Genomic DNA, 64,567 nt, shown 5'->3' on the forward strand with positions numbered 1-64,567 from the left:
GTAGCGATCCTGAACCTTTGTACAGTTCTTTATTTCAGCCTAGCAATTGTATATATATGTTGCAGGACAGTTTTGCACAGTGTTTAAACACAGCAAAGGAGGTCAGTAGCTTCCTGATCTTCTCAAAGATTAACAAAACCACATCAGATTGCAAGATCTCAGTTTTTCTCACCGGCAAGCACAAGCAGCAAAGCTCACTGATGTCTATTTTGCTTAAATGGCTGCATTAGTTATTTCACTTCACCTAACAGCAAAGTAAGTGTTGGTTAGGGTAGGTAGGTAGGTAGGATCAATAAGGCAGTCAGCCAAGGGAATTTTGCAGAGCACAGCAACAATTGAATACAAGGCAGTCTGACCTGTTGTTCTTGGCTTGTCACAAAGAAAAGCCATCCCCAAGTGGAGCCACTGTTAGCCTCCTACTGCAGCAGGTTAATCATCTTTCATGATCGACATTTTTACATGCCAAATATGTCGTACTATGCATGCTGCAATGCTCCATATTTGCTACAGATGACCAAAGAACTGTCCTTGAAAGTGTGCTAATCTAAGTGCCACTGCTGTGTTCCAATTTTGATAAGCAATTCATTTTTGGTTTGAGGCATTTTTCAGTTGGAGGATTTCAAGCGAGGCATGTCTAACTCCCCTTCTTCCTCTTTCCCCAAATTACTCACTAACTTCCCCCAAAGAGGTCAAGATCTGCTTGATACCTCTTAGTTTCATCATTCTCCATATCATTTGCCTTGGTGAAGATCTGCTTCACTCAAGGAAGGTCCATACTGCTTCTATGAGTCATTTTCCCTCTTAATAGCCTAAGATTCACATACTTAGTGCTTTCTTATCACTTTTCATGTTAACTACTAACTTTACTATGTAGCTCCCTATCTATTTCCCTTTCCCCTACTAAACTATGTATATAACTCCCCTATATACTTATCCCCTCCCTCTGGTTGAAAGATAACCATATACATCCTCGGGAATTGCCAAGTTTATCAGAAACTTAGTAAGAACCCACACTGCCCTCCTCTAACCATCTTCCAGATGCATTTCAGACTCCTTCCGATGCATAAAGCCCTTCATCACTCTATAAAACCCCTCTAGTGCTTTTTGATTCCTTCACAAAGCATAAATTCCCTTCATATGTATAAAAAACCATCTTTTGGCCTTGTTTCTACCTTTTCCAAGGCACAAACCCTTTTAAAGGCCCAAAATCCTTCTCAAATCCATTTGAAATCCTCCCAAGTGCCTTTGGAATCCTTCCAAGGCATGAATTCCTCCTTTTTGGGCCATCGGACCCCTTCCGATGCCTTATAAGCCATTTAACATGCCAAAGGAGACCCCTCCGAATTCATTTGCCTTGCCTTTTTTATATAATAAATTGCTCCAATGTAAAAAAGAGTCTTTTGGACCCCCTCCGATGCAATATCGCAGTCGGGAGGGAGGTCTTGTGTTGAAACAACAACAATTTTTGCATGTCCGATCAAAAATGGCCGATGCGATATCGCTTATCGGCATATCGCAAATATTCGGGGTTAAGGCATGGGTTATAATGGGCCTCCGATCGCTGATATGCCGACTGGATCACAGCCGTCCATCGCCCCCACTCATCCATGGTCTGCATCATTTCGGCGATCGCCCATTTCGGCGATCGCGCATATGTAAATCTCATGTCCCCACCGATGTCGAAGCGCCGACTTAATCTCTGCCGTCCATTTGGGCCCTCAGATCAACGGCCCGTTTTTTATCGCATCGCCCCATATATTGCTCCAACTGGCCGGAGCCGAAATAATAATAAGGCACGACATATAAAAGTTTGGGGTCCGAAAGGAGCCCTTTGTACAGCGAAATGGGAGTGCTCCGATATTCCGAAGCCGAAATACAATAAAGCAGAGCTTAATGAATATCGGGTCCGAAAGGGGTCGCTACTGTAGGTTCCATATACCAGGCCCGAAAAGCAATAAAATGCAGTTTTGAAGGATTTCGGGTCCGCTTATCATTTTTATTAAAATTCGTCGATTTGGGTTCGCCGATGGGCCGGACTTGAAATAAAATAAAGAGGGCCTGTAAAAGCATTTCGGGTCCGATGGTTTCGGGGGTCTTATGTTTGTCCCGCCGATAAGAGTTTCGCCGATGGGCCGGACCCGATATCAATAAAAAGTGGGCTTATAGAGGATTTCGGGTCCGCGCATTTCGGCGATTGTTTATGTGCCACCCCCCGGTCCGCCCGACGCCAATATTGCGATAAGATCTGGGTCGTTGGATCGGCCCACGCCGGATCCAACGCCCGTGATTTAATTCAATGAACAGTGTCGCTATTTGGCCGTTTTTTATGAAAATTCATGTTTTTATGGCATTCCGCCTGTTTATAATAAAAGGGCCATTTAAATGTTTTCTGTGCGGCGCCCGTGCCCGCCCAGGTATAAAGGAAATGATGGTTTCCTTAACTATTTTGAGATCGCTCCAAGCCCTGTTTTTGCTCCATGGGGCCAGTATCGGCCTCGGCACAGTCGGCAACACTTTTTCCTCCTGTTTGCACCATTTTTCAAAGTTTAAAGCTAGTTTTGATCGGCTAGAGCGCCGATAGCATTCCAAAGGCCACGGAAAGCACTTGCAGCAGTTATTTTGCATTCAAAGAGCAGAATGGGGCGATTTGACAATTAAAGTGTATCAGAGGAAGCGGCAAAGACTATCAATTCAAAACATCAGCAGCCTAAAAGCAGCAAAACATTAAAGAGGCCCCCATCAAAGTCAATAAAGCAGCTCAAAGCCATCAAAGCCCACCAGATCACAGTTATGAGCATTAAAGCCAGCATTAAAGCCACTTTGCAGTAGCAGAACCGCCTAAAGAGGCAATTCAAGTGTTTAAAACCCAGTTATTGCCAGAAAAGTGTATAAAGACACCTGAGAGCAGCGCTGTAAGTTCCCAAGGCGCAGTTATGGCAAATTGCCAGCGCAGAGCTCCAAAGGACCATATTAATTCATTCTTGACGCTATTGTCCCTGTGCAGCTGGTAGATAGGCATTCTTTCATTTATTTGCAATAAATGTTAGGTTAGAAGCATTCATTTCTCCAGATCTACTATCAGATCTGCTGTTGTAGATATTTTGTAGATATTTTCTCTATTTATACCACCCTCTGGATAGTGTAAAGGGTTGGTTGGTCGATAACTTCCTCTAGACTTGCATTGTATTTTCTGAGAGTCTCTATAATCAAAGATCGCTGGAATGTTTGGGAGATGAACTGGCTATTGTGTTTTAATGACTGAAGAGTGACTATGGAATCCTAACGCTTCTACATAGCCCAATAAGTGTTTCTTATCTCTGTTTACAGTTTATATGTGTTTATGCCATCATTGTTTCACTATCTAAATAGCAGAAAGAAAGAATAGTTCAGAGCTCACTTAGTTGTATTCTGTTCTCAATTTCTGTGATTTATCTATGTTTTCCTCTGAATTAGTCCTAAATATGAATACTGATTTGCTCATATTTACACTAGTTCCTTCGTATATGAATGTTGTTTAGGAATCCTTTATTGCTCCTATATAAATGTTCATTCACCTTCCCTCTGTTAGCATAATGAGAGCTACTTAGTTTCCTTTCATTCTCTGACCTTCGTTCCATCTCTATTCCAGCTCGATATTGTTTTATGTGTAGCTATCCTGCTCTGTATTCCTCTTGTGACCAAGAAAACGCAACAGCAAGCCTAATCCATAACTCCATGCCCAATGGTTTGAACTTCTCACACTATGCATCCCAACTCTATTTGAAAGAATCCTCCATCCCACCAAAATCAAAACAAAACCCCTGAACTCAATAACTAGCCTAAAATCAACCTAAAACAAAGCTAAATTATAAAGAGAGAACCCTCTCTGATTGCAGGTAGGCTAGGACTTGTAGTCCAAAGATTGGTTTGTGGTTACCTCAGCCGTATCCTTTAAGGAGCTTTAAGGACAACCTGAGTGATAACAGAGGGAGAGAAACCAAATTAGTCACAAAATTCAATCCTATTATCGCTAGGCTCTAAGGATGTGATTCATGACTTACAAAATATGTTTCCTAGCCTAATCGCTAATCGTATCTCCTAACCCTAGTGACTCAAAATCTCAATTTGCGATAGGTGGAAAAGGGTTTTTCTATTAACAAATTGCAAGGAAAGTGTAGGGGTTGGAGAGGCATGAACTTACAATGATTCAGACAACAAATCTGATTCCCCTTAATAAATTCATACAGTTTCGAGCCACAAATCATATGATTCCAGTCGTTAATGAATGTATACAATTGAATTAAGGAATTTCAGTCAATGTATACAATTTGGGTTGTTCAATATAGCAATTGCAAGTAATCTAAAAGAAATTCAGAGTAAAACACAAGGTATGAACCCTTGGTAGTGGAATGGTGGGTGAGGGTTCAAGGACACAAACATGGAATTTTAAATTAAGAAGGAAGTCAATGTCTCTTTGAGATCATAGTTCAACTAGTCAATGGAGAGTTTTAAGGCAAAAGTTTGATGGCTAAACTAGAGATAATAAGGAGGAAGGCCCATTAGAAGTATAAGAATGCATGGCTATGGGAAATGAATCAATCTAAGACTTGACACGTAAAAGAAAAGCAATGATGACAAAGGAGATGAGTTACTTACCCTATAGTTGCAATCACAAACATTATCCTCAGGAGAGGTACGCTCGTCCAACATTGAAGGAAGAATGAAATAAAATGAGGAGACAACTTTAATATATAAGTGATGGCATGTGTGGAAAGTCACAACTTAAAAACGTGACTTGTCTTTGTCGCATGTGATAGAGGCAGTCTTAGTCGCATGTCGCACTTCGAGAATGCTGTCATAAGTCACTATGAACTAGAAATGCAATTTGTGACTTAAGAGGATGTGTTGCTTAGGGTAAGTTGCAAATCACACTTCCATAACCTAGGGACACTAGCATTGCAAGTTGCAATTGCGACTATGGCAAAAAATACAAGTTTTAAAGCTTCAAGGCTAGGCTCGCTAGAATGAAATGTAACCATAGTTAGGTCAAATGAGAAGTCAAAGCTTAAGAAAACTCTAGGAAAAGTGTGAAAAGGAGTTGAGTAAATGGGGTCTCTAAATTTTGAAATGATAAAAGAATTGGGGTTATTGTAGCAGCTACATAGGCACATACATAAGAAGACCTCTAAGTATTATTATCCCAAAAAAAGGATATATTCTAGTTGCTCAACCTCGTATTTAATCTAATAAAGACTATTTACAATAATCAATACTCAAGGGCCTTGATAACTCAAAGGAGTTCTTGAACTATCCATAGATGTATTAACACTTAAATTCAATTTAGAGGCTATACAAGCCTTTCAACTGAATCCACCACCAGTTCACAAGTTCATTAGTGAGCTCTTAAAAAATTTACGTCATATGTTATGTGAATACTCCTCTCTCTATGTCTTCACTTTAAAAACAAGGAATTTATTGCTACCCTTAGGTCCTCATCATCAATGTGACACCTTGCTCATAAGTAGAAAATTCAAGTCTCATCTTTCCATTTGGAGTAGACCTAGCTCCCATGCTTGAGGCTCACTAAAAGTTTTCCACAACCAATCAATCAGCATGGTTTTTCTAAGAGGATAAGGGGTTAACATTCTCTATCTTTCTAGCCATAACATTATTCTCATCAAAAGGCTTGTTACAACCACACGTAAGAGCTAGAGAAGCCACTGACATTTATATGAACAATGATCAATGATTCATTACATTAGGATACCATCCATCAAATATATTTTACATGATCATATACAATTCAAAAAGTAAGGACACAAATATACACAACCATCAACATCATTCTATTTCATTTAATGTTGAGAATGCAACAAGATGATGGAGCTTAGTGGAATGAGTCGCCTTCACTAAGTGGGCTCGCAGGCAAATTATGGTGCAAAGTCTATTTTTAGACTATGTCTATTTTTAGACATATGGATCATGGTCTATGAGTTGCAGGATGTTGTTTATGGATGATTGGTCATGTTGGGAAAAATAGATGGACTTCTATTTCTAGTTCACAGCAGGAGTGATCAAAGTCTATTTTTAGACTGCCAGGTTAAAAATAGAAAATTCAAATACTATTGTCTCATAATAATATTTAGACTATAAACTTTATCTTATCCTCTTAGAGCACTTCAGTTTGAGCTACAGATGTGGCACATGTAGCTGTCAGAAGGAAATATGCTTTTCTTGTGAGTCAGTTGAGCTATTGCATGCATGACATCAGTTAGAACTCATGCATGTGAGTTCTGTGGAGTTGGATGTGGAGTTGATGGAGTTGTGTTCAGTTTGACTTTGTTAAACTAGTTGTAATTAGTCTAACTGCAAATAGACTAGTGATGAGTGACGTGAATTAATTGATTAAATTAATTCACTAATTATTAACTCATAATGTAACTGAAGAATACATCAGTTAACTCAGTGCATGTACAGTTCAGTGGAGACAGGTGTTAGAGGTTGAGATTGCTATCAGTTGTGACTATAGTTGTGCATGAGGTCTTGCACAATCAATGTATTGAGTATGCCCATGAGGATTGCCCAGTATATGCCCAGTGAAATAGCCTGTGCTCACGTGATTTCCAGTGTGAGTGATTTTCACATGGTATTGTGTGCAATAGAGGCAGGCAAAGCAGTGGAGAAGATTTGAACCTGTGACTTGTTCGGATCTGAGCTAGTTTTGTGTGTAACGGGTGGGGATAGTGCTGGATACTTGTGAGGAGTATTGTACTATGTAATGTTACATGTTCTCAATCATTAATATACAGATAGTGTGGGGTTTCAGCTGTAAGCTTTCCCCGGGATACATACTGTGCTAATGTGTGCATGCGATTGATGTTTCATTGTTTTTTATGCTGCTAAATTGTTGATCAACGTAGAGGAGGTTATGTATTATGCATGTATTCCACAATAGTGTATAATCGGGATAATCTCTGTGAATAAGTGTCATATTATTCAAAATTTCTACATGGTATCGGAGCCGTTGATCATCAGATCTATTATTCAGGAAGTGTTTACATTCTATTTCTTCAGGCAGAGTCTGTAGTCGGGCCAGGTAGCCTCTGGATTCATCCTTCCTTTGGAAGGTGAGATATCCGGTAAAAGCCCATACAGTCAATCTCTGTATGAGAAATACTTTGTTCTCATGAATTCTAGATCAGAGGAAGTTAAGTTTGGAGCTGGTGGAATTCGAATTTGCAGCAGTGTTTTCTTGGTATCAACGTGGCAATGTCTTTCAACGGATTGCGATTGGAATATGCTCTTGAGGGCAGCTCGAACTATATTGCATGGAAGGATAGGATGGAGGCAGTGTTGGATGATAATGGACTGAAGGATTTCATAGAGGCTGAGGTCCCAAAGCCTACTGATGATGCGCAGGTTGGTGCTTGGCAAAATAAGACAACAAAGTGTCGAAGGATTTTGTTGGAGGGCGTGAAGGATCACATTGTGTCCAGCCTGCATGGAAAGGCTTCTCCATACTTGATGTGGAAAGCGTTAACAGATCTATTCCAAAGCAAGAGCGATCAGAGGAAGCTGGCGCTCAAAGATAAACTCGGAAACATCAAATGTGAGAAGGGAGACAATATGCCCAAGTATCTCACGAAGTTCACTCAGTGCAGAGATGAGCTGGGAAGTGTGGGGGTGACTATCGATGATGAGGACTTGGTGAGCTTGGCTCTCCTTGGTCTTCCAAAGAGTTGGCATTCTTGTCAGGACTCTGTCAATGGTCGGGAGAAATTTCCAAGATGGGAGAGACTTTGGTCAGATCTTGTGCAAGAGGAGATCAGGCGGAATACCAGGGACGAATCTTCATCAAAGGGACCTGATGAAGAAAATTGTGCTTTGGCTGCCAAAGCAAAGAAGGGGAAGAGCAAGAAAGCTTCTCAGTCTAGTGCAAAAGGCAAGAAGCAGGACATGTCCTAGGTGAAGTGCTTTCACTGTCACCAACACGGACACTATGCCACTAATTGTCCGCAGAAGAAGAAGAACAAGCAAGCTGCTGGATCTGCAGCAGGAGAGGCTCTAGCCTCGCAGTTTGAGCTTGTTTTTTCATTGATCGCATGCTTGGTTTCAAGTGTGATGGGATCGGTCTGGTTCTTGGACAGTGGTGCGTCTTTTCACATGACAGGAGATCGAGATTTGTTTTCTGATCTAGAGGACAAATATCTTGGAGTGCACATTGAGATGGGCGATGATGGTAGATACAATTCAACCGGTATCGGTACCATTTCCTTTGAGAGGGAGTCTGGTAAACCCTTCGTATTGAAGGAAGTGATGCATGTTCCAGGATTGAAGAATAATCTTATCTCTGTGGCGATGTTAGAAGACAAGAGATATGATGTTCTTTTCAGCGAGGGAAAGGCTTTCCTGCGCAGCAAGACAACTGGAGAAACCTGGAAGATAGGGGTTCGAGTGAGGAACCTTTATCAGTTACATGTAGATGGATGCGTAGCAATGGCATGCAAGGCAGAAGGATTGGTGAGCCGAGATGATGGCGAGCTGTGTCATAGGAGATTGGGTCACCTTCACCATGCAGCCTTGAAGATACTGCAGCAGATCACTACAGGGCTTCCTAAAGGCACTCTTGCGCAGTCAGATCAGTGCAAGGGGTGTACTTTGGGAAAGTTTGTGAAAGCCACCTTTCATGAGAAGGATAGTCGCGCCACGACGATCCTTGAGAGAATTCACACAGACGTGTGTGGACCTTTCTCAGTAGCTTTGACAGCAAAACACAGGTATTATGTGATCTTTGTTGATGATTTCTCTCGTAAGTGCTGGATCTTTTTCATGCAGAAGAAGAACGAGACATACTCAAAGTTCTGTGAATTCAAAGCACTGGTCGAGAAGGAGTCGGGGAAGAAGGTGAAGGCTCTTAGGAGCGATAATGGTGGTGAATACATCTCTGGCGAGTTCAAGGATTTTTGTAGTGCAGAAGGGATTCAAAGAGAGCTCATAGCTCCCCACAACCCACAGTAGAACGGGGTTGCTGAGCGGAAGAACAGAACGATCGTGGGTGTTGCACAGGCAATGTTGCATGATCAGGGCCTACCCCTTCACTTGTGGGCGGAAGCATGCAATACTGCAGTTTATGTGCAGAACCATTGTCCTCACAGGATACTTGGCATGAGTACACCCGAGGAGGCTTATTCTGGTAAGAAGCCTGATCTTTCTCATTTGAGGATTTTTGGTGCTAACGTTTACATGCAGGTGACGAAGGATGCTAGGAAGAAGTTGGAGCCAACCGCAGAGGTTGGGATATTTGTGGGGTACACTGATACGCCCCACAACTATCGTGTGTATTTGTTAGACAATGGTAAGACTGTTGTGCGACGGGATATAAAATTTCAGGAGGAGAAATCCATGAAGTTTTCGCTTGAGAGGGAGCTACACTTGCATGCAGATGAGGAGTTATTAGTTCCTAAAGATGAGCTTCAGGACGTGGATCAGCCACAGGATGAGGTTCATGGAGTGGAAGAGACCACTCATGCAGCGCCAACCATCAGAGGCGAAAGCGCTTGACAGAAGTTGAGCGACTGGCTCAAGATGCAGAGAAAGTTGTAGGACCACCTACAGCCCAACGCAGGCAGAGATAGTCACCTGATCGGTACACTGGATACATGGCTCTTGTGAGCAAATGTGTTGTGACTGAGCCATCCTCTTTCGAGGAAGCTGTGGAGGATCCCGCATGGGTAGACGCCATGGTGGAAGAGTATGATTCGATTGTTAGAAACAGTGCATGAGAGATTGTTCCTAGACCGGAAGGGAAATCAGTGGTGGGTTCGAGATGGATCTACAAAGTTAAGCAGGCAGTTGACGAGAGTGTGGAGAAGTACAAGGCAAGATTTGTTGCCCGAGGCTTTTCACAGATAGAGGGGATCGATTATGAGGAGACCTTTGCACCTGTCGCAAGGTATTCTTCCATATGGATGATTCTTGCTCTCTCAGTGCAGATGGGATGGCACATTCATCAGATGGATGTGAAGACTGTGTTCCTCAATGGAGTCATTGAGGAGGAGGTGTACATTGAGTAACCCGAAGGTTTTGAGATCTTCAGCAACGAGTCGCATGTGTGCAGGCTCAAGAGAGCACTGTATGGTTTGAAACAAGCACCACGTGCTTGGTACACATGGATAGACAGTTATTTCACCGGACTTGGATTCTCCAAGAGTGAGGCGGATCCTAACCTATACCAGATTGTGGTGGAGGGTAAGTTGCTTATCATTGTACTTTATGTAGATGATTTGATTCTAACAGGTGATGAGCTGTTGATACTTTCATGCAAGGATGATCTTGCTAAGGAGTTTGAGATGAAGGACTTGGGCCTCCTTCATTATTTCCTAGGATTTGAAATTTGGCAGCGCAGTGATGGACTATTTGTTTCTCAGGGTAAGTATGCTCGGGAGATACTGGAGAAGTTCAACATGCATGGCTACAAGCCTGTTGATACTCCTCTTCCTGGAGGTTGGAGGAAGGAGGATGCCACTTCGGCATAAGAAGTGGATGCCACTGTTTATCGACAGTTGGTGGGTTCGCTTATGTATCTAGTCAATACACGACCTAATATATACTATGCTGTTAACCAACTTTCACAAGCTATGGTTAAGCCAACCAAGCTCTTCTAGAAGGCAGGCAAGCATGTATTGCGTTATTTGAGAGGCACATCGAGATATGGATTGTGGTACAGACAGGAGGATGAGGTGAAGCTATGTGGCTTCACGGATGCAGATTGGGCAGGGAGCCCAACGGACAGAAAGAGCACATCAGGAGGGGTCTTCAGTATCGGGTCGACAACAGTTTCTTGGTACAGCAGGAAGCAGAGATCCATGGCACTCAGTTCAGTAGAGGCCGAGTATATGGTAGCAAGTTTGGCTGCATGCGAGGCTATATGGATGAGGAAGATTTTGGTCGGTTTGTTCGGTTCTCACTTGGATCCTACTATGATTTACTGTGATAACCAAAGTTGCATTAAACTCTCGGCTAATCCTGTATTTCATGATAGATCTAAGCATATTGACATCAGGTACCATCATATCAGAGATTGTGTGCAGCGGAGAATCATGTTACTTTCATACATTCCAACGAAGGATCAAGATGCTGATTACTTGACGAAGGCGCTCACCAGGAGCAAATTCGAATACCACCGAGGCAGGATAGGGGTTGTTGATAATCCATATCTTGTTGAGAGGGAGTGTTGAGAATGCAACAAGATGATGGAGCTTAGTGGAAAGGAGTCGCCTTCACTAAGTGGGCCCGCAGGCAAATTATGGCGCAAAGTCTATTTTTAGACTATGTCTATTTTTAGACATATGGATCATGATCAATGAGTTGCAGGATGTTGTTTATGGATGATTGGTCATGTTGGGAAAAATAGATGGACTTCTATTTCTGGTTCACAGCAGGAGTGATCAAAGTCTATTTTTAGATTGCCAGGTTAAAAATAGAAAAGTCAAATATTATTGTCTCATAATAATATTTAGACTATAAACTTTATCTTATCCTCTTGGAGCACTTCAATTTGAGCTACAGATGTGGCACATGCAGCTGTCAGAAGGAAATACGCTTTTCTTGTGAGTCAGTTGAGCTATTGCATGCATGACATCAGTTAGAACTCATGCATGTGAGTTCTGTGGAGTTGGATGTGGAGTTGATGGAGTTGTGTTCAGTTTGACTTTGTTAAACTAGTTGTAATTAGTCTAACTGCAAATAGACTAGTGATGAGTGATGTGAATTAATTGATTAAATTAATTCACTAATTATTAACTCATAATGCAACTGAAGAATACATCAGTTAACTCAGTGCATGTACAGTTCAGTGGAGACAGGTGTTAGAGGTTGAGATTGCTATCAATTGTGACTATAGTTATGCATGAGGTCTTGCACAATCAATGTATTGAGTATGCCCATGAGGATTGCCCAGTATATGCCTAGTGAAATAGCCTGTGCTCACGTGATTTCCAGTGTGAGTGATTTTCACATGGTATTGTGTGCAATAGAGGCAGGCAAAGCAGTGGAGAAGATTTGAACCTGTGACTTGTTCGGATCTAAGCTAGTTTTGTGTGTAACAGGTGGAGATAGTGCTAGATACTTGTGAGGAGTATTGTACTATGTAATGTTACATGTTCTCAATCATTAATATACAGATAGTGTGGGGTTTTCAGCTGTAAGCTTTCCCCGGGATACATATTGTGTTAATGTGTGCATGCGATTGATGTTTCATTGTTTTTGATGCTGCTAAATTGTTGATCAACGTAGAGGAGGTTATGTATTATGCATGTATTCCGCAATAGTGTATAATCGGGATAATCTCTGTGAATAAGTGTCATATTATTCAAAATTTCTACATTTAACATATTTTACATTACAAATTTGAAGTCCACAAGGGCACTTATCTGATCATGATGCATAGTTTCCTACTATAGATGAAGGGTGAGCGACTTTCCACCTAACCATTGGCCCAATTATCTATTATATCCTTGGCAGTTGGCTACTCTTGACTTATACCGTGAAGCCATGAGGGAAGTCTCTCTCTATTGGTCACTAAAGGTGGGGTCATGAAGTCCACTCTCCTTCATCAATATAATTTGGTAAGCTATATTAAAATCTCACTAAGCTAAGAGCTTGTACTTATCTTCTAGGTGGTTTCTCAATTGTCTTGCAAAATAAAAAGGAAGTCCCTTCACTACTTAATAATCCCCTAACAACTTCCCCTTTCTCAGTGCTTAGTGCCCTATCCAGCAAGCCACCAGGAAGTTGTTGGAAATATCAACAATACTGGGGGGGGGAATCAATATTGAGCACCTTTAGAACTTTTTACTTCATTATCAATGAAAAAACTAGTATGCAAGAGATCATCAACAAGAGTACATCAAATATAAATGGAAACTCAATAATGAGAATATATTGGTAAAACCATAATTAATTACATATACATGAGGACATAACAATCTCCAAATTTTATGAGCACTAACTCAAAGGAGTTTACAACCCCCACAGATTTTGTCAGCTACAACTAACAGGGAGCACCAACTCCCTTAGGTTTTCTCGCACCAATAGGAAGGAGGCTAGACCCACTAAGGCTTCAACTTGTGTATGGTATGCTTCAAATGTTCAACAAGCCATCTTTAGATCTGCCTTCAAACCTGCTCCAAAATCGAACCTCAAATCCTTAATCAAATCTATTTGACCAAATTTATTTTAAAGTAGGCTTCAATGGTCTTCCTTAGCTTGGTCCTTTTTCAACCTCAGATCAAATTCTTCATATTGGTCCCTGTATTTTGCACCATTGGTGACTTCAACCTACAACCTGAAGCAAGAGTGAATTTAGGGCTGATTAGGTCTACTTCATGATAGAACTTGGCCTCCTTCAAAAAATTAGACAATAGAGAGTTCGGTTTGCTACTAATGTCCATAAACAAACTCCACTTCTTTAACCTTGGTCTCTACCCTTCATAGCACTGGATTTCACTTTCTTTTAGCTTTGGTTTGATCCAATGCATTCAGAGTGCTTTCTTCCTTTAACAAATGCATGGAATTGGGTTACTTTAAACTCCCATGGCTATGTTATTTATATGTTTTGGAGGGAGGCCTATTTTAGGGCCGACCTAAACCTAAAAACATGAATTTGTCCCTTAAAACAAACGTTTAATACCAGAGTTGACTTGAATATGATTAAATATAATTAATTATTTTGACCTTAAACATGAGGGTTGTCTTGCCATTAATGGAAACTGACTTCTTAATTATTTAATAGGCCAGCTTAATAATGGTTTGGAATTGAACCTATTTCTATTATGCATTTTACATGGGGTCAAACCCATTCAATTTGGGGTAGATTTTGAAGAAATTTCAAACTTGAATATTTCTTCAACCAAAAGGACCCACGATGCATGCAACCTATCAAATGAAATGACATGACGAGGTCAACCAAGTGGCAATGGTCATGCATCCAAAATCATAACCTTTTGCACATATATTGACAAAAAAAAAATGCAAAGAAATCTTAGGGCTATTTCCAAATCATCAAGGGCCCATTCACCCTTTGACATCAATGATAGCTTTCATCTAATAGAAGCAACTCTCTATCAAGCTACAAGTGGTGAAAGGGTGAATGCCACTCTCCTTCATAAACATAAAACTAGCAAGTTTCCCTCAAGTCCTAATAAGCTATAAGCACACACTTAACTATGGGTGTTTTATCAATTTTCTTACACAACACAAAGAAGCCCCTTCACTACTTCATTAATTCATTGGTGACCTCCTCTATCAATACTTCGATGACTTGTTCGACAAGCACCTATAACACAACTTTACATAGTAGCTTGGGTTTTGGGACACTTGCATTCAATTTTCCCAGCCAGTTTAGGATATATTGATCTCTTCCCTTACACTTGATTTCATGGGTGATTGTTTCTTTATTTCCTTCCACATGAGAACTTCCTTTGCTTTCCACTTGTGGATGATCCAAAGATCAAGGTTGCTTGTCTCCCAGTTCCTCATGGATTTTTTTTTTCTCCCCTTCAATTTTATGTAAAATCTAGTAATTTGTGGTTAGATAAAAAACTTTTGGTTTGACCCCTAAAATTCTCTGGATGTACTCTACTTATCCCTTATATGAGATAGTTGGTGCATTACCCCATTAAAAATATTAATTATTTTAATAAAATCACTTTTGGGTGGAATTTCCCAAAACGATTTTTGGGTTCTTTGGAATACCTGTGCCCAAGCCTCCCTACAAAATTTCAGGTTTAGAGCACATCCTATGCTACCCCAAATCAATAGACCGGGGTTACGATCAGGAATGTGAATGTTTTGCAGGTCTTCAAGCAATTCTTCCTCTTCAAAGCCCAAGGATTTCTAAATTTGTTGTCCTTGTTCAGGAAGCTTAGCAATCTCCTTTAGAGGGACAAATATGATCATCATTCCAACAACAACACCCATGTCAATGCTAAGCCAAACGTGTTTCCATTTTTCTTTCCTTCTGGTGCTTTCTCCCTTTTGAGGGCCCTTTTTCTGTTCAACTTTATTTTGGGAATCCTTTTTTGGAAGATTCCTTGAAAGGGCTTTCTCTTTGGGAGACTCTTTAGAGGGGACATTTTTGGGAGGATTCCGCTTGGGAGAAGTGTCCTCTTTGTTAGGCTCTTTGGAGTTTGCAGCGTCTTTATTATGGTCTCTTCCCAAATTCCTTAATAATTATGGGAGTTGTAGCTCAACTACCAACTCCTCCCCCATTGATTGTTTTCTTGGGGAAAATGAGAATCTTGGATAGGGATTATCTCCATGGTTAGCTTTGCAATCATGTCCCCCTTGTTGGCTTTTGCCTCTCTTGGCTTCTCATGGTTTGTATTAGGCTCCACCTCTTCATCAATTTCTTGGCATTTTAATTCAAAATACAATGACAATTTTTCTAGGTCCTTTAACCCTTTCACATTTACATTCTCCCACATGCCACTAACATAATTAATTACAATGTTAGTGGCGGATTAAAGGTTGGGGTATTACAAAGAAGGCACTTGTCCCCGTTGAATCTATCACAATCTCTCATTTAAACCAAGACCCATTAGTGAATTATAATTTCCCAGAGCATCTCTTCTTAATTTCATAAAAAAACCCATGGTGCAATGCATTTTACTTACCTTTGCACTTAGAAATTTGGTTGACACCGCTCCCATGATGTTCAGTGACACATCCACCATCAAACTCCTTAAGACTCCTCATATGAGGCTTCTAGTATAGGTGAGGGGTGGATATTGTATTGTGTTAATGCCTTATCCTTGAAGAGGTTGAGAAAGCCTTAAATGACTATCATACCAATAAATATGGCAGGGATTTATTAGGGATGTCCATTACCTAAAAATTCATACACGTCAGTTATTTATGGACCAACCTTTTCCCTGATTGCATTCACGCAATCAAGAGATGTGCGAAGTGCTAAATTTTCACTCACAAACCTGTAGCTCCAACAACTTTGCTACTTGATGTGATCTGCTTCTCCACTAGTCTTTCTTTTTGTTTGCCATGCGAGGTCACTTGTGTAGCCAAGGGTGGTAGTTTCTAGCTAGACTCAATTAGTTGAGACCAAACTTTTTTGTACATTAACCTCATGCATGACATCGATGGAAAAATAATAGAGTAGATTGTTTTGATACTATTGATCCAAACTATGTCAAGAATGAAATGAATGAAAACGATATCACATGAAATAAACACATATATACACTGAAACCCAATTCGTTTACTCAAAGAATGATGAAAGGGTTGTAAAAATACAATAGTTAGAATGACGGTAACGACTTCTTAGAAGGATGTGCCTAATATACTCATCTACAAAATACCCATAACAAGACATTGAAATTAAGACCCAAAACCCTAAGAGGCACAAACCTTGAAGATTCAATAATCCTAACCTTAGAAAAAGAGGTTAGGAAGATTTAAATTATATTATATTAATGTTACTTAAATATTAAAAATAAGACCCAATTAATGAAAATTCCAAATAAAAAATTTGTAAGCACTTTTTTTAACAAAACATCAACCAGTTTCTCCTTGTTAACTCAATTGATCAATTTCCCATTACTAAATACCTTGCTAATTAGAAAATCGTAGATCAATTTTTCTTAACACTTGATAAACAAAATATAAACCATTTAATTAATCTACTCAAATTAAAAAATACAATCAGTGTTTTAAAAATATTATATAATCCTAATAATTTAAATACAAAATCAACTCATTCTTTTAAAACAATATCCAACCAACGTAATACCTAAAACACAAAATCAACCCATCCTCATCAACCGTCAAATAAGAAATAGTTAACGTTGACAATAATATCCAACCGACACTATCCGACCAAAACACAAAATCAGCCCATCCTCATCAACCCTCAAATGAGAAATAGTTATTAAAATAATATCCAACCAACAAGATATTTTGTTTGTGGGTTAGTGAATCAACCTTCTTACAATAAGGGCCATAAAAATATTGTTGGAAATTTGAATTGTCAAATCATTAACTTAAAATTTAGCTGGAAATTGAAGAAGAAACCTAGCCACAAATATAAAAATTTGGTTGGAGATTCATTTTAAAAAACCGAAGTCCTTCAAGTTTCTCCGACTCAAATGTTTTATAACCATTTAATATCAGGACATTCATTTCAACCGTCATTACATTGTATTAAAAGCACAATTGTTTTTTAGTCTAATGTTTTAGGAATCTTTTTAATTTTGTATTAAAAGCACCACTGTTTTTTAGTCTAATGTTTTAGGAATCTTTTTAATTTATTTTTCGATTTAATGGGTTAAAGAGATTTATTGAAATAACAAATTTGATAAGTAATTTTTTTACAATTAAAGTGCTCCTAAAAGTTTTTGAGGATGTTGAATTCCTAAAGAATCTGAATTGGAGCTTACAATTTCGCAGCAGAATCCTTATTGGTATAGATCCCATCATGTGCGGGCGAGAAAGTATAATCATTCCCGAAAGGCTTTTAATCTTTTTCCATACAAAAGGTTTTTTTACATGGGATAAGCTCATACAAGCATGGCAAGGTCCACTTCCTCTCTGGAAGGAAGCCATTGAACTAGGTATGTCAGAGTTCCTGGCAAGGCAATGGAACACTGTCAGGGATGTTTTGAGAAGCTGCAGTTTTCACAAGTCCAGGCCGGAAGATTACCTTATATGGAAGGCACCAAAAGCAAATTCTCAGGTGTGTGTGAAGGACATTTATAAAGATATGATTGGACAAAAGACCATGAACTCTGGTCCCATGTTTCCATCAGTTTTCTGGAAAACAGGATGCTCTCCCAAATTAATACTCTTCTCTTGGTTGGTGTTCCACAATAAAAATTTGTCCTGGGAAAATCTAAAAAAAAGAAAGTGGCACGGGCCGAGCAAATGCTTAATGTGTGAATCAGCCGAGGAAACCAACTTTCATATGTTCTTCCAATGCCAATCTTTTCAGAAAATATGGCATGATCTGGCTTTTTTATATGGTTTCCCTATTGTTTCTCATGCTTCTACGCACGCAGCTTTTGAGTGGTGGAGTGGGCAGAGAGAGTCATGGAGATCTATAATTATCATTGTCTTATGGTGTGCATGGAAGTGGAGGAACAACATAATTTTCAAAGAAATGAAAGTGCCTCTCAAGGATATCTTACAACAAATCATAACCATCTATGATTTTGTGCCGTTAAAGCCACCCAAATTGAAAAGTGTCAACAGAAATGTACAAAAAGATTATCTCTCAAGGACCCCTAGAGCATTTTTTGATGGTGCCACACAGCAAAATTCTTGTGGTTGCGGGGTTCATATTATAATGGACGAGAATCTTCAATATCTTATATCATGGAATGGAGGAAAGGGCACAAATAGCATGGCTGAGGCGAGGGCTCTAGCGGGTCTTCTTGCTTTCTGCATTTTTTTTTATATACAGTCCATTTCAATTTTTGGGGATTCCAAAATTATGATCGATCATGTCAAGGGAAAATGCCATATCAGGAGCTCACACCTTACAGGATGGATGGACAGGATCATGTTTTACTGGGGACTAGTGAAAGAATGCTCCATTCAACACATCTACAGAGATCTAAACCAGCAAGCGGACAGTTTGTCAAAGCAAGGTATTCATTTAGAAACAGGTACCTGGTCCATGAAGGTAATTTTGGATGAGAAATCCTTTATCATTCAGGATTTCTCATTCCCTGGCGCTTAGTCACTTTTGGTCATCTCCGGATCTGCTCTTATTTCTCCTTTTGTATCTCCCTTTTTGTTTCTATCATCGTACTTGTATGGTGTATATAGGTTTCAACTATCTCTGGTATCATGGGTTCATATCTGAATCCGCATATGGATCATAAAACTTGCATCTGTTTTTATGTGATGTGTTTCTGCTCAGATTCCCTCATGGAGGATCACATCCTCTAGTTTTTTGTTACAGGTTAAAGACCTCCTCAACTTATTATAGCTTGACATTTGTACTTATCTGGAACTGTTATATAGTCTCAATATAATACATTTATGCTTTTTCTCTCTGAAATATGTAGTAAAAAAACCAATTTAAAAACAAAACTAAGATTTAGCCACAATTTTTTGGCTAGATTCTAGCTAGAATTTCACTAGAAACTCCAAAAATTGCACTTAAAGTATTGATGTGTTTGGCCTTTAATATTAATTTGAAAAAATTAAGTTAATAACAATGTCAAAGATGGAGATAAGTGATTCACGAAATATTTATACTAGGTTGATCCACTCAAAGATATAATTTCTTACAGAGAGCATGACCCCACCCAAAGAGATCACTTCCTTTTGGCTCAACCATAGAGCTTGACCCCGAGAATGTTAGTTTTACATATATTAATTAAAAAAAAAAGACAATGTATAATAACAAATTTATAGAACTTTTAATAATTAAATACTTGTTGAATTGAGGCTTCTGTGATCCATATCAAGTTTATGAAAAAAAGTTTTTCAGCGTAAATCACATGATATTTCATTTGTTGACGGGTTTCGAACCAACTAGTGTGGTTCATTCAGGACAAGTTGAAGAATCAGATCTAGGCTACATGTTAAATAGTTAGATCAGAACATCCAATGACTATATTTGACTAGGCAACGACTATATTGAACTGGTAGGTTAGACCTGCTAACATATTTAATAATAGCAGATTTACAAGCTTTTTTCAGGTTTTAATAATTTATGGAATTTTTATTAATTAGATATTATTACATGAGTTTATATATGATTATTACATAAGTCTATTTATAATCTCAAAAAATTAATATTTTTTTTGTAAGTTGTAAGGCTACATCATGGTTATGTTCAATAATAATACCTAAATAGAATTGAGAATTAAACCAATAACTTAACATTTAGGAGTGCCTTAAAGTGACGTAAATCACCATTTATCCAAAATCTCATAACCACAAAAAATTTAATATTTAAATTTAAAGAAAATTTTAATTATAAAAATATTGTTAAATTTTTAATAAAATTAATATTTAAATTTAAAAAATTAAAATCCCATTAACACAAAATGTTAATATTTAAATTTAAAGAAATAATTAATTATAAAAATATGGCTAAATTTTCAATAAATTTATTATTTAAATCTAAAAAATTATTAATTATAAAAATATTATTATAAGGAGAAAAATACATGATTATGAATTTATTTTGAAAAATACATATATCAATTTATTAAAAACATAATTTAATAAACCATATTCAATATAAAAATATTGCCGCTTCATTGTGAAGGATAAACCATTAATTATACAGATATGTGGTGTCATCATCCAAAGATTACACTTAGAAGTAATATATTTTCAAAAGTCATAATGAAAAATAACAACATTAAATTTTATTCACGAGACACACATGAGCAACTAAGGCCATCCACATAGACTAACTTTACCAAGTTCTCAAGTCACAGGGCATTGACATTGGATAAGAAAATAAATAATATTTAGGCCAATAGGCTTTCCTATGCATCAACAATCGTCAACATTTTTATTCTGCTCCATTGGATCAGGTGAGACACTTTCAATCTTTATTCTGCTGCATTGGATCAGGTGAGACACTTTCAACCATTGATGATTTGAAGTGTCACTACGTTTTCCAAATATTGGTTGAGTTGCTTCACTGCTTTTTCCCATTCTTTTATGTCACTCTTGAAGATATTTTTATTGCTTTTTCCCAGCCAGTTGTTGTTGCTATTCTTCTTCCCGGCTTTTGGCAAGCACTATTCTTCTTCCCTGGCTTTTGGCAAGCACTGATTAGTGTTAAGCATCTCACAGAGCCCATTTTCACTTTCATCTCATCATTTTCTTCAATACTCTGCATTGCATTGGCTTGGCTTGCCTTGTTTCCTCCCAAGGTTCACAATCACCTTATTACAGATCTCGTGATTCTCCCTGACACGGATGCTCGCTCCCCTCATATCGCCTGATGGTCATCCCGAAGAAGCCAAAAAGAAGCAATAATTGTTTCCTGTGCTGCTCTTGCCTCATCATGTCATTCCTCGTCCTGGTTTGTGGCGTTTCCAGTCTAGTATCATGGATAATTTACAATCCCAAGCTACCTAGAATGGTAATCGATCTCGTGATCAACGAGCTCTTCTCCCACTTGATGTTCGAGACATTGCCTCCGCCCTAGGTATCCCACCTTGCAGAAGCCGCTCTCAGATGCTTTAAGGACGAGATGTTCCATTTCTTTACCAACGAATGCATTTACTGGCAGCAGGAGAAAAAACAGTCAACGATGGTGCTCAATCTTCGAATCAGATCTAGGACCATTCCCCAGGCAACATTTTTTGTCATGAGAATAGAGCCAAGGACAAGAGATCAACTGATGCAAAATTTTCAAAGGTATTCGAATTTAATATATTCTTCGACGAATAGACGATTTTTCCATCCAAGCACTGGGACTCAACACAGATTGATGTAGTAGTAGAGAAAATCTTGCATGAAATGTCCCTAATTCGGTGTATTTTCAATATGCTTTTTGGTCACCAGTTTTGTTCTGCATCTCCCAGAGTGACATGCTGAATGATAATGATAAGATCCCAGAGTACTTGGAAGGGAAGGTCAGAACGTGAGGCACGTGATCTTCAGGCATAGGAGAAATGTCAGTTAGTGTGAGTATGGGGAAAAGATTTGGCATTCGATCGTGTGCGCCTGATGAGGGTTATTTGAAGAAAAGATACAACAATTATATCTCCTTTTGAAAATATATTGTAGGTGTTCACATACTTTGAGCGTAAAATTCTGATATCAACCATGTGGGAAAAATGATGGAGGGGCTCCCACTATGTGTGACCACTGACAACTATTATTCCTGCCCTCGGAGCAACACCTGCTACTGCATGTATGACTTCGGAGACTACTGCAATGCCTGGGGCTGTTGCCCTCTTGATTCGGCCACCTGCTGTCTTGTCATCAATTCTATCCCTTTTCATTTATACATGTACAACGCTTGGCTATGTTAGCCATTGCTATTGTTTGTTCTGAAGCTTATAGTATATGAACAAAACAACTTTATGATTACGGAAGCTATTATAGATCTTAACTCCAGGAGTTAAAGGTAACGTTCCATATTTTTCAATTGTTATTGTTATTTCAGGTCAGTAAGATTATTCCCAACCTGGGTGCAAAAGGTTCAGGTGTAATCCCCCATTGTTCTGTGTACTATTTGGAAATTAGTATCTATTACTCTTCATGTACAGAATTTGTTCATTTATATTTGCTTTGTCTTCTTGTTAATTTATGAACAAAACTTGCTCACATATATTAGTTTGAGATTGTTGTTGGCACCAGGTCACGCACCTGTGCCCAAACCAGTTACCAATATAACTACGTCGGGCTGATAAGTTAGACAATTATCTCACGCAAAATCTCTTATACGATTTACAGGCCTGCTAAAATTGTCGGCCACGAAACAAAGGTTGGGATGTTTAAATTATAGTTGCCAAATTAATCGAATTTGTGTGGAGAAAAAAAGTGAGTGTCATATTTAAAATTCCAAAATGGAGCACAAACCTAGGATTGGGAAGGTTCTCTATATCAGAGCATGAGCAGTCGAAGCTAATGAATTTAAAAGCGAATGAATTTACCGAAAAGAAGGATAATGACCCTGGTTTATTTCATGGGTATTTTTTTTGTCTATTCTTCAGTATGCCTCAATTTGGTGCTCGTTTGAGTGTTTTTAGAGATATTTCGTTTCTTTTCTTACTTGGGCATAACGTCTCCTAATTTGCAGTAGTTGAAATATTTAATCTGCTGTAAATATCACAGAGATTAGCTTTGTCCTTCTGTTATTAATGCTGCCCCAAGACCCTCAAAACTTTATCAAATAAAATCGCCATTGCCTAATTTTTTTTCCATGTGACTTTAACAATTAATTATTTCCCATGGAATTTACTGCCTGAAATGCTGTAAATTCCATTGGCTAAGCTTATCTTTCCGCAATTAATGCTTTTGCCATGCGATTTTATCAATTGATTAATTTTCCATGGAATCTACCACCAGGGTGTGTTCACTAGCGCCTGCGGAACCCAGCTAGACCACAGCGTGACTCTGGTGGGCTATGGGTCAGAGTCGGGCACAAACTACTGGATTGTTAAGAATTCTTGGGGAAAGAGCTGGGGAGAGGAGGGATTCATTACACTGTAGAGGAACCTTGAAGAAGCTTCAACATGTATTTGTGGTATAGCAATGGAGGCATCTTACCCTGTAAAGAAGGGTGCCAACCCTCCAAACCCTGGGCCTTCTCCCCCAAGCCCAATAAAGCCTCCCACTGTGTGTGACAACTATTATTAATTGGACAATTATAATTATTGCAAGTCCAATTCTCGCCTTTATATTGAACCCACAAGGGTGCCAATCATGAAATTGGCATGGTAAATCAAGGGTCGAGCAACATTCTGGTTAGGGTCAAATCAGGATTTGATTTTTGCTCTGTCCAAACTTCAAGAAAATGATTTAAAACTTTTACTTGATGAGCATAATTAAATGAAAACATTTGTTTTATATAGGTTTGAAGACAAAGAAGTTTACAAGGATATGAAATTGGTACCATACAAGATTGTGAACAAAGATGGGAAATCTTATATTCAAGTTCAGGTACGAGATGGAGAGACAAAGGTATTTAGCCCTTAGGAAATCAGTGCTATGATTTTGACTAAGATGAAGGAGACTGGAGAAGCATTCCTTGGCAAGACTATAAAGGATGCTGTGGTGACTGTCCCTGGTATGCTTTCTTTTCAACCTTTTTTTTAATGAGGTTGTGGGTAACCAATTGTTGACTGCATTGTGACTGTTAACTTGTGGGCTTGCGCAACTTATTTTACTGATGCACAACGCCAAGCAACGAAGGATGCTGGTGTTATCGCTGGCTTGAATGTAGCTCGTATTATCAACGAACCCACAACTGCAGCGATAGCTTATGGCTTGGACAAGAAGGGTGGAGAGAAAAATATTGTTGTTTTTGATCTTGGTGGTGGCACGTTTGATGTCAGCGTTTTGACTATTGACAACGGAGTTTTTGAGGTTTTGGCTACAAACGGTGATACCCATCTTGGAGGTAATCTGTCTGAACTCTGTCTGGCAGTTTTACATTACGAATTTGAATACGTGCACAGTGGTTATCATTGACTTCTTTGGTTGGCTTTCGAGCTTTGAACTTACCGGGATGTACACTAATATGCAGGTGAGGACTTTGACCAAAGGATAATGGAATATTTCATCAAATTGATCAAAAAAGAGCAGGGAAAGGATATTAGTAAGGATAGCAGGACTGAAATAAGACATTCAATGTGTTCCTTGTAATATAGATATAAACAAAACATCTAAAGAAAAGTAATTGCACAATGAGCAAGAAAACAAGGTTTTCCACAAACCAATTAACTCTTCTAGAAAATTTAATAATTCCAATTAATAATCCTATCAGCCTCTCTTTGTACCTTTTGGGACAATTGCTAGTATAATTGAAGATGGTTATTCATCATTTAAATATTGGTCAGCTAATTTTTGAAAACCATCTATTAAAGGAGCTTAATTATACAGTAATATTTAAAAACCATCTATGGAAAGGAGTTTGATTGAACATCATTGAAACTTGAGGGATACTCGAGATAACATTATCACTTAAAATGAAATAAGTGAATAGAGCAACAAACATATGTTTGAGATAAATTTCATTGTGTATAGATTAATTAAGTCATTTTTAAGCGAATTGTTTTTATAAGATTTTTGGGAATTTTTTTCTGTGTGTTTTTTGGGTCTAATTTCTCTAAAATTTGTTTATTGAAATCACAAATTTGATTGGTAATTTTGCACAATCGTTACCCTGCACAATCCAAGTGCCCTAAAAGTTTTTCAGGGTGTTGAATCTATATATATAGTCAAAAACCCATTTTAAATAACACAAATCAAGATTTCACCTCAAATTTTTCCGTAGGATTTCGGCACAAGAAAGTCCAAAAAGTCGAACTAAAGACAACTCTGTTTTTAAGTGAGATTTTTTGGAAAGTGCAATTTTTAAGTGTGATTTTTTGGAAAGTTTCCCTGTTTATTTTTAGATCTAATTTATCTAAAATGTGACAAGAATTCATTGAAATCACAAGTTTGACAAGTTAACTCTTCACAACCAAGTGGGTTTTGAGGGTGTTGAATCTATACATGCAGTCAAAAAAACCAGTTTAAACAACACAAATCAAGATTTTGCCACAATTGTCTTTGCTCGAAAATATGTTGGAAACTCAAAAAAACGCACTTAAAGACTACTCCTATTACAATTATTGAGAATTGACAATAAAAGAGAAACATTTAGAGAAAAGAGACTCGTAAATTAGAGGAATTGTATCAATTAAGGGGATTAGAGGAATTGTATCAATTAAGGGGATTAGACAATAAGATATTATTGAGTCGAGAGGCTCATTCTTCCCATCATCAAAGTTGAAATTTTGGTCATGTCACCTAATTTTTTTTTTAAATATATAAAAATAAAAAATTAAATAACTATATAAAACATTTAAATAATAGGGACTCATAAAAAATTTGCACGTGAAGAAATTAAATCCCTCTAGACTCATATTAAATGGTATTAAGATAAATCTATATTTTTTCAAAAAATATAAAGAAATGTATTTTAAAAATAAAATAAAAAAACTTTTAGAGAAACATTTAAGAGGAAATATTCATTCGGCCTGGAGTATGCCGTAAAACTGCTTCTGCTTGGCTAAGAGCTTGTCTTCCTCGGACGTAAGGAAACAGGTTAACGGCCCAAGACCCAGAGGCATCTGGCAGGAGTGAAAGTCTGCTCCCTTACGGACCACCAGCGGGTTATTACAGGTGGCGTGGTTTTCCTTGATAACGGTGATGAGTCAAATCGACATTCGCGAATAGCAGCCAGAGATGGTTGTCCTCACTGTTGGTTTGACACCTGAGTTTGATAGGTTTTGCCACCTTCGGAAAAAAAAGAAGAAGAAGGAAATACTCATATTATAGTTATTCTATATTATTACCTTTGTTTTTACATCTAAACAGATAAAAACAATTATATTTAAATTTTTAGTTAACTAAAAAATTGTGGATAAAAATTGATTTAGGATAGTTATTCTCCAAGTATTAAAAATAATAAGGAACACATTTCTTCTATTTAAAATTTTTCAGTTTCATGGTTATCTTGGAATCGTTGTTCTCTGACTTATAAGTATTAAAAACAATTATATTTAAATTTTTAGTTAACTAAAAAATTGTGGATAAAGATTGATTTATGATGGTTATTCTCTAAGTATTAAAAATAATAAGGAACACATTTTTTCTATTTAAAATTTTTCAGTTTCATGGTTATCTTGGAATAGTTCTCTGACTTATAAGCATTATATAGCATTATTTTGTCAATCATATTTTTTTCTTTTTCTCTGGTAATAAAGCTAAAATATACTTAAAACATTATTTTGCATTTCAACCAAAATTTCATGGTTATCTTGGAATCGTTTTCTGACTTATAAGTATTATATAGCATTATTTCGTCAATCATATTTTTTTCTTTTTCTCTTGGAATAAAGCTAAAATATACTTAAAAACATTATTTAAATTTAACAATTTACATTTTCACCAAAATAAATAATAAATTGTAAAATTTTTTTTATGATCACCAAAAAAACTTATATATAATTCTATAACAATCCATATATACAAGAAAAACCTAGCTAATATTAAATGTAAGAGCACACAAATCTTTTTATACAACATCACACAAAACTTATATTTACTTTTACAATAATTTATGTATATACTCAAAATATATTATTATTTTTCAAACGAAATTAAGTTTTTTTTTCATGTTTCATTTAGAATGATAATTTTTTTTAATCTTTAGAAATGAATAATAAATTTTAATTATTAGAATTTGTTTTCAAAAATAATTAACCATTAAATTCTGGTGTTTAAAATAAAAACTAAAATAAAATTTAAATCAATTTTTTATCCCAACTTAATTATTAAAAAATTAAAATAAAATTAAAATTAATTTTTTTCCCTTAATTCAATTATCAAAAGAACCATTCGGCCTGGAGTATGCCGTAAAACTGCTTCTGCTTGGCTAAGAGCTCGTCTTCCTCGGACGTAAGGAAACAGGTTAACGGCCCAAGACCCAGAGGCATCTGGCAGGAGTGAGAGCCTGCTCCCGATTACGGACCACCAGCAGGGTTATGCCAGGTGGCGTGGTTTTCCTATTTAACAGTGATGAGTCAAACCCAGCATTCGCGGATAGCAGCCAGAGATGGCTGTCCTCACTGTTGGTTTGACACCTGAGTTGATAGGTTTTACCACCTTCGGAAAAAAAAAAAAAAAAAAAATTATCAAAAGAACCATCATCACTAAAACCTATCCACACAATTACAATTATTCAAAGATATGAAGTTCCAATTCTAAAAAAATCCCATCAATCTTTAATCAACAAAAATAATTTTACTTCATATTAAAACATACCATAATGAAATATTGAGTTCACACTGGTGGATGGCTAGTTTTGCGGGTGGATGACCCGTTTTTGAGTTCACATTGGTGGAGGGCCAGTTTTTGCCGGTGGATGACCAGTTTTTGAGTTCACACTGGTGAAATGAACATTTGATCGTTATGGGAGAGAAGCCCTTTCTACCCGAGCTCACTCAACATAACCAATTTTGAAAAATCTAAAAAGTTAATGAAGGCGTCACAAACAACGTCGTTGTTGCATGTGCACACTTAAAACAAATACAAATGGCCAGTGGGGAGAAACACAGTAGGAAATCCATATATACAGATATTATGTACAAAGGGTTTGCTTTGCTATAATTACAGCTGCAATTGCTCCGTTACAAGGCAGTTGCATTAGTTCCCACTTCGAAATTTGTGAGTTTCACTCTGCAAAATTATCTCAAATGGCAAGCTCAGCCATGGCCCAAGGGTTTGGAGGGTTTACAGCCCTAATGCCTTCTTTTTCTTCCTCTAACAGATTGCAGCTGGGCTTCTCCAAGCATCCATCAGGTAAGGACAAGCTTTATTTTAAGCGAATTTTTGGGGAAATTCAATTCTCAGTAAATGCCTCTGTCCTTTTTTTTGCTTTTCACTGAAATCCCCATTAAGTCTGTAAACGCTAGTTGCTTTATTCTCAGAATCTCAACTGGGGTTTTAGTATCTATATCAGAGTTTCTGAAGGATCTGTATCAATTCTGTTGGAGGAAGGTTGATTTAACCAATATAATGTGTTGACTTTCACAAGCTGTTGAGTTAGGGGAAGTTTCAGCAGGCACTGACAGATTCTATGCGGTGGATCTGTGATTTTTGATGTTGCGATGGGCATGCCAGGGGTAATAAAGCCATTTTTTGACATGTTAAGTTGAAATCGAGTAACGGGTTAAACCTTGATGATTGAAGATTAGCAAGGGGTCAGTGTGGACCTTCCAGGCCGCAGTGAGAACGTGTGCGCCTTATAATCATTGAGTTATTCGAACCCTGAACCAGCTTCTGATGCAGAGCAGTCCTCGAAGATATCACAGAAAATAAAAATCTGCAGAGAAATTAAATTCTGGAAATACTTGTCTGTGACAGAGTGCACTTGGCACTCAACTGCGTCTTCTCTTATTCCCTTCGATGAATCTCTCCTATCAGCGCAGTGATCCAATCCTAAATGCGCTAGGCACAAATCTTTCCACTTTATTTCTGCACCTTCCAAAGGTAATAGATTACTTCGCCCTTTTCTAAATTCCTGGCGCCGGGGAAAGCGGAATTTTCACTTAACCAAAGAACATGATTTCCTTATTCATGCGAGGCTTCAGCACTTAATTACAAGAATTTCGCTTTTATACTATTAAATATTACTCCCTTCTGGATTTAAGTAAGCGCAAGACCTCAATTCTTTTATAAATCAACTGCAGATCCCTATAATGTGCAAATACGTGCAAGACATACCTTAACTGTAGAGTTCAAGCTATGGTTCCAGCTCTGTATTTTCCAGCCACGCAAGTCAACACTCTACTCTGCGCACTGTAGTTGTTTCTGTAGATCCTACCAACAATCACTCAAACCGCACAGAAATTCGTTTCAGAATGGCAACAGAAAACTCTTATGTGTACACACAGGAAAAGCCGTGGTTCTTGCTTTTCCTTGCCACGGATCTAATAATTTATTTCATATCCAAAGATTACATTGAGATCAAGTTCGATCCCCAAAACAGGATAGTTCATAACAGAATATTAATTGCATAACAAATCATACGAATTAGCTAGCTAGATGACAATTTTAATTAAAAACTAATCCTAACAGATTCCTAGGAAGGAACCAACTCCTCCATAAAAATTAGTGACCTCTTGGTCAAATTGAAATGACTTTTACATGCCCCTGCATCAGCTTCAAAAAAAATTCCTGTAGAATACAGTAGTACGCACAAAAACACGCTTGTCTGGATCTGTGTTTGGATTTTGTGCTTTAAATAACGTAGATTATAAGGTTGATTTTCAGTTACGTTAGCCATAGCGATTTCCTGCTATGCTCTAGGATTCTGCTTAGGATTCTGGTAAGGTCTCCTCGAGTCAACTCTTTGTATGTGTGTAATACTGCACAGAGAGAAAAAAATTTAACAGATGTAAACACAGGGTTGACTCTTTCTATGTTAACCTAGAACAGATCCATCTTAACCCCAGATCATTAATGGGTATCAGATTTCTCCAATTTCAATGTCTTTGCAACCACAACTGTTTAAAGACTATTTAGCCACATCAAGTTGGTGCAAAAACACTGTGATTGATATCTTAAAAAATTTAATACCTCTTGGTGCATTATTGTACCGAGAGAAGCAAGGTGCAGTTTACAGCTGATTATTAAAGATATTGTATTGCCCGTCCTATGCCCATAAAGTTGATGTTAGTATATGTAGGTCCAATATAAAATAAAGCACACCAGCTTAGATCCATCTTACTTTGGGTTCATTTAAGCACTTAGAGATTTGCAGTTCAATTTTGTTTTTATCCCTTTTGGTGCTTAATAGATCTGTAGTTAAAGATAAATCAAATCTATGCTACTTTACCTGGAGGAAAAGAAATCTCTACTGGTAGGTGTTACTACCCACAGGGTTTGATGCTGTGTTGTCTGTACACAGATAACAATATTTTTTACGAGGACTTGCCAGGATCAGTCCTTGGGGGTTCCACTCCAAGTTAAGTAGAAGTGTTGCGTGCACAAAATCTGACAACAAAGGCCATCAGTGTAGTTTCCGTCAAGGGCCTGGAGACTACAAGGCAGTTCACAGCTGCAGAAAATCTAAATTCAATGGTTCCGGTGGTTATGCTAGGCATCCAGCGTATTTTTTTAATTGCAATTTCCATAAGAGGCTATTGGACTTATAATTTTATTGTTTTCAACCAGTGAAAGTGATCCTCGCTAACGTAGCAGTTGTTTAATCCAGTTGTAATTTGCTAACCTCTGTCAGAAACTATGGAATCACTTAATTACATAGCTACTACCAGACTCTTCCCAATCTGAGTTGGTTTTCAGGTTTGACTTTACTGTTCGAGGAAACTGAACCTAGTAGCTCTTCTGAGTTGAATTTGGCCCTCAGTCATACTTGCAATCTGAATTTAGATGTCTAACTCGAGCCAGTCTAACACCCTTAGTTTTTAATGAGGCGAATTGATTTGGTGATTTTGAGTCACGAATTTCACATAAAGAAGCCCTCATTTTGCTTGTTTTTCTGTTCCAATTTTACAATAGACAACCAGTAGGCTTGTACATTTTCCAGAATCTATGGTGTTTTGTAGTATGCGGTATCTATGTACTTTCAGTTGAATTATTATTGAAATTTGCGTCATACTGTAATAGTTCATATTAATGAAAAAGTACCATTTTCGCTGAAATTTAGTGTATTACTGTATTTTAATGTTATTGTAATTTCCTGATGCAAATTGTGAGTTTTGTGCAATGTTATTTTAATTTCCTGATGCAAATTGCGAGTTTTGCACAAGTTCGAGTCAATTCTTACTCTTCAGCCTTGCTGATTCATTGTTCAAGTGAGTTGGTTCCTTTGCTTGATTCTCTACCTTTTTATTGGTATTCCAGAATGGAAGAGGAGTTCCATTATGATCAGATTGGATGCTTCGTTTTCTCAATATTCAAATTCAAGGAAACGAGCTTCGAAATTGGTTACCAGTGCTGTGGTGGTGAGATTTCCAAACCGGGCTTCATCTCATTGTTGTTTCTATAGCAGGATAAATGCAGGCATACAATATACTTCTATTTAAAAACAAGATATTGAACTGTTTTTAATGCAATGAAATGAGTCCTGGAATTCATTTTTACATAGAAACGTGTTTTTGAACTGTTTGAGAAGCAATGGAATGATCTCTTTGATGGGTTTAAGCTGAAATCTGCCTAGGGGCAAGACTGATTTTCTAGGACAAGCTTCCATTCCAGTTGAGTTTGGCTTAAAAATTGGTGGGAATATTGCTAGATGTTTATTTTGTAGCCGATATTTGGATGTATCATATTTCATTAAAAAATCCACAGCCATAAGTTTTTCTGCAGTATTTGATGCCCAAAATATGCTTATTTTCATGTAATGTTGCTGGTTTGCAACGGCTTTCATCCATTGAAAATTTACAACATTCAATCTGTTTGTTGACATTGTGTGATACCATCTTTCTCCTTTTAGCTCTTTATTCCTTGCATAAGTGTAGCCTTTATTTGTTGGTGATATATAGTGGGCAATTTGTTCTTGCCGTTATCTGACGACCGAAATTTTCCAGAACGTGAGAGGAATTGAGGCCAAACTGCAGTCTCCCATTTCATCTCAGTGGTAGATTTCAATCTCTATTGTAACTTCCCCAAAACTACACCAACTGTCTGCAGAGCATGCATGCGCATTCATTGCACCTCTCCTTATCTACCGGGTCGACCTCTCTCTGGTTGAGCAAGTTTTCTTCCTTTATTCCTTTGGAAGAACGAGTGCCTTCCTTTACATTGTGTAGGCTACACTCAAAAAGTCTCCACCTATTGACTGTTGTAGTGTACCTGCAGAGCATGCATGCGCATTCATTGCACCTCTCCTTATCTACCGTGTCAAGCTTTCTCTGGTTGAGCAGGTTTTCTTCCTTTATTCCTTTGGAAGAACGAGTACCTTCCTTTACATTGTGTAGGCTACACTCAAAAAGTCTCCACCTATTGACTGATAGTTGTAGTGCATTTGTCAGATCAATCATCTACTTGAGAACTTTAACCCATTCCTGCACCTACTCATACATATGAGGCCACCTCTTTGATGAGCGTAAATGTTCCTCCCCATTATGAAAAACAACTGTGACTGATTATTGCAAATACAATGACATATGCTGGGGACCAGGTCACTATTATCTTATTTTCTTTGTTTCTGTATAGATTTTTAGTTTCCCTCAATGAATGATTATCCTTTTGCAAGTATTGGGCTTTTTGTTCATTTTCTTCTTTAAGGGCCAGTTTTCAATTGTTTTTCGAATGTGAAGGGCAAAATATGTGTTTTACATCTTGACGGACGTAACCGTTACAACACATATTATCAATTACTTGTTTTTCTATCATGTATGAACTAGCTGGTACTTTGGTTGGTGTTATGTAATGGGAAATTTTCCTGTTTCTAGTGACCAGTGTCCAGATATTTTACTGGCATAATTGGGAATTTAAGCATCTTTCTATAGTTGCTTTAAAGAACAATTTGTTGTTGTAACAATATGATAGGCAAGATATCCCTTTACTCTTGAGTCTTGACTGACATTATGATTTTTTTTATCGATGAAAAAACTGTATATTTGATATCTCAAGGAGAAATAAAAAAAAACATGCCATTGTGCCTTGGCACCTCAGAGGATCTGATCACTCTACTGCATCCGAAACCTATCTAAAGAGAGTATGTTATGATAGTCTTCCAGTTAGACCTTGGCCTTCTGTCAGGCATAAAATACCTGTAACACCCTTTAAAGTTCATTAAGGTCTGAAAATACAGTCCACTTCAAAGGTCTAGGCTTGCTTTTCCATTTTATAAAATATCATAACAAAAATGCAAATTTTTCTTTTAAATAAAAAATGACAAAACAGCCTTCTTTCCATCAACTTCATCTAAATATAAAGATTTGGCCTCTTCAGGAAGAGAACGCCTTTCATCAATTTCAGATAACACCCATAGGCATTCTTGTAGAGTTAGGGCTTCTGTTGAAAGCTTATCAGCTTTCTCATTAAGCTCTCTATATTCATGCTGAAAGAAGATCTCTTCGAACTTGTTCCTCACCTCAATTTTTTCCATGATTGTGGGGCAAGCAGTAAGCTGTAACCAGATTTGAGGCCCCCATGATCTGAACAGCCCATCCAGAGGTCCTCCCTTATTTTCACTTTGTTATCTCATCCTATTTTCCATACCAACCACTTTCCAACCGATAGAAGAGCATTCATTAATGCCTTCTGAACTACAGAAGCCCCTCCATGGCTCTTTTCTTATTTTCTGATCTAGTGCTTCAAAGGTCCAGGAGCTATATATTTTGCCATCATCACCTTCCCCACAATCCTTCATTATGCATCAATATCCACATACTCTTTGCAGCTAGAGCCTGCCCAAACAGATGGATATTTTTACTGCCCAACCCTCCAGCTTCTTTTGGCAATGCTAATTATTATTGTTTCCCTCTTGCCCAGAGGAATACCTTCTTTCACTCTTCCCTGTTCACAAAAAACTTAAACACTTATTTCTAATCTTTTCCAACATTTATTTATGAGCTAAGGATAACCAATAGACTTGGATTCCTTCCAATATTGGTTTCACTAGTGGCAACCTTCATGACCTATGGCACCAGTTTTTCACTCTTCCTTCAATTTTCTCATAGAATTAAAGCCAATCTCTTAACCTGTAATGATTAGGTTTTAGATAGAAACCCAAGTATATTAGGCCCTGGTGAAAGGGGATTGATTGGAAAGATAAAATCTGCTGAGGCCCTCTTTCTATATCGTCTTCAAGTCCATTAAACACAAAACAGTGGACTTGTGGACATTAACCTCCATCCCTGTCGAGCTACTAGACAGCTCCAGAATTTCCTTAAATTTTAGTGCTTCTCTTACTAGGCCTGTACGAAATAGTATGACCTCATCTACAAATAATAAGTGGGTTAAAATTACTTGGTTCCCATATACCTTTAACAAACCCTCTCTCTTACAGGCTTTTATCATCCTACTTAGCCCTTCACCAACCAGTAAAAAAAGGAAAGGAGCCATGGGAGACCCTTGCCTTAGCCCCATTGTAGCGTAGGAGAATCTTGAAAGTGGCCATTTATGAATACTGCAAAACTTGCTTATGATAGAGACTCATTCAGTTCAATACTTGGATTTTCATTTCTATCTGAATAATCAGTTGTCTCAGATACAACTGATTGACTTCATTATAAGTCTTTTCCAGGTCCAATTTCATCACCATTTCTGGGATCTTTTTAATGTTTACTGAATGCAATCCTTCTCGGGCTGTTCCCATTGCATCATGAATTTGTCTATTATGCAAAAAACCAAATTGTTCTTCTGATATAAATTCTGAAAAGACACCTTTTAGTTTGTTGGTTAGTATCTTTTCAATATATTATACATAGAGTTACACAGTGAAATGGGCCTATAATCATCATAAGTTCCAAGGTTATTTTTCTTGGGATTTAGGCTGTAAAAGCAGTATCCAGAGCCCCCATTATCTTCCCTGATGTTCTTGGCTCTTCAATAACCCCCGGCAGTTCATCTTCCAAGAAATTGTAAAACCCCAAGTAAAATTCTACATTACATACATCTGGATCTGGACTCTTTGCTTTCTTAAATGGCTGTAGGACTGCTTTAAGCTTCTCTTTTTTTACCTCAGCGTTCAAATCTTCATTTTGCTGTTTATCAATAAATCTAGGGTAAGAGAGTTATGACCTTTAGGATTTTCTGCAATGTTAGTTCCTGTAGGGTTTTGAAATAGTGCTCTGAAATGATTTACTCGTTTCTCAGCAATTTCCCTTTTAAAACTTTTGCTCCTTATCTTCCAATTTGTTTTATATTTATTCTTTCTACATTTGGCATGGTTTTGATTTTTTTGTATTTTCTCCCCCTTCTGCCAACTATATAGCCTGATTCTTGAGTTTCCGTTGTGCTTCTTCATGTTCCAACAACTGCCCCTTTACCTCTTCTAGTCTTTTCAGATTTGTCTTTTCTTCCTCACTGAATAATCCTTCTTTGTTCTTTTTATACAAAAGTTTAATTTGGTCCTCCGTATCTAGTAGAGTGTTTTTTTGCTTTTTGGGCTTTATCCTAGATTAGGGTAAAATCTTTCCTAGTTTTGGATGACCATGCTCATGAACCCTTCTTCCTCCAGCCATGTACAATTAAATTTGAAGGGCCTTGGAGGCTATTGATCTTCTTTCTCCATTTGCAATAATATGTTTAAATGATCTGAAACCCTCCTTCCCCCAACCCATGAATTTAATCTGTTTGTCTCCTCCAAAATCATCTTTGCCACTAAAAATCTGTCTGATCTCTTTGACACCCCGTCCCTTGCACTTTTGAAGTTCCTCTAGGTTGGTACTAATTCTGGAGGTTCCACGTCACATGATCCTAGGTACCCCAGACATCTAAGTGAAAAATTCAGCCAATGGAACTTGTCTAGCTTATTGCCCCCAGATTTCCTTGCCATTATTTTCAAATTCAAATCACCTCCTATAATCACACTGTCCTTTCTGATTATTCCTTTCATTTTAAAGTTTTCCCAAAGGACTTTCCTATCTCCATAGGGACCATACAGAATTGTAATGGAAAATTATTTTCCGAGTTCTTTAGCTTTTATGTCAATCTGGATACTTGTAGGGAGCAATGCTGATTTAATGAGTTCCATACAGTCTTTCCAGCTAGATACAATACCCCTTGTCCTCCCCTTTGAATTTACTAAACCAAAATTCCATTCTCTGAGGACTGAGGATAAGGTAGTTACAATGTTCTATCCTCTTCACATAGTTATCAGCACTATGTTCAACTTATATTTGGAAAAACACTCTTGAGGGCTAGCTTCTTATGAGCAGTCCCTAACCCTCTCACATTTAAGGAAAAAATTATCATTGCATCACCCTCTTAGAGGCACTTCCTGCTCCGAGGGTCTTTCTAATGGTCTTCTGTCTGCCTCCCTTTATTTCTCTTTTCATTTTCTTCGTAGATAGTGATAGAAAGGATTTGCTACCCATTGTTGATGGTTGCTTGGGACAATAGCTAGTCCTCTTGTTGTCCCCTACTGGGAGATTTCCTTTCTAGGTTTGAGATCATATGTAGGAGTATTGCTTCCTTCATATTCTGTGGGATTGTCCTCTTCACCTCTAATTGAATTGCTAGCTTGGGGTACTTATGCTAGCTTGAGAGTCAGAGACTCCATTCTACCCTAACTATAGCCATAGGGGGGTTTCTTAGTCCTAGGAAATGACTAGGATCTTGTATGTGGACTATTTCTCCCTTATCCCTTCCCAAACAGGGTTCCAAGTTAGGGTCTTCTTTCAAGATACAATTCTCTAAAGTAACTGACTTCAAAATAGGCTTAGGGTTTGAATTAGGAGACATAGATGTCATACCTTTTTCTAGTGATGCACTTGCTTTGCCATCCTTGATTTCTATGGTCTCCATCATCTGCTCATATTTGCCAGTCTCCATGTTTCTAGCCTTCTCTTTTCCTTTCTCACTCAAGATCTGTTTGTGCCAGCTCTAGGTTGTTTGAGGTTCTCATTGACTCTGAGCAGAGTCATAGATGTCATACCTTTTTCTAGTGATGCACTTGCTTTTCCATCCTTGATTTCTATGGTCTCCATCATCTGCTCATATTTGCTAGTCTCCATATTTCTAGCCTTCTCTTTTCCTTTCTCACTCAAGATCTGTTTGTGCCAGCTCTAGGTTGGTTGAGGTTCTCATCGACTCTGAGCAGAGATTGACCACCATATACTGAGATTTGATAGGATTTGCCAGATGTGTCACCTTTAGGAGTCAGAGACAGAGTGACACCTCATTTTTAGGTGCCTCGTATACTACGATATTAGAGGGCACTACCATTGCCTCTTTATAGAGTCAGGAGGATCCCTCTTTACCTTCTTCCAGTATCATAACTAGAGATGCCTAGCCCTCTTCATCAAGGAGATATTTAGGTACAGATCTCAGATCCTACATACCTTGCCTCACTCGGGGACGATTTGGACAATCACATCATACTTTTAGGTTGATTTGGTTGATCGGAGCAACAAGCGACGAGTTGAGTTATAGAGTATTTCAAGTAGTATAACAATGAGACCTCAAGTCTCCCCGCAGTCCCCCCTTTGGTAGGCCAACCAGTGTCCTTGAGACTATTGTGGGGGTGCGGAAAAACACATCAGTCTCTAGCAAGGTGCCCCCCGATGGACTCCTCCCTTGCCCTGATGGATCAACCATAAACTTATCCAGAGCTTCTTTCCTTCGACCTCAAATGCGAGGAATATCCCTCGCTCCTACACGCCCCCTTAAAATCATGCAGCCAGACGCCTGTTTGGACCTAGAGGACTCCGATAGCGAGCAAGTGCCACAGTCGCCCCCTTTGTTGTCAGCGATTAGATTCAGGCATTCTTGACATCATCGACCTCCAACCTTGGACTTATTCACTTAGTCTTCTACATCATTGGGGCCTTTGATTCGGGGTTATATACATGTTTACGAGGCTGTCTTATTGTTGTCTCTTTCTTTACTTCATTTTATCCTAGATTTAGCTTTGGCATTTTCTAGGAGTTGTGTTTGCACTCCCACATTGTACTCGTACTGGACGTATCCTTTTGTCCCATTAAGCTACTTTTGTGGTCATTCGTTGGACATTAGTTAAATTATTTTATCTTATTTGGACCCCTTGATTGGAATCTTCCAGCAGTCAACAACCTAGATAAAATTCCAATTTCCCCAAGTTCTCTCCAACTCCTCCAGTGGACATTTGCATATATTGATCTTGACTAGAATCTTGATTACCCTTCTATTCACTTTGGGATGAAAATCCCTAGGTCTATAACCGTTACTATTCCATCTCCTAAGGCCTTCAACACTTCTTTTTTCCATAATTCCATTGGCAACCCAGGTAGCTTTACCCAAACTGGTTGTAAGGGCATTGCTTCCCTTCTAGGATTGAACCAGTGCTCCACCTTTTTAGTTTTTAGAAACAAAGCCTCCCAATACCATTTGTGGGATATGACTATGTTTTTGCTCTAAACTCAAATGATATCTAAGATTCTAACCCCTAACTAATATATGGAACCGTTGGCAAATATAGGACTCTTTAACAGTTGTTTGCTCATAAAATGTCTAACTAGGGCCCTTTCCATTGTGATTTTTATGTCCTCCATACCCACGCCCTTACAAAGAACAATCTTGACCTTTCTTTCTTCATTCTCCAAAACTTCTTGTGCTTTTTGCCCCTTCACCATTTTGAGTTGCAACAATACCCTTTTTTCTGGGGTTTTTTTCTTTTGGTGACTAGTGGAATCGACAAATGGGGTGGTCTTTTTCTTACGTGACAGAAGGTTGATTCCATCTGCTACCACTATAACCACTAGGTTTATCACACTTGCTGCTAACGTGGAAACAGGTTAGTAGGGGTTTGAACCAAGGACCTCATATTCTTAACATAACATGCTTTGCCAAGTGATCTACACCTTGGGTGCTATCTTTCTTTGTAGGGTTATCAATAGCCCCACTAGGCAATTCCTCGAAGGATAGAAAACCAAATCCTTGCCCTAGATTGTTCTTTTGTACAAATGTCTGGCCCTCCCAACCTCTTTGAGATTTCATGTAATTTTGGAAAGATCTCTCCTCAAACTGTGATTCCTGCATCTCTAACTTGAGCCTTTGCCCTTTACATCTGCCTTGAATCCTTGATAGACACACCTCACTGCTGAATTGTTACTCATCCTTCTTGTGTTAGACTGAGACATGTCATACAATGTAACAAACCATAGTTTGGTTTTGATCTTTCAATCCCTCACTGCTCTCCCCAACCTTTAAAGGTTCTAAAGATCCGGACGGGGCTAAGACTTCCTCTAGATCTTCTTTGATTTCATTGTTGTAGGCTCACTACCCTTTTTAAATCTCTATCAACTCATTCCTTGTGCTAAATATTGGGTCGAGAATGACCTCTTCTCCATCTTTCGGAAAGTCCACTAGCTCTTCCATCCTCCCTCCCTGAGATCACCTTCAATCCTTCAAGTTCAAGAATATCATTCTAATCTGTTAGAATGTACATCAGAGATTATAATTCTGAAGGGGAGACACTTTTAATGTCAAAATCTCGAGAAGGATTGTGACATAGGTCATGTCTCATAAAACTTCTATAAAAAATCTTTGGAACATCTAGCCCACCGTCAAGCACCGAAGTGAGAGTGTGATTATTGCTACCTTGCTAGCACCAGTTGGTTCACAAGGGGCAAACATGTCAGAAATGGACTTTGAACCTGGATGGGGATGCTAATAACTTCTCTTAACTACCCAAGATAGACCCAACTGATAAATTACTGACATTCTGCTATCCATGAATTTGTATTGAGAAATCTATGTCCACTCAGAATTGGATGCTTTTTCAAAGAGTGTGCTGGGTTTGCTCATTGAAAATTTTTAAAATTTTTAATGACCATATTTATCATGCAGATTTATTTTGCTTTAAACTTTTGCAACTTTCCCATGACAGATATTATTATTGACTTTTCTGACTATAGGAGCCCTTTATTTCTTTCTTTTGAATTTCCCAGGTGAAGGATGAGACTGCTACAAGTCCTGCAACATCAAAGACTGGGTAAGCAACAATCCTTTTTTATCTTATTACTCAAAGGAATGATTTTGTCATTTTGTATTGTTTAACTAGGCTCAATATTGAAGAAGAAACACACAATTTGCACAATGTAAAAGGCTGCAAAATTAGGAAAACTAGCAAGTTTTTTATGTGATTAGTTTAAATTGAGCAGATGCCTTGTAATGCCTAATATAACACCTACAATTCTTTAATGGAACCATATAGATCACAAGTATAACCGATACTTTATACATGATACATTCTTGGAATTAACAGTCTGTTGTACATTATTTGCAAGGTAAAAGTTCAGTGGCCGTGGCTTTCTGTTATGCACCGATAGAATCCCCATTCTCAGATGGATCACTTTAACTCATTAACAATCATTTCTAAATTCATTAACAATCTTCTTGTTTCAGTCTCAATTCCCTTCTATCTGATATACAGTAAAGGAACAGCAGTCACTTTAGTAAATTTCTCATAATTTTTAATAGCAAATCAAGTCTGCGTCACATTACTAACGTGTCATCTGTAATGCACAACCATGTTGTCTTCTGAGCAAAGCTAATTTTATATCGTATTTCTTGTCCAAACAGTATGTAACTGAAAGCATTCAATTCATTAGATATTTTTGTCCACATATATAGTGTGCATTCTCTCCCCAGACATCTGGGAATAGTTCATGTATATATTGTGCACTCTTTCTCTGCACATCCAGGATTATCTCTCATAGGCTTGCTCTGGTGCTCAGGAAAAAATGTGGTTACCCCTTTCATCAAATAATCGAAAATAAGCCAACTCATAGTGGAAGAAGTCATTATTTCTTGGAACCATGCAATGAAGAAAATCCTAGTGGTTGTGGATGGTATTTTCTGAGATGGCAATGCACAAACCTGGAATAGAAATGTTCCAGAATCCAGCCAGCTGATTAGTGATTCAAGCTCACAACACTGATCAACTGGACACATAAAGCCAAAGTGGGTTTAAACTTTATATCCTGTCACATGGCTCCTGTTCCATCAGTTTTCGTTAGAGTGGCAGCAAGCCGAATGGCTTATAATATACCCTCCACTTCATGTATCAATGAGTGAGACACAAAGTTCACGGGCTAAATTATGACAAGGAGAAGTGCCATGTAACTCTTGTTACCTCCATGTACTTTCATAGCGAAACATAAATCTGAAGATTGATGTTGAAGTGGGCATACCAGACTACCAAATTGTTGGAGTATAATGCTTTGTTACAATTCGATGTAATAAAGTCATGGTTATATGGGTGACTAATATTCAAGACTCATTATGATTGACATTAAGCCTATAGATGCCAATGAGAAAAGCAGTCAGGTCATTTGGGTGTGCATTGTACAACTACTTATCTAAATAAAAGAGAATCAATGTCAATGTATACAATGACTCCATTGTATTAAACACATATTTTACATGAGTTTGTTTCTTTTTTCTTTTTCTTCTTTCTTGTGTGCTCCAAAATTCAACAGGGTTTTAGAGTGATATGGAAGTGTGTGAGCTTTGTAAACTTCAGAGTCCAGAAGATCCACATTCCATGAGTGAAGACTAATATTGAAGTTCATGAGTGTATTTAGAGAATCAATGTCAATGTATACAATGACTCCATTGTATTAAACACATATTTTACATGAGTTTGTTTCTATTTTCTTTTTCTTCTTTCTTGTGTGCTCCAAAATTCAACAGGGTTTTAGAGTGATATGGAAGTGTGTGAGCTTTGTAAACTTCAGAGTCCAGAAGATCCACATTCCATGAGTGAAGACTAATATTGAAGTTCATGAGTGAAATGTATTGTTGCAATTTGTGGGCCAAGTTCGCATATAAATGTATTGGTAAAATCAAATTTATAGAAAGCAAAGTTTTCAAATTACTAAGTTTTGAACTTTGAGAATGATTCGATTTTAAAATATCCATATAAATATATAGAGAGGAAATTGAGTTATGTTTTATGAGAGACCATTTGATGCTGTTTTTCATCACACCATTTATTTTTGTGTTGAAACTTATTTTGCATATTCATGCAGATTTGATGAGATGGTGAGGAAAAGGTGAAAAATTGAGGTTGAATAAGGGCAGGTCAATCACATGGAGGAGCAGAGTAGTCCACACAATGTTTGACATTGAAATTAAAGCACAAAGGTTTTTGGTCATTGAGAGGAGGGAGCAACTTGTTGACCAATAGAGACTAGTAATATACATGTAGGGTGATGGGTGCAGTGATGTCAAAATAAAGCCAATTGACAAGAAGAAATTTATCGCCCTAGACATTCATATAGTGAAGACGAATTGAGGAATTCAAACTATACGCAAATGAAATTCTTGAATCCACATGCGATTTGGAATGCGAGTAGAGTCAGAGGTAGTCATGACCGAGACATAGAACTCTATACTGGACTTGTACCTAATTCATACATGCCAATGCAAAGGTGATTTCTTTAATGGTCCCTTCTTTTCAGATTGAAACTTCTAGTCAAAACAAACAAATGACAACTATTTTATTTTAGATTTAACATTAAGAAATAAATATTCCACCACACTATGGTAGTCACCTTAGGCTTAAGAAGCCATGATAGGGGGTATCTATAACACTAATGTCACCTATGGCTTCAACTTGACCTCATAAGCACATGTGCACATAAGCACGAGCATGGGTACAAGCGTGCCATTGAGAGGCTTGAACCCTAGTGGTGCGTGGATGGCTTATTTTGCATTTTATTGGCATCTTTCTCATACCATGACAACGAGAATCCATGTGATCTCAATGATAATTATAGGTTGTGGGGAGAGACTTGGAGAGCCATTCACCTTGTCCTACATTACCATGGTGTTGTATCATTAATGCAACACCCTACTCATGAGTCATGAATTGAACAGAGGGATTTGAGACCACATGGATGATCAATGTGAGTTAGAGGGGAGACTTGGGACATGAACACCCTACCTTATTGGAGGCCCAAAACATGACACATGGCAAGGAAAGGAGTTGAAGGAGAAACAACCTACTTGAAAGAATGTGGTACTAAAAATTGTTGTTGGCATGGTCAAAGGCCCACTTAATATTAAATGTCCTCTTCAAGGAGGTGGCTAGGGCATGTTGAAGGCAAGAAGGCATGTTGGTGGCGTGTTTTACCTTTGAAAAGGTCTTTGGGGGTAAAGACACATTGTTTGAGGTTTGTTTCACGTATTTGGAGGCATATTTCACCTTTTAGGTTTCTTGGGGTTGAAGATAAATTATTTGATGCTTTTCTACATATTGGGAGGTGTGTTTTCATCTTTGAGTAAGATTTTGGGTAAGGACACACTATTTGAGGCTTTCTCTAGATATTTGGAGGCAATCTCGTTGTATGAGGAGATTATATGTGGCATTGTTGATAGCATCAAAGTTTCAAACCCTCAAGTGAAGAGTAAATACACGCTTTAAGAAAGGCATTTTGCTTGTGGGGATGACAAGTGGCAATATGGACCCATTCAAAGTGTATCCAGTCGAAAGGGAGCACTCCACCTTAGGAGGATTCTAAGGCCCTTTAAAAAGAAATAATATTTTATTGTAGAAGTTATTGAAGGAAAGATATAAAAGGAAATCTATTCTTATTTTCTAAAAGCATGGCTGGAAGAGAGGGATTTCCTTTCCAAGAAATTTGTCGAATATCTTTTGGAAAAATTGGAAGAAGGGCATTGGTTCAAGCGTAGGTTCCTTCAACTCATTATTCTTTTCATGGATTATTAGGGTTTATAAAGATTTGTCATTAGTTTAAGCAGACAAAAAATCTTTGTAGAATGGCATATTTGTCCCAAAAGAAGAGATTAGGGTTGAGGTTGTTAAACCCTACCTAATTCTTGATGCAATCTAGAATTATTGAAGGATCTTTCTGTTGTCATTTCTATTGTTCGGAGAGACTATTGTTACCTTCTTTATTTCTCTGTTACACATTATTGTTGGCTGCAATTTTATTGTTGCGACGATGCATCTGGTTTAAGGGCTCACTCTTTATTCTTGCATATTTTGAAAATATGTTTTGTACTAATTATGGCACATCTATGATAGCTTAACTATATATTCTCAGTGATATTCAAACCATCTTGTTCTTACCTCTATAGAACAATAGGATAGGCCACCGGGATTTGGCAAATTCCACCATCAATCTTATTCTAAAAATATAGAAAAAAATTCTTTACTATGGTTCCCCATATGTGCTAAAAAAGCCTAAATTGAGAGCAAATATTGTTGTAGTGACAGTGGGCAATCTTCCTAAGTGCCTCTATGGATGCACTTTGTGAAAGGACTTTGTAACATTTGAAGTGCAGGTTTTGGAGGTAACAAATTGGTATCCTTGTTGGGGACAAGGTTTAGTTCCTGGGACAAAGTAGATTGGCTATAGTGATTTGATGAGGGCATTTCTTTGTAGATTTCTTCGCCATCTAGGGACTGCATGAAGGAACAAAGTCCTATTTTAAAAGATTTTGAAGCAGCTTGCTATTTGTAGGAGTGAGGACATTTAATAGGTTTCAAGGGATTTGAAGCGTTACCTGGGGAATCCTTGATATGGAAAAAGAGGCATAATAATGATGTGTTTTCAACATTTCATATCAGTTTTTCATTTTGAACATTTGGAAGTGAAAAAATATAGCCTCACTCCAAGAGGTGTGGGATGTTGTAAGGTTTAGTTCTCTAGATTTCTTGGGCATTTCTAGATATCCAATTGAGCTCCCCAATCCAGGATGGAACAAGCATGGTTTGAAGTTCCAAGGACATATCAATTCAACTACACTATATGTTACATCTTTCATTGAACTTATTTCAGATGTTAATGTTGTCTGTTACCACTAAAACTAGCAGGGGACCTAAAAGGGGTTTCTATGAGGGCAACTCCTAGGTCAAGGGAAACTATGGAGACTTAGCCCACTGTCACCACAACTAAGACTCCCTGCTCTTTACGGACTTTCACCGATGGGAGAATACTTGATAGTTAGGAAGTCACTTATAAAGTGTAGATCAATAAAGAGGTGGAGTGACCCAAATGATTCCCTTTCTAGAAGAGTTTGAAGGATAGGGCTTGCTTGCTCTTTAAGCAAGGGACTTGATCTTCTAGGGAGAGGGGATGAGGATTGGAGGGTTGAGGTAGAAGGATAAGACCTATAAAAGATGTTCTCAATCCCTAAAATCCTTTTGAGAACTTGGATTCTTGAGTAGTCCTTAATAAATAGGCTTTGGTGAAGAATGGGACCACACGAGGCCAAGTGGACCCAGCCCAGGTTAGGGGATGGATTTTGGCAACCAATGATGTTCTTAACCTGGCCAAGGTGAGGGGAAAGGATCAAACACGAATTTTCTCCCAAAGATGTCAAATTGATCCTACTAGGTTCTAGCCTTGGGAACACCTAGGCAAAAATTGATCCTAAAGCTAGGGCTTGGGGCATCCGAAGATTCCACCGTCAAAATTGATTTAAATTTGGAGGAGAGCAAGGGGATCCACCAACGCAGTTGCATGTAGGAGATCAAAATTTTCTTGTGGCCAGTTTCCCGAGAAATTGATGCCCTAGGTGACCTAATGGGACTAGACCTAGGAAAAAGGGAAAAGGGTAAAAGAGGGTTAAAATGGTCACCCTTTTTGAGGGACCAATGCCTAATTCACTTGGGGATATGGAGTCAAGGATAATAATGAAGAAGGATTTAGTTTCTTGTTCAAGGAGGCTCCAAAAGTCAACTTTGTCCAATGTTAGAGGAAAGAGAAGAAAAGTGACTTTCAAGCATTTATACTTCATACAAATGGTGCAAGCTTATCAAGATAACATGATCTCTAGGAAATTTCATTCATCTAACAATGGCCCATACAAAGAATAAGCTAAATAGACACATAATTCCACATTTCGTACATGCAACAATTAGCCCTAATCATAGCGAAATTCAAATGTATGCAACAAGAAGAAAAATAGCGTTAAATTTGCACTTACAATGTTAGAGAGTATATCCAACCAACATCACATTTGCAAATAAGAAGCTCCAAGATAGAAATAGCCCAAATCCATACATCAAAATTCATCCATCATCCAAAATAATCCTCCAAGGAAAAAGTGCGAAATTCTCTAAAGATAGAGAGATCCCAAGTCAAGTGATGATACAAATGAATCCAACTAACTCCTATTTATACACTAATTAGGAGTTCGATTTAGCTAATGAGCCTACATTAGCCCCTAAAAAAATGTGCAAATGACCTAACTTTGGTGACAATCCCACCAAACTAGCTCACAAATGAAAAGATAAGCCTCTCAAGAGGACAAATAATAATCTATGCATGTCGTAGGGCCCTCTAAGAGGCTTAATGAGGTCCATGGGTGCCACAATGAAGAATAGGACCCTCAAAAGCAGTGGACAAGGGGTTGGCCCCTTGTAATAACCTATGCTGCTCCAAATAACTGCGGGGGCACACAAGTGTCCTCATGGGTCTCCAAACAAACCGAAGATGCTTGTAGGTCGCCCTTAAGGCCCAAGATGGCAATGTAGGAGATGCCACATCATCATAGAAGTCCTGGATCATCTGCCAAGTGTATGGTGTAGATCTAGGGCCAGTTGGGCATGATGGATCAGGTGCATCCTCCTCATCCAATGAGTGAACCACGAACAATCTTTGAGTGGTTGTGGGGATCCATGAAGTGCAATCTGTTGCTGTGGAAGCCGATGGATCTCAACGCTACCCCGATATGTGCCAATGTAGCCCTCTGGAGGATTAAGACCCCGTATAGAGAGACCAAACCCCAAATGGAAACCATCTGCAACCCTGCATAAGATCCAATGCATCCCCTAGGCTTCCAGTACAACAAGTCATTAGAGAAATCGAGCAAATGAGCTTACCTAATCATGGACCACAGGTGCTAACTTCATAATGGCCTGCCCTTCCACGCTGGGCTTAGAGATGTGCCAATGTCTCCTAAACTCCTAATGGGGTTAACCAAGTACCCTATTAGGTGGTTTCTGCTTCTGAAGGGGATAATATAGTCAAGGTACATCTGTCAAAAGGTGGTGGCATGTGGCAGATAGGTGCATGAGGTAGGGAATGAGAGGGGGCAACCCTGGGTCACATGCTGGGGCATAGGGGTAGCTAATAAGAGGGAAGCCCACACTTGGGTTTATAGGGTGTAGGAGGGAGCAATCGTGGTTCATGAGGTGCTTCTTTCTCGATTTTCCACCTTTCCTTATATGCTTTTTGCCTTTTTATGATTATCTTTGATTAACTGCTCGAGGCTCAAGGGGTTAGAGCATGATGTATAAGATATAGCAGTGAATTCCCCCCTTTAAGGTAGGGCGGTTCATCGCCCTTCAGGGGTTGGGACAATCATGGGTTCCTATATGATGAGGAAGGTTCATAGAACCTTTTGGAACTAGGGTGATGGCCATGATGATGGGGTAGAGCTTCATGTAATGGCTTTTGCCCATGTGCTAAATGTTTTTGTCCTGACCATCTTTTGCATTTTGTGGTACTTTTCCTATTGAATGTGGCCATATATGCTTTTAACTTTCTTTTTAGCTGCATCAACCTCCGGGCTTCATTCCAAGCCATGACCCAAGGTGTGGGCAAGGGGAAGGGGTGAGCTGACCCTATGTGGACCCAATGGAGGAATGTGGACCCAGGTGGGAGAAGTGATGGATGGGGTAATAATGAATGGAAAGGGGTAATATAAGCGGATAAGGGAGCGGGACCACGCAACCAAAATGGGGGGTTCTTGTGAAATACTATCCTTAAAACCAAGTGGTCATTAAAAGAGATCCCACGGAACTAGAATCCAAGGTGAAGTCCTAAAAGGGGTCTAGGGGACAAAAGCACAGACCTAGCCCATTCTTTCCGCCGAATCCCCCCATTAATCCATACCCAGAAGTGTCCATGATAAGCAAACTACAAGACTCAATTTCAAAATGACAAGGCATACCTTTAGCTTCGGGAGGCCCACCTTCAAACATACGATCATGGCATATGGGCGAGGACCACATGGCTGACTCAAGTGGCAGAGAAATGGTAGAATGAGCTAGCTGGCGGCTGCAAGGGGTTGCTGGCTATCGGTTGAGGACCATCTTGGAGAAAAAATTCTCCTAGGGATATTGTTAATTTTAAGCAACAAATGGTATGTTTTATGCTTTAGAGCAATTATACTTCAATTTCTTTATGAACCCAATATCAATTTCAGTTTAGCAATCACATAAACATGTAAGTAAAATGCTGATAGAACATAAACATAAACAGTAGAAGACAAGCCAAGACAAGAGGACACAAGATGTTCCACCACCCAGGGACAAACCCCAATGTGGGGAAACCCTTAATCAAATCTTCTTTTAGTCTTTAGTAGTTCAATAGAGAGAGATAGTACAATTTACAAATTCTGATAATTTATAACAGCAGCAAAAGAGCTCTAACTAGAAAAGTCAACATTGGTCAACATGGTAGATTTGACCTCCAAAACAGCTTGGTTAAAACTAGTCAACTCAGCATCCAATAGTCCTCTGAATCAAACCAAAATAGTCTCGAAAATCATAGTCAAACTTGGTCAATGCTGAAGTCAAACGTGCGGTCAATTCTCTGCAGTCAATACGGAATGCCTCGTTTTCTGTGCCCAGAAATGCGGCCTACCCAAATAGAAATTTCCCTAACAAAAATGCAGTCAAACAGGTCAACACTGGTTGGTCAACGCTGGTCAAAACCCTTCTTGAAATTCCATCAAGGTTAGTCAACGCTCAAAACAGAAGATCACTATCTTCTTCTTCGCACGTGTAGAGAGGCTGCCCAGAAATCCTTACCCAATCATGTGAGGAGAGAGAGATGTGTGAGAAGTGAAGTGTGTCCAAATGAGGATGAAGCATCATGTATTTATAGGCTAACGTTGAGGATGAATAGACGTGACTATTGGGCTTCTGAGCCTACATGAGTTTGTTGGCTGACCTTGACAATTTGTCCATAATCAAAATAAATTCATAACTTCATTTGTACATGTGAAAATCAGATGATCTTTAGATCAATCCTACACCTCTTCGAGAGAGGAATCTAATAAAAGTATCAGCTGTCATAAATAAGATGATCCATGTGGAGTTTGGCCCTAGTTGCCAATTTTAACACTCCCTCTCAACTAGGGAGAACTCCACCTGCTAATCCATTTGCCAATCTGTACTATCTCTGCTAGCCAAGCACTGCTCTGCTCTGCTTCGTTGAACTATGAAGAAGAAGAAGTGATCGAGAATGTATCATACCATTCTCTACTGACCTGAAGTCAGTCCCAATCAAAAGAGAGTGTCTCATACCACTCTTACTGACCCGAAGTCGGTTCCAATCAAAAGAGAGTGTCTCATACCACTCTTACTGACCCGAAGTCAGTTCTCATTGATCCCAGATCAATATCGGACATCCTAGTATAAGGAGTATGGTAGTACACGATGTGTCCATCGGTAGTATCATGGTCCCTATCCTCATTCCCCTACTCATTGGCCAGATGACAGGTACTTCCCATGAGTCCAAGACTGCATGGGTAGGATGTCTAGACAGGAGAAGAATGAACCACTCGTCTTGCTCACATGTCGCCAAGGGGTATCACAGGGGAAGGATGAACCACTCACCCTGTACACAACAAACCACTAGGGGAAGGCTGAACCACTCACCTTATGGTTGCTCATCGCTCCAAGAAGTACCCCAAGCCTCCCAGAGTTCCCAGAGCTCAATGTCCATCTCATACAGGACCCTCATAAGAGGGTCTCTCCATGACTCCAAGTTGTTCTTGGAAGGCCAAGAATTTGACCTTCCTAGGGGCTTTGTCAGAATATTGACAACCTGTTCATCAGTCCCAATGTGGTGGAGCCTTATTGCTCCTCATTGTACCATATCCCGATAAAGTGGTACTTGATATATGCTTGAAGCGATCATGAAACACAGGATTCTCTGATAATCGGATCCCACTCTGGTTGTCGCAGAAGATCACGTGGTATCCAACACATGTCCAAACAACTCACTGAAGAGCTTCCTCAACCAGATAGCTTCATAGGAGGCCATACTAGCAGCTATGTATTCGGCCTCAGTGGTGCTCAAGGCAACCGATTTCTGCTTCCTGCTCATCCAGGATATCGAAGCAGAATCCAAAGAAAAACAACATCTAGAAGTGCTCTTGCGATCCACCACACTGCCAGCCCAATCAACATCAAAATAACCATGCAGCCTCACATTTCGGTAGTGTATCTCCGTCCATGAGAGATTGTGCCTCGAAGATATCTCAAAAGATTCTTGGTGGCAATCCAATCTATATGATGAGGCTGAACCATGTATTGGCTCAATGTGTTAATTGCAAAACATGTGTCCGGACAGGAGTTCACCAAGAACATCAATGCTCCTATGAGTTGACGATACTCAGAAGCATTTCCCAATTCAGGTCCAGCAACACTGCCACATAACTTCATAAAGTTGAGTTCCATTGGAGTAGTTACAGGCTTGCAGCCCACCATCCCAAATCTTTCCAATATCTTCACAACATATTTTCCTTGAGAGAGGAAAATTTCACCTGGCTTTGCTTCTTTTCTCTTTCGGCACATGAAAATATACGGGGCTTCCAAAAATTCTAAAATGAGAGACATTAGGTTTCTTACTAGTGAACATTTCTTCAGGAGTCTTGGAATCCAATGCTTAATGAGGGCATCGGTTTTGAACATACATGGCGGTATTTGCAGCTTCACCCCATAGAAACTTCGGAAGGCCTTGATCATGAAGCATGGCACAGACAACTTCTACAATAGAGTGATTCTTCCTTTTAGCCACACCATTTTGCTCAGGAGTGTATGGCGTTGTAGTCTCCCTCTTAATGCTAGCTTCTCTGCAATAATTTTGGAATTCATTGGATTCATACTCGGTCCCATTATCAGTCCTCAATATCTTGATTTTCTTCTCAGATTGGTTTTCGATCAAGGCTTTGAAATGTCGGAACTAGGTGAACACTTCATCCTTCTTCTTCAAGAAGTAGATCCAGGTCTTGCGAGAATAATTATCCACAAATGAGATAATATAAGTACCCTCCCAAGGAGTTTACGAGCATCATACCAAATATGTCGGAGTGGATCAATTGCAATATGTTTGTGGTCTTGTTATTGCTTGAGGGGAATGGTCCCCTTGTAAGTTTTCCTTCGGGCACATCCTAGACATACATCGTCATGCTCTACTTTGAACTCAGGCATACTTGTCACCATCTGTCTTACATCGGGTAGGGCCTTATAATGAAGATGGGCGAACCTCCGGTGCCATACTTCAGATTGTAGAGATGTGTCGCAAGACATGCCTCCCAATGGACTTCCTCCAACTTGATACAAACTGTCAACCCTGAACCCAAGAGTAAAAGCATCCTTGAAATTTCTTTTCCAAACACGTACCTTTCCATCGTTAAAAGCCACTTTGAATCCTTTATCTTCCATTTGCTGAAATGGATATTAGGTTCTTCTTGAGATTGGGTACATATAGTACTTCTTGCAAATACATAGTGTTACCTTGATTCAATAAGGGTAACATTCCCTACTCTCTTCATGGGATAGGTGGCATCGTTTCCAAGGATGATCTCCAAGTTTGTCTCCTTTTCTATCAGATTAGAGAGGGCTTCCTTGTATCCGGTGAAGTGCCTTGAGGCACCACTATCAATCAGCGAATTTCCCAAAGTGTTTAGAGGGGAGGCAATGGAGAGGGCCGATATAAGATAGTACTCATTTTGCTTATTGTTAACAACATTGGATTCATCATCCCTGGAGTTCCTTGATTTCTTGGAGGGTCGACCATTTCCTTGATGTCCTGCATTCCTTTTTCCTTTGCCATTGGACTGCCATTCCTTTGATCATTGTTGTTGTTGTTGAAGTTTCCCTTGGAGTTGTTATGATAGTCATCATCTCGAGGCGCATCCATTTTATTAGAACACTCCCTTGCATAGTGGCCAAACATATTGCAAACAAAGCACCTGCCCTTCCTTCCGCCCTTAGATCCAGGCTTTCCATGGAAATGACCTTTAGACCCTGCATTATTCCTCCTTTTGGCATGGATGGAGAATGCAGTGGGGTTGCTCCTATTAGAAGGCATTTCTTGCTCCACCATTATTGTTTCTTCTTGAATGCATCTTGACATCAATTCTTCAAACCTTGGAATTTGATCATTGTTGAGTATAGTGGTTCTAAATACATACCACTCAGGTGCAGTTCTCTAAGGGTAGTGAGAGTAAGTTCCCTGTCAGGAATAACTTCTCCAATCTAGAGTAGATCATTCTTGATCTCAGTAATCCTCAAGAAATAGGATTGAATGTCCTCGTCCTTGCCCTTCTTAATATCCTTCAACTTATTCTGGAGAAAGAGAATTTGATTAGCATTACTAATCTTGAACATGCCAACTTGTCGTATATCTCCCTGGAGGTCTTCAATTCGGAGATATAGGCCACCAGATGCTTGTCAATGGAATCCTTAATAATCTTCTTCGCTTTGACTTCAACCTTATTGTACTTGGTCTTCGTAGCAGCAGGTGCATTTGAAAGAGGCTCAGGGATTTTACCCTACACATAATCCATCACTTCCTTCTCTTCCAAGGTCAAATCAAGAGACATCTTCCATCCATGATACTCAGATTTATCGTGGAGCTTGTCTTCAGCCGGGAAGTAGGATGAGGAACCCATTGAGTCTTTTGTCCTTGTCCCACTGTCTTTGGTGATTGCTCTTTCACTCTTGCTTGGGCTTTGTCTTCACCTCTACTCTGATACCATGTTAATTTTAGGCAACAATGGTATATTCTATGCTTTAGAGCAATTTTACTTCAATTTATTTATGAGCCCAATATCAATTTCAGTTTAGCAATCACATAAACATGTAAGTAAAATGCTGATAGAACATAAACATAAACAATAGAAGACAAGCCAAAACAAGAGGACACAAGATGTGGCACCAGCCAGGGACAAACCCCAAAGTGGGGAACCCTTGATCAAATCTTTTTTAGTCTTCAATAGTTCAATGGAGAGAGATAGTACAATTTACAAATTTTGATAATTTATAACAGCAACAAGTTACAAAAGAGCCCTAACCAGAAAAGTCAACGTTGGTCAACATGGCAGATTCAACCTCCAAAACAGCTCCATCAAACCCAGTCAACTTGGCCTCCAACAATCCTCCGAATCAGCGCAAAATTGTCCCGAAAATCATCGTCAAACTTGGTCAACGCTGAAGTCAAACTTGCAGTCAATTCTCGGCAGTCAACGCTGGTCAAACAACACGTAATGCCTCGTTTTCTGTGCCCAGAAATGTGGCCTACCCAAACAGAAATTTTCCTCACAAAAATGCAGTCAAACTGGTCAACGCTGGTCAAAACCGTTCCTGAAATTTGGTCAATGTTGGTCAATGCCCAAAACAGAAAATCACTATCTTCTTCTTCGCACGTTTAGGGCTGCCCATAAATCCGTACCCAATCATGTGAGGAGAGAGAGATGTGTGAGAAGTGAAGTGTGTCCAAATGACGATGAATCATCATGTATTTATAGGTTAATGTTGAGGATGAATAGACATGGCTATTGGACTTCTGAGCCTACATGAGTTTGCTGGCAGACATTGACAATTTGTCCATAATCAAAATAAATTCATAACTTCATTTGTACATGTCAAAATCGAATGATCTTTAGATCAATCCTACACCTCTCCGAGAGAGGAATCTAATAAAAATATCAGCTGTCATAAATAAGATGACCCATGTGGAGTTTGGCCCTAGTTGCCAATTTTAACAGATATTACCCACAAAATGGTGGGTAACATTGTCCATGAGAATGCCATGATGAAAGTGTTTGTACTTACAGTGGAAGATGATGCGTTGGAATGTAACTCAATTGTTTGATGATTGTAATACATAAAAAATGTCTTCATCTGCAGGTCTAAATAAAACATTTTGCAAGTATTAGGAGCCTAATTACAGTGTTCCACGGGGATGCGTCCTCCCACTTGGGAAACGCGTCCCCGCGCTTCCTTGCGCTCCGGGGACTTGGGGACGTTTCCCCACATCCCCAAAAAACGGAAACACAAGGAAACTCGAGGGGGGGGCTTTTCTCCCAAAAGAGGAAATGTTTCTAAAAACATTTGAGGTCAAATCATTAAAAAAAAGTCAAATCCCTAATTTTTTTTATAAAATATTATAAATATACTATGAATCGATGGGGGGGAAGGGTTTTTTTGGTTATTTCATATTTGAAGGGACCAACAACACGATGGGATGTTGATCCAGAGGATGATGCACAGGTAGATATGGAGGAGGGACTTGATGAGACACAGATGGGGTTGGTTGGTGTGCCACTTAGCATGTTTGAGAATGCAAGTGATTCTAATTTAGATGGTGATATGGTTGATCCTGATTTATTCATGCGTAGTCAGATGCAGAGACTAGCAGGGCATTACCTTGAGCTATTATGCTCATTTGTAATTTGATATGTTCTTATGTTATTTGCTTTTCTGTTTCGGACTTCAGTTTGTTTTGAATCTTGATATACGATATATTAGACTTGACCCTATAAAAATTTGAATCTTGATGTATTGGACTTGACTTTTATTTCAATATTCAATTTTCAAGGTTGGAACTTCAATATGGTTTAAACTTTTATTTTCATTGTACAATGTTACAGTTACATATATGATTGTATCATGCCTTTCGTTTTAAACTTGTTTCATTTATATGATTCATCGATTTATCCTTCATGATGTAAGTGTTATATAATGATAAAGACAATTAAATTATAAAATTTCAATGATATATTTATAACTTTTTAGTATTTTACTATTTTTTTAGGGTCCCTTGTGTTAAAGATCCCAATTACCCCCCACGTTTCCAAAAAATTGGTGGGGAGCTTTTGCATAGGCGGCTCCTGCGTTTCCTTACTCCCCGTCCCCATGTCTGGATACTTGGTGGAACTATGCCTAATTATGAAGAAGGATAATATGTTGAAGATCTAGCTGATGAACCACATGATTCTCATGTTGTGCTCGATGAGTGCCATAAAAGGATGGGAGAGATAGAGGACCTAATATACTTGCATATTAGAGGAACCTCTTGGTTGCTTTCTTGGTTGAAATTAACTATAATGTTGAGGCATTCAAGTCCTTTCTTGAGGCACATGGTATTCCCTATGAAGAAAAAAGTTATGCACACACGGATGAGTGACAAAGAAATGAACTTTAGGATGATTGCTTGTATAACCAACGTTCTCTTTCATCGCATGAGGCACATTTGCAAATGAGATTCCAGATCTGGATGAAGAGAAGTGTGATGAAGTTCTTAAAGATTTTGTGGTGGTACCTCATGAAGAAGACCTTGATGATGACAACTCCAATGATGATGATACCCTCCATCTTGTACCCGAAGAAGCATCTTTAGATGTTAGTAACCACTTATTTGATGAAAATATTCCAGCAGCCATCATGGATTTGGAGAAGGACAAAATTTTGGTAAGTTATGGTGATTTTCCTTTTCATATTCTTAAACATGATGATAAAGGTTTTGAAGGGTTGAAGAGGACAGATCTTGTAGAGAAGCTCTTTGCAGATGAAGATACTGCAAGTGTTTCCATATGCTCCAAGCCTGAGACTTTGTGTTTATCACTACTGAGGCAAATAAGCAATGTTTCACTCTTCTTGAGTAGATCTTTCAGTTGAATCCAAATGAGCATTCCCATCAATCATATGGGTAATAGAAACAACTGATGAGGCAGCTGTTCAAATTTTGAAGCCCGTTTGGACAATGTGAAAAACTCTTTATAAATCCCCGATCTGCAGGTCCTTGGCACCGATAATGGACTGGTATTTGCGCAACTGCTATGGTTACCTCAAGAAGTTGCCTTAGGCAGGCAGGCATTACAAGATAGAATTTTCTTGTCTATGACTCTAAATATCAGGAGCTAATGGTATTATATCCTCCTCATTGATGCCCATCTTTTTGCACAAGGTAAACATCTGGCTGAATAGACATTCTAATTTCTAACACACCAGTGATCCATTCCATGTATTTTTCACTTTTCACTTTAGCTTTTACAGGTGCCTCCAAGAATTTTCAACTTCACTCCCCAAAAACTCCTAGAGAAATTTTGTTACTGCTGTGGAGCTTGAGCTCCATTTGGATTTGATGGCTTTCAAATTCAACGATACAGGCAATGAAAGCCCAGGAGTTGATAAACGAGAAGGAAACATTGCAATCACATCATCTGCAGAAACTAAATCTCTAGTTGCATGATTAAAATTTTCCAGTGAACACGAGATGGATTCCAAAGTAATTCCCCAAGCACTTGTTGCCTAAGAATTTGTGCTCATGCATTTTAAATAGAATACATCAAATATAACAAGATTTTCTTGCATTGCTCTTCTGGGGTGAAAAGCATACTGAAAATGAAGCCAATTCCTGCTTCTTGGCCAGCCATAAATACATCATCTCATTATCATTTATTAGTAATGATATCTGGCAATCACTTTTCTGTGTTGTATTGGAACAACAGTAGCAACAAACTTATTAATGAATTTGCTAAATTTTTGAATTGTAGACAACAGAGAACTTTTAAGCTTTGATTCAATCTGATGGCAAATGTAAAGACCACTGACTGTCACGAAGTAGTTAAGAACTCTCTTGCCATTCAAAACCAGTGGTGTACTGGACTTTCCTTCAGAAGGAACTCCCATAGTGTCTGGAAGTTTTGGCAAGAACATTTGGGAGAACAACAAGCAAGGGAAGAACTTGCAGTAGATGATATCATCTTTCCAAGTGCAAGCATTTGAAGCCCTAACTTATCTCTTGGAGAAACCACCCTTATAATCACACCACTTTGATGGGCCTAAGTATTCCTTCCAGTTGCTCATCTCGAGGTTCAAAATAACACTCCGATATCCTTTGTTTGAATCAAACCTCTGCAATAGCATGGTCAATAACAATTCCAGACAATCACCCTAAATCTTGATTGTGGCACTGTTATGGATGAGGAAAGGAGCAAAATTAAACGGTAGATAAAGAACTCAAAAAATCACAATTTAGAAGATGACTGCTCCACTGTCACTATAAACAATCTAACATATTATAGAAACTGAATAGTTTCAAATGTTATGAAAGATTGTATGTTGAAGTCTAATCCATTCAGGTCTCGAAGATATGTTTTGCAGAAAATTTTAAAGCACAAATTGTCATTCACCAATCTTTCTGAATAAGTTGATACAACTAGAGTGTGATACTCATGCATCAGATAAATAAATAGTGCAGGATACAAACACAGTAAAATTCTAAATTAGCTATCCTGTATTTCTTTTAAGAACCTCATGCAACAACATTTTAGAACTTTACTCCATGTATTGCCATGCAGCACAATATGTGAAAATGAGTCTAGGACCTGAAATTTTTCCTGAAAGAAGAGCTTTATGCAAGAAAGGAAAAGAGAGAACACCATGAAGGCGCCCCTCCAACGAGCTTATGGGAACTGTTGTCCCTCCTAACAGTTTTCCTTTTTCATTAGAATCTACTAAACTCTTCACATACATGGCAGCATGCATGCATGATGCACATATGCATTTATCCATTTTTTACATTGACCTTCACAAAATACATGAATTTGCGTATAGAACATAGAGAAACATTTTATTTTGACATCATTTTTACAGGGATGTTGCATTCCTTGATAGCAATGGTGCATATGAAAATTGCACTTACTAAAACTGTTTTCAAGTTAGTGCCACATGTATATCGTTAATTGAACAACATCGTGTTATATAAACATCCATAAAATAAAACTATTAGTTCTATAGTGCCTGTTAAATGCACAGGTACAGAATGTTCCAGTGGAATAAAATGTAAGATGGAACAATATTAGTTTAGTAAAACTATAATATTAGCAGATATAATCTCTATTATCGTGCAGATGTGAACTGTTCTTTCTCAAGACACTGTCACACTATTGAAGGGCATAATCCTCTTCTCTGTTATGAATCCAAGTCCAACAATTACCTGAGTAAAACTATACTTCAGAAGTCGATATCTTTGCACAAAATTATATAAAAACAGAGGAAGACGAGGTCCTGATTTTAGCTGCCTGAGCCTGTGAAGGGTTGTACGTGACTGAGAAGGGTTATACCTATTTTTTTTTAACATCCCACGTGACCCTTGCATGCTAAGCATAACCAATACCTAAGTTATCCACCAATTTGATTAGATAATGTTTCCAGTTCGGAGGAGTTCTATTTTTCTTTTTGCTAGTCCTTTTTTCTGTAGAGTCTAGGTTATTGAGTTTATTCTTGAATTTACGATGACTATGGAATTTCTCTTTTGATTTTCATACTCTTATGTGAGTACTAAGCACAACTGGGCTTTATACTAATGGCCATGGAGTTATGTGCATCTCATCTTTTTTGTGCCTTGTCTTTTAACACAGGCTGTGTTTTGCTACATGGACTGTTTTAACTTGTAGCAGAAAAAGAATGTAAAAATTGATTGTGATAAATTATATGCAAACTAGTGCTGTGTCTGAAGGTTGGAGATTTTCCTTACCAATTTATTAGTAACTTATTTCTTGAAGGTTAAATCTAAATATATTTTTGTATGTATTTAGTAATCTTTTGCTTACATGTTTTGTATGTAGGCACGAGCTGCTCTTGTTTGAGGCTCTTCGTGAAGGTTTGGATGAGGAGATGGAGAGGGATCCTCGAGTTTGTATCATGGGGGAGGATGTTGGCCATTATGGAGGTTCTTACAAAGTAAGCAAGGGCATGGCTGAAAAATATGGTGATTTGAGGGTGCTCGATACACCCATAGCTGAAAATTCTTTCACAGGGATGGGTGTTGGTGCTGCCATGACAGGGTTAAGGCCTGTTATTGAAGGAATGAATATGGGTTTTCTGCTATTGGCATTCAATCAGATATCAAATAATTGTGGCATGCTTCATTACACTTCAGGTGGGCAGTTTACTATTCCCGTCGTTATTCGAGGCCCTGGTGGGGTGGGGAGACAGTTAGGTGCAGAGCATTCACAACGGCTAGAATCTTATTTTCAGTCTGTTCCTGGATTGCAGATGGTTGCTTGCTCCACTCCATACAATGCAAAAGGGCTGATGAAAGCAGCTATTAGAAGTGAGAATCCCGTTATCTTGTTTGAGCATGTTCTTCTTTACAACTTGAAAGAGAAGATACCAGATGAAGAATATGTGTGTTGTCTTGAAGAAGCAGAAATGGTGCGCCCAGGTGCAGATATAACCATTCTGACTTATTCTCGTATGAGATACCATGTGATGCAGGCAGCAAAGACTTTAGTGAATAAGGGATATGATCCAGAGATAATTGACATCCGCTCTTTGAAGCCATTTGACTTGCACACAATTGGGAATTCAATAAAGAAGACACATAGAGTGCTGATTGTTGAAGAGTGCATGCGTACTGGTGGCATTGGAGCGAGTCTCAGGGCTGCAATTATTGAAAACTTCTGGGACTACTTAGATGCACCCATCATGTGCTTATCTTCACAGGATGTTCCAACACCATATGCAGGCACACTAGAGGACTGGACAGTGGTGCAACCTCCTCAAATTGTATCAGCAGTTGAGCAGCTTTGTCAATAGGCTTCGTTTTTCTTTGACCAATGCAAAAGCCTTTGATAAAGTTGCAGGCCCATTGAAATTTTGGGTTGGTTATTGTTTTTCATAAAATTCATTTACCTTGATCTCAACTTTGTTCTAAGTTGGTGTTTACTTTAATTTGGTTCTAATTTGGATTTAAGACCTCTATGGTTTAAATCTTTTGATTCAGTTTACGGAGAATCCACAGTAAGAACCGTTTTCTGCCAACGTTTCAGATCCCACGGGATTTGAAACGTTGGCAGAAAACGGTTCTTACTGTGGATTCTCCGGAAACCGAATCAATTGGTTCTAATTTATTATATTTATTATTAGCTATGAAAATTCATAGTTTCTTTAAAACTGTTGGATCAGTCGCCTTGTTATCGGCCTAAATATTCTGATAATCCAAGATTTGACATTGCTCACATTGCTGTTATTCTAGCTTTAATGTATTTTGCTAAGATATTAGAGTTTGTTATGGAGACAGTGTCTCTTGAATTATGCTCTCATTTTAAATCATACCTCGGTTTGTCTTTTATTATGTTTGTTATTTTGCCTATAGATAATCTCTTCCATACGTTTTGATGGTTACTGAGAGTGCTTATTGATCGATGAGGGACTCTTTATTTTTCTCAAATCATTCGGGAGGCAGTGCGTATAAAGTTCATTTTGGGCTGTAGTTATGTCATTTCTGCTTTCATCTAGAAATGTTCTGGGGTTCTGTTTGGTCATGTAACTTGGCACAAAGCTACAGAATTGATTGTTATAACCAGAAACAATTATGTAACCCACAGAGATGAAGATTATTCACAAGAAGCAGAAGGTTTGTTCTATGTTTTATGTCACAGTGGTTTCTTGGACAAATATATAGGCATGCATTAAATTGATGGATTGTAATAGTTTCTTTAATGTCTACGAGTGCAGAGAAAGATTACTAACAAATGATTGGTCTACATTTATCGGTTTTTAGGTTTACAAATTTGGTTTGCAGGCCCATTGAAAATCTGGGTGGGTTATTGTTTTTTCATTTTAGATTCATTTGCCTTGATCGCAACATTAAAGAAAGTTAGTGTTACTCGAATTTGGTTTACTTTATTGCTAATTTATTATTAGCTATCAGATTCATAGTTTCCTTAAAACTGTTGGATTAGTGATCTTGTTGACTGTCCAAATATGTATATGTAAAACTGTTAGATTAGTGGTCTCGTTGCCTGTCCAAATATTCTGATATGTAGAGCTTGTAGGGAAAAACACTGGGAGGGAGGGACGGGGGACAGGGGGTGGTGAATCCGTATTTTAAAACTCACTTAACCTTTCAATTTTTTATTCAGATTTATATACACTATTGTCATCAAATAGACCAGCGTATGTATGCGACTACGATGAAGGAAAACAACATATATCCAATCAACTATTTTTTCATTTAAACAACATATATCCAGTCAACTATTTTTTCATTTATTTCATTATCTGTGTTTTTTTAACCACTGTATCATTATTTCATTAGCCTTTAATTAAGCAGTAAAAACAAAATAAACCATCATACATAAGTAACACAACAACACACGAGGACACTAGGATTTTTAGGTGGAAACCCAATGTGGGAAAAACCACTGTCGTCGTTGTCTTTGTCTTCATCTTTTATTATAAAGCAAAACATCTTACAATCTTGTATTGGCGCAAACTCATACCAGTACGCAGACTCTTATCTGTAGAACGTTACAACTTTCTCTCGTTTTTTAGCTCTTACTAGAAGGGAGTTCCAACCCCCTGATCTCGTTTACCGGCTCTTACTAGAAGGGATCTCCAACCCCTTGATTTGATTCACAAGTGTTAAAATTGGCAACTAGGGCTGAACTCTATGTGGGTCACCTTACTTATGGTTGCTGATATTTTTATTAGATTCCTCTCGTCGAGAGGTGTAGGATTGATCTAAAGATCATCCGATTCCGATAAGTATTTATGAAGATATGAATTTATTTTGATTATGGACAAATTGTCAAGTCGGCTAGCAACTTATGTAAGCTCAGAAGCCCAACAGTCATGTCTATTCAACCTCAACGTTTTGCATATAAATACAATGAGTTTTTTCCTCATTTGGACACTTCACTCTCATACACCCCTCTCTCTTGCGCAAAAAGAGTCTCTCTCTCTTTCTCACACGTGTGGATGAAAATGAAGTCTTCCTAGGGCAAAAAGGACGGAGAAACAGGACAAGCAGCATCTTTGACCAACGTTGACCCTCCAATGAGTGCAGATTGGGTGTGGTTGCCTCTCCTAGGCAGGTCGCAATTTTTGGCACAAAAATTGAGGTGATTTGACCTCTGGTTTGACCGGTATTGACTGCCTTAGTTTAGGGCTGCAGTTGACTTCAAGAATCTGTACTTTGATTGAATTTTGGGGTTGTTTCTTCAGGTTGTTCGAAGACAAGTTGACCAGGAATTGACCAAGTATTTTAGAGGTCAATTTCAGCTAATTTGACCAAGTTTGACTTTGTTGCTCTAGGGTTTGCTGTTGCTGATATAAAATAACAGAATTAAGATTTTGTACTATTTCTCTCTACTGAACTATTGAAGATAAAAGAAGATTTGATCAAAGGGTTTCACCAAATTAGGGTTTGTTCTTCGCTAGCCGCCACATCTCGTGTCTCTTGTCTTGGCTTGTTTTTGGTTGATCATTTAATGTTCTATTTGCACTTTATTTAATGTATATGTGATTGCTAATATGTGGTTAATAAAAAAAAAAAAGTAAATTGCACTAAGCATAGAACATACTATAATTTAACATCGTATGAGAGCTGAGGTGAAGACAAAGCCCAAGAAAGAACAAGAGCAATCACCGAAAAGAAGGTTGGAAAGGCTATTTAAAACAAACCATGGGGTCCTCAACACTTCCTTGCTGAAGACAAACTCTGTGAGAAGTTTGACTACCACGGATGGAAAGATGTCTCTCGATCTAACATTGGAAGAACAGGGAGTGTTGGACCATGTGAGACGCAGAGTTGTTGAGCCTCCATCAAATGCATCCGCTGCTGCTAGGAACAAAGGGACCAAGGGAGAAGTCAAAGCAAAGAAGATCATCCGGGACTCTATCGACAAGCGTTTGGTGGCCTACGTTTCTAGCCTAATCACTTCCAAGGAAATCTATGATAGATTGGTGAGTTTATTTGAAGTTAATGATGCAAATCAAGTTTTGTTTTTTAGAAATACGCTGAAGGAAATTAAGAAAGGCAAAGATGAGAGTATGCAAGCATACTTCTTAAGGATCAGCGAGATCAAGAATGATCTCCTATCTATTGGGGAAGTAATTCTTGATAGGGAAATGACACTCACAACTCTTGGAGGATTACCATTCGAATGGTATGTATTCATGACTACTCTTCTCAACAATAACGTAATCCCTGGATTCGAGGAATTAATGGCCAGATGCATTTAAGAAGAAACAAGGATGGAAGAACAAGAAATGCCCATACTTAAGGGTCATCCCTCTGCTTTTTATTCTCATACTAAAAGAAGAAGCAATTCCGGGGCTAAATTCAAAAGAAAGGTTGGACCAAAGGGTGGAAGAAAAGGACAATGTTATACTTGCAATAAAATAGGTCACTATTCAAGGGAGTGCCCTGATAAAAGGGACTCTCATGGGCACGATGATCAAAATCCCTCTCAAGGCAATCAAAGGAATGACAGGACAAAAGGAAGAGGTAAAAGAAGCGCCGAAAATCAAGGAAGAGGACAACCATTCAAGAAGGCAAGAAATTCCAGGTATGAATCTAATACCGTGAACAATAAGCAAGATGAATATGATCTACCAATAGCTCTATCTACTACTGCTCCCGCAGACTCGCTGGAAAATTGGCTTATTGATAGTGGTGCCTCAAGGCACTTCACTGGTTACAAAGAAGGTCTCTATGATCTGAAAGAGAGGGAAACCAACTTGGAAATTGTTCTTGGAGATAATACAAAATATCTCGTGAAAGGCATTGGAAATGTCACTCTTCAATTGAATCAAGGAAATACAATTCATCTACAAGATGTGTTATATGTACCTGATCTCAAAAAGAACCTGGTGTCCATTTTGGCAATGGAAGACAAAGGTTACAAGGTGACCTTCAGCGATGGTAAGGTACGTGTATGGAAAAAGAATATTAAAGATGCTTTCACTCCTGGGTTTCGAGTTGATTCATTATATCAGGTTAGAGGAAGTCCGCTAGGTGTCATGTCTTGTGACACAACTCTTCAGTTTGAACAATGGCATCAAAGGTTTGCTCACCTTCATTATAAAGCTCTACTCGATGTAAGAAAGATGGTGACAGGGATGCCCAAATTCGAGTAGAGCAAGAAGGTGTATGCCCAGGATGTGCCGAAGGAAAGCTCAAAAGGGGACCATTCCCCCAAACCAAAGCAAGACCTTTGATATATTGCAGTTGGTTCACTAAGACATATCAGGGATGACGTCGTGAACTCCTTGGGAGGATATTCATATTATCTCACTTTTACAGATGATTATTCTCACAAGTCTTGGATATACTTCTTGAAAAAGAAGGATAAAGTGTTCTCTTGGTTTCGACACTTAAAGTCTTGATCGAAAATCAAACCAAAAAGAAGATCAAGATGTTAAGAACTGATAATGGGACTGAATATGAATCCAACGAGTTTCATGACTTTTGTAAAGAGGCTGGCATTAAGAGGGAGACTACTACACCATATACTCCTGAGCAAAATGGTGTGGCGGTAAGGAAGAATCGCACAATTGTGGAAGCTGTTCGTGCTATGCTCCATGATTAAAGACTTCCGAAGTTTCTATGGGCCGAAGCTGCAAATACCACCGATATATGTAAAAACGATGCCCTCATCAAGCATTGGGTTCCAAGACTCCGAAAGAAATGTTCAATGGTAAGAAAATGTGATGTATCTCATTTTAGAATTTTGGAAGCCCTGTATAATTTCATGTACCAAAGGAGGGAAAATAAATAAATTAGGTGCATCTGGAAAAGAAAGGAATTAGTGGGCTTATACCGAAAATACTAAGGGTAAAAATCTATGTGGTTGGTCAAAGGGAAGTCGAAATTAGCCATGACATCACCTTTGATGAAGATATGGTCTT

The 64,567-nt window shown here is 38.5% G+C and overlaps 1 protein-coding gene across 1 annotated transcript; it reads left to right on the top strand.

The window, feature by feature from the left end:
- Window positions 1-27,708: 27,708 nt before the first annotated feature.
- Window positions 27,709-59,574, top strand: LOC149209842 (pyruvate dehydrogenase E1 component subunit beta-like). Its single transcript, XM_089396520.1, has 4 exons — window positions 27,709-28,047; window positions 31,114-31,214; window positions 39,813-39,856; window positions 58,495-59,574. The coding sequence occupies exons 1-4, from the start codon at window positions 27,942-27,944 to the stop codon at window positions 59,465-59,467; spliced, it is 1,224 nt and encodes a 407-aa protein (XP_089252646.1). The 5' UTR covers window positions 27,709-27,941; the 3' UTR covers window positions 59,468-59,574.
- The last annotated feature ends 4,993 nt before the right edge of the window (window positions 59,575-64,567 follow it).

The sequence above is a fragment of the Pinus tabuliformis genome, chromosome 1_2 (genome assembly GCF_031772625.1).
Source record: "Pinus tabuliformis cultivar Carrire ecotype Pingquan chromosome 1_2, CPIR1, whole genome shotgun sequence".
Classification (NCBI taxonomy): domain Eukaryota; kingdom Viridiplantae; phylum Streptophyta; class Pinopsida; order Pinales; family Pinaceae; genus Pinus; species Pinus tabuliformis.

Excerpts from the sequence above, each read along its gene's own strand:
- LOC149209842 (XM_089396520.1), top strand. The coding sequence starts at position 27,942 with ATGGCAAGCTCAGCCATGGCCCAAGGGTTTGGAGGGTTTACAGCCCTA. Across the intron at positions 31,215-39,812 it reads TGGTTACCAGTGCTGTGGTG|GTGAAGGATGAGACTGCTAC; the intron begins GTGAGATTTCCA and ends TGAATTTCCCAG. Across the intron at positions 39,857-58,494 it reads CCTGCAACATCAAAGACTGG|GCACGAGCTGCTCTTGTTTG; the intron begins GTAAGCAACAAT and ends TTTTGTATGTAG.